Source organism: Crotalus tigris, unplaced genomic scaffold (genome assembly GCF_016545835.1).
Source record: "Crotalus tigris isolate CLP2741 ecotype Arizona unplaced genomic scaffold, ASM1654583v1 scf7180000024339.11422700, whole genome shotgun sequence".
Lineage (NCBI taxonomy): Eukaryota > Metazoa > Chordata > Lepidosauria > Squamata > Viperidae > Crotalus > Crotalus tigris.
Window position 1 is genome coordinate 3,859,360 of NW_024100509.1, and position 72,089 is coordinate 3,931,448.

Genomic DNA, 72,089 nt, shown 5'->3' on the forward strand with positions numbered 1-72,089 from the left:
AGCTAGACGATCCGCAGTTAGTTGAGGGTTACATTTATATGTGGGATGTGTGTTTGTGTTTGTGTGTGTGTGTGTTTCAGATAAATAAGAGAATGAACTTAACATCTCTACCTCTGGCTGGCCAAGTGGTACGGTCAATATTTTTCAGTGTCTGGAGGCTGCAAGAGCCTGGAAGGGAGTGGCTATGGGTTCTGGGAGCTCTCGAAGCTGGGGACTTGTCATATTTGGTTCTGAATAGGAAGGTATCCCCATACTGCCAATGGTGTTCAAACTGGGGGTCCTCTTCGAGCAGTGTTTCTCAACTTGACAATTTTAAGGCATGTGGACTTCAACTCCCAGAATTCCACAGCCAGCAATGCTAAGTGAGTCATTGCACAGCTTCATCTTAGCAACCATTCTTAGACAGCAAGAGTCTGCTAACAATCTCTCATGGTTAGTGACCTCCCACTGAGATAATTTCAACAGATTTGTATATAAGGACAAAGCAACATGGGTGTGCTTTGCTCTGTTCACCCACATAACACATATACTTTGCAAGTTTTCTTTTGTTGATATGTTCAGCATAATAAAGGGAAAATGTACAATCACATTTTCCCACATGCAGATGTAACAAACTGGCTTGCCCAAAATTAAAAAGCTTCATGCTTTCCTTTTTTCATATACTAGTGGAAAGGAAAGCAGCATAAAAGCTTAACTGCTTTTGTTTCCATCTAGTCCTCTAAATCTTTGCTTGGATTGCCTAAATTTGCTCAATATTCGTGCATATACAGTACATATTTAGGCAGTATAGCTAGAATAACCAAACATATCACAACAATATTAAAAATAAAATGCATCTCACAGCAGGTGGCAGAACTATATATTGATCAGTTGTATAGCATCCTTTATAGCAGAAGTTTATACTGTAGCAGATATTCCAAATTCTGCAGAAAAATAACTGAAATATCCAGTCAAGAACCCAAAGACCAACAGAAAAGCTGACAATTTTAACAGTGCTCAATTTAGAATAGTGTCTCCATTGTCTAAATCACTTTTTTCTCACATTGTTACACTGAAATTAGTTTTGTACTTACGTTATTATGTAGCCCTAACCCTAACCCCAAAACACTATTCTGAGCTTACAGAAAATATGAGATGATCAGGCTCATACATCATAGGCTGTGGGACCCAGCTGTTGCCAAAGCATGCAACTCCCAGGACAACGGGATTACATTATGATCAGGGATGCCAGGAATTACATAATTCAGGAACAGCTGGAACATTAGATTGCCTATCTCTGACTTAGCATGATCTATGAATCTAGTCACAGAAATGAGTGACAAAACTCTCATCCACAAGATGGCAGCAACCTTATAATGCTATTACATTTATTTTTAAGACTGCTATCAATATAATAGCATTGGATACTTATCTAGCAGAAAGCTATAGGGAAATTTAAACACAAATATTCCCTTACTGAAAAGCCATGCTTACCTGTTCTCTGCCAGCTTTGAACCTTTCTGATCGTTCCAAACTGCTTATATTGTAAAAATCATCCATGCTCCAACCATTGCCATCTCAAAACCTAGCTGTCTTAGAAAACAGTATCTGTTCAGAGGATTTTCCTAATTCTTTGCATTTTTCTGTATTTTTTCATCATTTTTACAAGCTTTTCAGTCCCTGAAAGCAGCAAAATGAAAGCAAGAAGTGTACTGCTTCACCTGTCTCTACCGTGTGCTGAAGTCTCATCATCTTTTCCCAATACAACAATATTATTGAGTAATCCAAATCTACTGGCTTTTGCATGCCTTTCTGAAGAAAAGCAAAACACCAGTCTAGAGCTCCACTCTCACTGAATAAATGTTTTCAATTTTATTCTATTCTGTATCAAGAAACAAATTCAGGCCACATTTAGCAGTCCTGGTATATAAATTCAGTAGTTTATTAGTGCATCAAAATACAAAGTTGGGTTGACATGATGCAGCTAGTTACATAAACCAAGTTTTTCGTATCTTACGCATCTCTGAATGTTTAACAGTAGGGGTTCAACTATTCAGTCCAAACACAAGGAGCTTATTGTGCTCTTCTAGCTGTGAGCATCTCCCGGATATTATCTTCAGCTTCTTTTACACTCCGTTCCAAATATGATTTCCTTTGCTGAAAGACAAAAAAATAATAGTGCAGTAGTGGTAATAGTAACAAGAGAATATAAGATAGAGAGAGATAGGCCAGCAGGCGTTGGAATTAGCAAGAAAACAGACTTAAGATTCACTTGGCAAAATCTTTTTCAGCACTGCAAATCAAACTCTGCTCTGAACTTTCCACACTAGTAAATGAGAATTGTCAAAATCATCTTTAATAAAATGTTTTTTCATGCATTTGACAAAGTCACATTAAAGATTAAACTATTCTTCAGACACAGAAGTATCTAAAATATATACATATCAATATATAAAGAAAAATATATACAGTATTGTACAATGACCCCAAAATACTCAAGAAATAATTATGTTTTATAACTTTATTAAATGTATAAAGAAATATAAAAACAGAAATAATTAAGAAAAAGAGAAAAAGAAAACACTCTCTTTCATCGTAAGAAATGAAAGCTATAAAGACTTCAGCATATCCTAAGGCAGTGTTTCCCAAACTTGACAATTTTAAGGCATGAGGACTTCAACTCCCAGAATTCCACAGCCAGCAACGCTGGCCGTGGAATTCTGGGAGTTGAAGTCCACATGCCTTAAAATTGTCAAGTTTGGGAAACACTGTCCTAAGGAGTAGGTGACGCTGGCAAATTGTTTTGAAGCCTGGTTATGGAGTACAAACATTTTCCTCCTTTTTCTATAGAAATCAACTGGGGCAACAGTTATTTATTTTTTTAAAAAAATGAAAAGGGAAAACTTAGCTGCTCTTGCTTTACTTACACTTGGCAGACAAGGTTCTTATTCTTTTTCATATTGTAGAGTAAATTCCAAATAAAGTCAGTCCAACCAAGACAGTTCTTTAGCAAATCCTAGTTTCCCTCTCTTATCCTTCTTCAAAAGTAGTCAGATGCAGAATGCGCCAAGTGCTGCTAAAATGCCTTATGATTTGCTCCAAAACTCCACCAAAGCTCAGTATTAACCCACTCAGCCTAAGTCAGGAACAGCAGGGATATGAATGCTGCTTAGCAGCCCAAGTAGGAAAAAAAAATATATCGAAAGATAACTGATGGAAAGAGGCAAGATAGGATTCCGTTCACCTAGAGCACAGGTCGGCAACCTGCGGCTCCGGAGCCGCATGCGGCTCTTTGAGCCTTCCCCTGCGGCTCCCAGCCTCCTCTGCCTTTGCAGAGAGAGAGACAGAGACAGAGAGAGGATTTGCGCTTCCCTGCTTCTCTCTTTCTCTCTCAATCTCTCTCTCTGGGTGTGTGTGTGTGTGTGTGTGTGTGTGTGTGTGTGTGTGTGTAAAAGAGAGTGCACTCACAGTGTTCTCCGAGGAGCTGAAAAGCTTACTGGGCGGAGCTCCTCCCTTTGCTGTGTCTCTGCAGGAAGCAGGAAGGGCAGGAGAGAGCTAGCTAGCCCAGCTAGGCTGACTCAGGAATTCTGGGAGTTGAAGTCCATGAATCATAAATGAGACGAGGTTGCCTACCCCTGATCTTGTTGGACAACAGCCTGAAGCTTGTCAGGTGAGCAGCAGATAGGAGAGGGGGGGGGAGAAAGAGAGAGAGAGAAAGAGAGAGAGGGGGAGAGAGAGAGAGAGGAAAGAGAGAGAGAGAAAGAAAGAGAGCGGGGGAAGAGGAGTGGCAGACCAAGGGCAGATAGAGAGGGAGAGACAGAGAGAGAGACCCTTTTGACATCTAAAATGAAGATAACACTGCATATATCCTTTTTTTACCTGTGTGTGTATGTGTGTGTGTGTATGTGTGTGTGTGTGTGTGTATATATATATATATATATATATATATATATATATATATATACATGCATGCATACATACATACATACATATACATATATATATACACACACACACATGCACACACACAAACACACACACACACCTATAATAAAGGTAAAAAAGGATATATGCAGTGTTATCTTCATTTTAGATATCAAAATGGTTTTGCGGCTCCCAGTGTTTTGTTTTTGGTGGGAAACGGGTCCAAGTGGCTCTTTAAGTGTTTTGGGTTGCCTACCCCTGACCTAGAGCCACATGGAAGATTCTAAAATAGCACCACATAGAAGAGGTACATTTTGTTCAAATCATGTCTTGCTTCAAGCACTTCATACTCAAACTATTTTGCACAACCTTTTTTCAGGCTTCCTGGTGTGACACTCACTTCCCAAACCCTTTAGAGGGCACTGCTGAACCACATCCAAAGTCAGGTACTATCACAACTATCCTACTCAGAGACGGGAGGGGGAGGGAAGAAGAGAAGGGGACAGAGAAAGGAGGGAGAGGGAGAGGGAGAGAGAGAGAGAGAGAGAGAGAGAGAGAGAGAGAGAGAGAGAGAGAGAGAGAGAGAGAGAGAGAGAGAGAGAGACTGTTTCTATCCCCTTTTTCTAAGAGCAACCTTGCAGCCCTTCACCCCTCCATATTCCTTCTTCTTTCATTTTTCTTTCTTCTCCTATTTGGAATACCATGATAATTTTGAACTGACTGCCTCTTGAAGCCATTCTGTCTCCAGCTACTGTAAATTCTGACTTTACCTATAAGCCACTTTCACAATTTCTTTAACATAAGTAGTCCTCGACTTACAACACAGTGACCGTTCAAAGTTACAGCGGTACTGAAAAATGTGACTTATGACCGCTTTTCATAGTTACAACCTTTGCAGCATCCCCATGACCCTGTGATCAAAATTCAGATGCTTGGCAACTGGCTCATATGTATGACCTTTGCTGTGTCCCAAGGTCATGTGATCACTTTTTGCAACCTTCTGACAAGATAAGTGAATGGAGAAACCAGATTCAATTAACAACCAGGTTTCTAACTTATCAACTGAAGTAACAACTGTGTAACAACTGTGGCAAGAAAAGTTGTAAAATGGGGCAAAACTCATTTTACAACAGAAATTTGGGGCTCAATTATGGTCGTAAGTCGAGGGCTACCTGTATTAGACTATATTAGACAAATCATTAGGCAGGGAACATTTTCTAATTTTAGTTTCAAGTACTTCCATCTGAGTACAGGTAACTAAGCATGAGAAGTCTTTAGAAATCTTCAATCAAAAAATAAATCTTATGGCAACTTTGAATTAATTCAATATGACCATTACAATTCATGAGACTGAAGAAATAGAATTCCTTATTAAAAGATACTGCACAATATTGTGCTGATACATTATTCTTGTCGGAGGATCACAGATATTATTCTTCATGAAATAAGCTTTTTGGGAGAACATAATCTCAGCTAGAAACTGAGCTGGCCCTATAGTGTATGATGCCTTTGTGCAAGTTAATAGGCAATGAATATAAATCAATAAACACATCCAAGACACTCTTTCTTCAACAAGATTGCACTAAATTTTGTTTAGGAAATAACAACAACTACAATAATAATAAAGCTGGAAGGGACCTTGGAGGTCATCTAGTCCAACCCCCCCCCTCAGGCAGGAAACACTATACATTTCAGACAAATGGCTGTCTCTTCTTAAAAACTTCCAGTGTTGGAGCATTCACAGCTTCTGGAGGCAAGTTGTTCCACTGATTAATTGTTCTAACTGTCATGAAATTTCTCCATAGTTCTAGGTTGCTTTTCTCTTTGGTTAGTTTCCATCCGTGTAAAGTATACAACAAAACTGGCTAAGAAAAGAATCCAGGGTAGATATGGCATACATAGCTAGTTTTGTGGCTCACAACTTCAATCAGGTAACATGCTACTTTCAATACATTTCTATGAGAACAACAAATTTCAATACACAGTAAAATCTATAAGTAATTGTATTTAAACAAGAAAGAATTCAGACAAGTCACTCTGCAGGAATTCCACACACCCAGGAAGTATCAATGAGTCAGACTTTAGAATGTCAAATTTCTAAAAACTATTTTTTTAATAGGACTCTTACCAGGCAGTCATTGAGTTACAATCATTCATTCACCAATTGTTCAACATACCACTGGAGGGGTGAAGGGATGTTACGAGTGTTGCAATGTCTGCAATGTCACATTCAGGTGCTTGGCAACTAGCTTGTACTTACATGCCCTCTTCCCTCGGTTTCCCTGCAATACACATGAACCCCCACACTCTTTCCACAGATTCTCTGTGCTCACACACATACATATGTACCCCATGCACTCTTTCCTTGGTCTCCCTGTGATCACACAGGCACATATACACACAAACACACATGCACTCTTTCCACAGCCTTCCTGCACTTGCACACTCACAAGCCTCACACATGCCCTTTCCATGGTCCCTCACACACAGGGAGATGACCCTCCCTGCATTCACACACCACAGTCTCCCTGCAATCACATGCACTCTGCACCCAAATTCCCCAGCCTTTCTAAGCTTGCACCACAGGGAGCACCCCCCTCCCTCTCATGCATGGCCTATGCTGGCCCTCCCCAAAATCTTTGCCTCACTCCTGCACTTCTTACCGAGTCCCTCTGCTTCTTTCTTAATGACCCAACATATCCTGGGATTAGGCAATCAGAACTGCCTGGATTGCCATTTGATGTGATCACAGGACATCCCACTTTACTACCATGTCCCTTAGCAACCCTAGTCCCGGTCCCACTTTTAACTTAAGGACTGCCTGGATATGTGCTTATTATGCCAAATACTAAACTAGTTAGGACGGTGACTGGTGGACCTCAGGTTCCTGTTTAAATATAAAATAAGCCTTGTTACTAGGAATTTTGCCATTATATCACCTTTGTATTTATTTACTTATTCAGCAAATTTATATGGCCACCCATCTCACAAAAAGCAACTCTGGGAAGCATACAACAATTGAACAAAACCATATATAAAAATAATCATTATAAAAATATAAAAACATTATTAAAAATTAGAATACCAAAAAAATTAAATATACAAACCACATGGAGAGAGTAAATATATCAACCACAGAAGAGTCATCCATGAATGTCTCTGGTTCCCTGGCATCCCCCAGACCACGTGTCATAATCAGGTCTTGAGGAACTGCTGGAACATTTAACAGAGATGGAGCTAACCTGACTTGGTATCTTTTCTCTGCCCAATCTAATGGGATGGGCTGATGTAATTGGGGAGAGATGGTCCCTCAGAAGAACCCAGTCCCATATGCCATTAAGGGCTTTAAATGTTAAAAACTGCTTTTAAATTGGGCCTGGAAGCAGACTGGCAGCCAATGCAGCTCCTGGAACAGAAGTGTGATATGTGCTCTTCTGGAAATTGCGCCAGCTGAAGTTTCCAGATACTCTTCAACAGCAGCTGCATTATTTATTTATTTATTTTATTTCTAAAATTTATATACCGCCCAATCCCAAGGGACTCAGGGCGGTGTACAAAATTAAAACAATAATCTGTCAATAAAACAAATACATTCATATAGCGTGTCCGATCATATCCCGCCACCCCCCCCCCCCGGGACATCAGCCCCAGGCCTGCTGGAACAGGAGAGTTTTAATGGCTTTCTTAAAGGCTGGCAGGGTGGGAGTAGTTCGAACCTCGGGGGGAAGTTGATTCCACCAGGTCGGAGCCACCACAGAAAAGGCCCTTCCCCGAGGGCCCGCCAGCTGACATTGTCTGGCCGACGGGATCTGAAGGAGGCCCAATTTATGGGACCTCACCGGTCTCTGGGAACTGTGCGGCAGAATGCGGTCCTGTAAGTAACCTGGCCCTATGCCATGAAGGGCTTTAAAGGTGATAACCAACACCTTGAATTGCGTCCGGAGACCCACAGGAAGCCAGTGCAGCTCGCGGATAGGTGATACGTGGGTGTACCTTGGCGCGCCCACAATTGCTCTCGCGGCTGCATTCTGAACCAACTGCAGCCTCCGAACGCTCTTCAAGGGTAGCCCCATGTAGAGCGTGTTATAGTAATCCAGTCTTGAGGTGACAAGGGCATGAGTGATCGTGAGTAAAGCCTCCCGGTCCAAATAAGGCCGCAACTGGTGCACCAGGCGAACCTGGGCAAAGGTCCCCCTGGCCACAGCTGATAAATGTTGTTCCAAATTTAGCTGTGAGTCCAGGAGGACACCCAAGTTGCATGCCTGCACTGAGGGAGGTAAATTTGCCCCCCCCCAGGACTAATGATGGACCATCCAGTTGACCTTTGGGAGGCACTCGGTCTTGTCAGGGTTGAGTCTAAGCCTGTTCACCCTCATCCAGACCCTCACATCTTCCAGGCACCGGCACATCACGTCAACTGCTTCACTGAAAGGACACGGGGTGGAGATATACAATTGGGTATCATCCGCGTACTGATGATACCTCACCCCGTGTCGCTGAATGATCTCACCCAGAGGTTTCATGTAGATGTTAAAAAGGAGGGGGGACAGGACCAAGCCCTGAGGCACCCCATGATCGAGGTGCCTAGGGGTCGATCTCCGTCCGCCCGCCAACATCGACTGCGACCTGTCAGAGAGGTAGGAGGACAACCACCGCAATACGGTGCTGCCCACCCCCACCTCTCCGAGACGACGCAGAAGGATACCATGGTCGATGGTATCGAAAGCCGCTGAGAGGTCAAGAAGCACCAGGATAGAGGAATAACCTCTATCCCGGGCTCGCCAGAGTTCATCGGTCAGTGCGACCAAAGCAGTCTCAGTGCTGTAGCCGGGCCTGAAACCAGATTGAAAAGGGTCCAGATAATTAGTTTCATCCAAGGATCGCAAGAGTTGGGACGCCACCACCTTCTCTACAACCTTCCCCACCAAGGGGAGGTTGGAGACAGGACGAAAGTTCTTCAAAACAGCTGGGTCCAGGGAAGGCTTCTTGAGGAAGGGCCTCACCACCGCTTCCTTTAAAGGTTGCGGGAAAGACCCCTCCATCAAGGAGGCGTTGATTATCGCCTGGAGCCAGCCTCGTGTCACCTCCCTACTGGCAGAAACCAGCCAGGAGGGACACGGGTCCAATAAACAGGTGGCGGCATTCATTGCCCTCACGGCCTTGTCCACTTCATCAGGGGTCACAGGCTCAAACTCGCTCCAGATAACATGACTAAGACCAGCCCCCGGCAACTCGGCTGGCACTGCCCAGTCGGAATCCAGGTCTCTCTGAATCTGAGCGATTTTGTCCGAAAGAAACTGAACAAACTCCTTAGCTCTCCCCTGCAAGGGTTCCTCCGCCTCCTCCACTTTAAGAAGGGAGCAGGTCACCCTAAACAAGGCGGCCGGGCGAGATTCTGCGGACGCAATAAGTGCGGAAAAGTGAACACGCTTTGCCGCCCTTATCGCCACTAAATAAGTCCTAATATAGGCTCTTAATAGTGATCGGTCAGATTCAGAATTACTGGCCCTCCAACATCGCTCTAGACGTCTCTTGTGGCGCTTCATCTCCCGGAGCTCCTCAGTAAACCAAGGCGCCCTCCGGGGACCACCACCACAGAGAGATCGCAAAGGCGCAATTCAATCCAGGGCCCTGGACGCCACCTCATTCCAGGCCGCAACCAGGGACCCGGACGAGTTGTGGACAAGGGAGTCAGGTATTTCCCCAAGCTCCTCCTGGAACCGATCTGGGTTCATTAGGTGCCTGGGGTGGAACCACCTAGTCGGCTCCCTCTCCCTGCGATGGGGGAGTGATGCTCTGAAGTCCAGCCTCAATAGGAAAGGATCTGTCCATGACAAGGGAGAGATCTCTATTCCCCTTAATTCCAGATCATGTCTCCATTGCCCCGAGAGAAACACAAGGTCGAGTGTGTGACTACTCCTATGAGTCGGATCCTGGATTACCTGGGTCAGGTCCATGGTTGCCATGGAAGCTATGAACTCTTGCACCGCCTCTGAGCGATCGCCGAGTGATGGCAGGTTAAAGTCCCCCAGTACCATAAGTCTGGGGAACTCCACCGCCAACCCGGCTACTGACTCCAGCAATGCAGGCAGGGCTATTGCAACGCAGCTGGGAGGTATGTACGTCAGCAGCAAGCCCAACTGAACCCATGAACCCAACTTCAATAGGAGGGACTCACACCCAACAACCTCCGGGGCAGGAATCCCACGAGGGCTCAAGGACTTCCGAGCGATGACTGCCACTCCCCCACCCCTGCCCTGATGTCGAGGCTGATGAAGCACCACAAACCCGTCCGGGCACATCTCTGAGAGGGAAACACCCCCTCAGGGCCCAGCCAGGTTTCGGTTATACATGCCAGGTCTGCCCCGCTGTCCAATATTAAATCACGGACAAGGGGGGCTTTGTTGACAATGGACCTGGCATTAAACAACAGCAGCCTACAACTAGGGCCCTGTACTCCCCTGTCACCAGTACTACAGGATGGGCCTTTTGATGCATATAGAGCTTATTACAGAGAAGCCAATATGCAGATGACTAGGACATGAGTGACTGAGCAGAGCCTCCCAATCCAGGACTGGGCCCAACTGGAGCACTAGATGAAACTGTGCTAAGGTCTCCAAGCCACGACTGCCACCTGCTCTTTGAACTAGAATTCTGAATCTAGAAGGAACCCCAGATTGAACAATAGGTTTGTCTTCTGCTTTTAACTGCTTGATCTATTAGGTCCATCAGAATGAAACTGTCAAAAAAAGTGTCACAGCTGCCATCCTTCGCTCACACCAATGCTTCGCTAGATGCCAGTCTGTCATAAGCCATGGGGAGAGGGAGCTGTGGGGAGACAAGGAGACAGACCAAAAGGAAGACAGGGGGAAATAGAAAGCAATCTTTCTGCCATCTGAGACATCCCAAGGCTGAGGACATGGGAATGGAATGTAACACCTCTGCCATCTATCCAACCTTTGCAGTGACAGTTACCAAAACATCTTCTTCGACTATGACTGGACAATGGCAAGATAACAGGAGTGGACTAGAAAAGGGGAAGTTAACTAGGGAATCTTAGTGCGCAAACTGTTAATCTGACTTTGCTCACTGTAACCACTTGGCTTTTAGTAAAAGTAGCCTTTTTGCTTCAAATGAAGTTTTGAGAGTTTCTTTCCTAAGGGACCAAGCTGGGCCAGATCTGACTAGAAGTTCCTATATAGTTAGATGACAGCATCTCTAAGGATGCTCTTACTAGATTAGCTACTTATATAATCACAAACAGATTCATTTATATGTGAAGTGTTGGAACCAGATGCCTTTCTACAAGGAAGCTTGGATATGAGGCATTTGCCTTGAATAAAATCCTCTGATGTAATGTCTTGTGACTTTTACCTCAAAATAAATAAACAAATAAAAAGACCTGGCTGAGAATGTCTGAATTTCTAAAGTTAACATTTCTCATTTTTTACATTCCTCTGACACGTTTCAGGAAAGTGATTATCTTATGAGTTATGACAGCATACTCATTTATTTGAATGTCTCTCCTTGGCCTCAAGAAGGAGAAAAAGACTTGAGTTCCAAAATGAGATATCAGATAGGAGCCATGAGATTACTGTGGCCTCAATTGACCTGCTGTACTTGCTGTCAGCGTTAGAATTTTTAAATGCCCCCTTGGTCTCAGAGCAACTAAAGAATCATTTTTAAAGTAGTACTTTTTAACAACAAAGACTGTGAAATTTAATTAACATATTTAGAAAATGCATAACCTACTTTAAAATCAAAACTTAATCAAAAGATTTACAACAATAATAAATCCAACACATCATAAATTAAAACTATAAATATCTGTTACATAAGCTATTTTTAATTGAATTCAAATGGCACTATCTTACAAGGTTAATAGTGAGCATACAAAGTGTGCTGTTGCATACCTAAATTTATACATGTTAATAAATAAGGAATAAATAAGCAAATATGCTCAGTAATGTTAAGCTTTCTTTATATCTCTTTCTCTCTTTTTAAAGCTACCTATATGCTACAATTGCTTCAAATTCTTCTTCAGAGAAAGCTGACTATGAACCAAGATCTGAACATTTAACAAACATCAGATGAAAATAAACCAGGGAAGAATCCAATCACATTTCCTCATGCTCCAAACTCTGTCTAAGATGTCTGTATTACAAGGCATATAAATAAGTAATCTTACATAGACTGATATGACCAAATTATTTATTTGTCCAGTGGCTTCACCAATTTATGTCAAGGCAGTTATCTTCAGTGATGGCTCTTAAGTGGATTTTCTGTGTTCTTGGAAAATTTAAAGGCAGGGCAGTTGGAACCAACGTTTTCACCAAAACCACTGTACATCTGCTAACTGGATGGCAATTAGCCTGGGCGCCCATTTTACTAAACGGTGCAGATTTGTCCTGAGATAATTTATACACTAGGTCTACTACTCAGTTGTTCCTAAAAGAGTAACACTAATATTCAGATGTATTTCTTGCATTTTACATTACATTATATTTATCATACTCTTAATTTCTCCCAATCTTTACAAAATAGATATAATAGTGAAACCTTTTCTTTATAAGATTGTAAAATAATGATGGACTTGAATTGCATCAACAAATCACACTGAAGACAGATTATTTAACATATCTGCATACCTGCTCTGGCCCCATTAAGCAGACTCACTGAAGAAGCAATTTGTCCAATTTCTTGTTATTTTATTGTCACAGTGTTTTAAATGGAAGTAAACAAAAATCATTAGATATCAGATTATCAACAGATAACTATGTGTCCAGTCTATTAATGAAACCATAGTTATTGTGATCTCAAATTGGAGTTTCTTCTCCAAACAACGGCTATATGATTTGAGCTCAGATTCATGCCTCACAATGCAATTTTGCCTTATAGCATGGTTTCTACAAGGCTAAATATTTTTTCCATTTTTAGATTAAAGCTTCAGAACTGAAATTATACAAACAGAGTAGCTGGGCTTTATCTTCTCAGTGTTTGAACCCATTGGCTTTCTTTTATCCTGAGAGAAATTAGCTCTCAGAGCCACATTATGCTGACTATAAAACAAGAAATGTTGTCAAGATGAGACACAACACAAACAACAGTATTACAGTATTATGATAAATAAAACTAGAATATATTTGAAATGCAGATGCTAATATGTTCCAGCAAAGGATCTTCTGCTCAATGTATTTACTATGTATTAAGTGTACTAAGTTAACGGTTTTCAGGCAAAACATACAATATATTTCCATTAATATAGGTGCCTCCTTTTTTTAAGAGGCAAGGCAAATGGAATAACCTCTATAATAAATACCTTTGGAATGGCACACTAACTTTCTTAGCGTGCTCTTTTTAAAATTCTGGAAAAAGGTTGTTTAGCAATAATTTTTATTGAGAATTTTTACTTGAAAAAAAGAATACTGTATATAAAAGAAGAGAAAATGTGCAGGGAACAATAGAATTAAAAGAAAGAAAAAATAAAGTGACTTCTGATCCTCATTACACCTATTATAAAGTTATCTCTCTTCATAATTCCTTTTTATTCAACATTTTTTGAAGTGTCTAGTCTAAAAATTGTCATTTTAGCTCTTTCCATTTTTAGTTCAAAGCCCCCCAAAACAGTTCAGTATTCTGCAAAAGTACAGTTATTTTACCTTTTGCTATGGGTACTTCAATATATGTCAATTTTATACACATAATCTTGCTAGCCAATGGAATGTATGCTCTTTTATGAATTTATTGTTTATAGTAGAATTTGAATATATATATAATAGAATACAAATATATTCTTCTGAGTGGTTCAACAAGCCTCTTTTCTCTTTCCATAGTTTTCACTTCCTTTATAATGACCACTTTTATTTCAAACTTGTAATCCATAAAAGGGGAGTAAAAAATGAGAGGCTTTGTCCATAACACCTTAGTCCAGGGGTAGGCAACCTTGGCTTTTATGACTCGTGGACTTCAACTCCCAGAATTCCTGAGCCAGCATGGCTGGTTCAGGAATTCTGGGAGTTGAAGTCCACGAGTCATAAAAGAGCCAAGGTTGCCTACCCGCCTTAGTCCTTTCAGCTCTCTATAATTCTGTAATCACATGATCTTCTCGGAATTTCACGTTTCCCTTCTTTTTCCACTTATCTCATTTTTATACAGTCAGCCATCATCTTTACCAAATTTAAACATTCTTCTTTCCCAGAGATGTGTACTTTTAGTATACGTGCTGCTGAAGCTAGCACAGAGATATATGTTATCTGTTTATTTAATTAGAAAAATACTTTAAGTGAGGCAATATTCTAAATTTAATCCTTTTAATCTTCTTTCAAAATCCAGGTAAACATTTTGCATTTATTTCTAAATCTTTATAACTGGTTCCTTCCTCTTTATTTACTTTACACATTTAAATATTCTTTAGAAAGTGGATCAGGCAGACCCAGTGTCCTTTAAAACAGAGGTCCCTAACCCCCCGGCCCACTATCATGCTGGGCCTGTTCGAAACTGGGTCACAGGAGAAAAGGACAAGCGAGCCCTCCGTTTGCACAAGTGGAGTTTTGCATGCAAGTCCAAATGCCCTCTGCTCAAGCACCCTCCACTAGTGCCAGTGGAGCTTCGCGCATGTTTCTCCTGCTCACGTGAGTGGTTTTGTGTGCAGGCGCAAGCACAAGCGGCCTACACACACACACGTGAAGCTCCTTTTGCATGAGTGGAGGGTGTGCACATGTGCCACTTGCACAAATAGAGCTGAATGCATGCGCACATCTGCTTGCAACTCACATGGCCCCCTTCCCTGGGCTGGGCTGGGAATCTGGAAAGGTTGGGGACCGCTGTTTTAAAACATCTTCATTTGAGGCTCTGAGCATTGTGTTCTCTCCCATGACTCCCAGTGCTTGCTCACAGTACTCTATTCTTAATCACTGCAGTTTGAATAGAATAGAGCTGGAAGGGACCTTGGAGATCTTCTAGTCCAGTTCCCTGCTCAAGCAGGAAGTCCTGTACCATCTCAGTCAGATAACTGTCCAGTCTCTTTTTAAAAACTTCCAGTGATAGAGCGCCCACGATTTCTGGGGGTAAGCTGTTCTACTGGTTGATTGTCCTCACTGTCAGGAAGTTTCTCCTTAATTTCAGATTGCTTCTCTCTTTGATCAGTTTCCAACCATTGTGTCTCGTCCTTCCCTTTGGTGCTCTGGTGAACAACCTGTCCCCCTCTGCCTTGTGGCAATCCCTCAGATACTGGAACACTACTATCATATCTCCCCATCTTTTCTTTAGACTGGCCAAACCCAAGTTCCACAGACGTTCTTCATATGTTTTGGTCTCCAGGCCTTTGATTATCTTAGTTGCTCTTCTCTGGATTTTTTCCAGTCTCTCAACATCTTTTTTTTGTGATATGGTGACCAAAATTGGCTGCAGTATTTGAGGTGTGGTCTTACTAGAGCTTTATAAAGTGGTACTAATACTTCATGTGATCTTGATTCTATGCCTCTGTTTATACAACCCAAGATTGTATTAGCTTTTTTGGTTGCTGCTGCACACTGCTGGCTCATAGTCAAGTGATCATCCACCAGGACTCCAAGGTCCCTCTCACAGTTACTGCCTCCAAGCCAGGTCTTGCCCAATCTGTATTTGTACCTTTGGTTTTTCTTGCCTAAGTATAAGACTTGCTTTTCTCCACACTGAAACTCATTTTGTTGGATAGGGCCCATTGTTCGAGTTTGTCAAGGTTTTTTTGGATCCAGAGTTTGTCTTCTGGGATATTGGCTACTCCTGATAGTTAGGTGTCATTTGCGAATTTGATGAGTTCCCCTTCAATTCCCTCATCTATTCAAATAGAAATACATTAACCTACAAAGTGCTAATTAGATAGAAGGAGGGAGAAAAACCCACAGTACTGTAATTCTGTTGTTATAGTTAGGAACAAACAGGATCGTAACGGGAAACAATACAAAGTCTCCCTTTGGAGACTTTCCAAATAGGTTTCAGAGAACAATATATATCAGAAGCACACCATGGATTTGGACAACACTGTGATAATTTGATTATTTCTACAGTACAGCAGTGGTTCCCAACCTTTCCAGCTCCCCGCCCTGGCACCGGGAGGGGGGGCGAGTGGCAGGCGTGTGCATCCTCCACTCATGCCCTTGCGTGCAGAGCTCCATTTGTGTGAATGGAGCTTCGCACGTGAGTGCAAGCACCCGCCGCTCACACAAATGGAGCTGCACGCTCGTGTGCCTGCCCATTTCTCCCACGGCCTGGTTTTGAACCGGGGGACCTCTTTTACAACACGTTTTCTATATTAATGTCCACCATCTACATGAAAAACAGATAACTATCGTGCCAAGTATCTTTTTCTAGTTTCAGAATCAATTCCGTTTTTAGCTATGATAACATCAACCATGGCATGCTACTGGAGCAACTTCTGGGAATGGGCAGTACTATTTTGGGCTGGTTCTCTGTTTTTTCCCTGAGGCCAGTTCTAGGACTGCTGATTGACAGCAGGTGGTCCTACCCTCAACCCCTACCATGTGGAGGGCAGCAGGGTTTGATATTCTCTCTGTTCCTGTTTAACAGTTACATGAAGCTGCTAGGTGAGGTCACCTGTCACCATTAGGAGAGGTATCATCAGTACTGTGTTGATACACAGCTGTACATCTCCATCCCTGGAAAAGTAAGGAATGCTGTTGATGTGGCATCTACATGCCTGGAGGTTGTAGGGTTTGGATGTGGAACAACAGGCTCCAATTCAAACCTGACCAGACCGAGTGGTTTTCAGTTTTGAGGCTGCCTGAATCTAGGAATTTACCTTCTTTAGTGCTCTAAAGCAAATCTGTGTGCAGTTTGGGGAGGGAGGGATTTGGACACACAATTCCAGCTCAAGGAGTAGTTGGCAGTCATAGCTGGGAAGGTCATTGTGCCAGTTCATGTTATGCCCATTCCTGGATCTCTACTCTCATTCATTCACGCCCTAGTCCAGGGGTTCTCAACCTTGGCAACTTTAAGACTTGTGGACTTCAACTCCCAGAATTCCTCAGCCAGCTTTGCTGGCTGAGGAATTCTGGGAGTTGAAGTCCACAAGTCTTAAAGTTGCCAAGGTTGAGAACCCCTGCCCTAGTCACTTGTACAGACTACTGTAATCAGTTCCTCTCCTCTCTGGAAAATTCAGTTGGTGCACAATGCAGTGGCATGCACAGTTACTTGTATTCCTAGAACTACATATTACATCTCTGCTCCACAAACTGCAATGTTTGCCATTCCAGTTCTGGGTCCAATTCAAAGTGCTGGTTATGCCTACACGGCACCAAGAGTGCTCTCCCCAGCTACATTTACCCATCATATCAGCTCTGCAAGGAGGGGCATGTTGCAGGTTCTATCTTCCAAGGAACCTCATCTGGTTGGAGCCACAAGGAAAGCCTTTTCTGGGGTAGCATTCTCCCTTTGGAACATCATTCCCCCCCAGGTGAGATTTAAATTTAATAAATAGTTGGTATAAAATCAGTGTTCAATATTCTGAATACACACACACACATTCTCTCTCTCTCTCTCTCTCTCTCTCTCTCTCTCTCTCTCTCTCTCTCTCTCTCTCTCTCTCTTTTTGCACATCTGTATATCAGGATGGTTTTTTTTAAAAGATATTTAACCTATATAGCTTTATATTTCATTATGTATCATGTTATTACTCAAATATACATCTAAGTAAAAGCTGGGTATCTTTAGAAAGCATTCCTGACAGTAAATCCAATATTTCTATTATAACAGAGACTACATTGGATCTCTTGCAAAACTGTTACATAAAGTTTTTATTTCAAGAATGTTAAAAACAGATGAGTCTCAACATTTTCAAAAGTTACTTTTTGTTTCTCTTTCTAAAATATATCATGCATATGAAAGCCAAAGCATTAAAATCCAATATGAATCAATAAAAACTTATTTGTATTTCATATTTCTCAACTGCCCATCTCCCTCCCTCTTAATGTTTTTGGTACACTAATGTTATATCTTGTTAGCCCACCAGGTAGACAGATCAGCAATCAATTGTGCAGGAAAGCAAATCTATTTTTGAGACTAAATTATAGTAATAGAAAGTTGCAAATCCGATTATGCTGTACCTTCACCCTTTTTTTATATTCATGTAAATTAGGGAGGTGAGTATCTGAGCTTCTTCCACATATTTTCTGCTTGTTTTGGACTTAAAATATGTTTTTCCTCTTATCACTACAAGCAAAGTAAACTAGATTTAAAAGCAAGGTGTGAATCATGCAGGAATTTATGATTCACACACCTGAAAGTTATGATTATCAATTATGATTCAGAGCTTTGTCAGCTTTAGCTGTTCTAATTGTGCTATTCAGTCAGTTCAAGAAGTGAGGGTGGGGCTAAGATAATAATCTGCTAATATTTTTCTGTTTTATGCAATAGTTGATGAGAAAAAGGAAAGATTAGTTAGAATAAGCAATTTTACACTCCATGGTTTCTGAGAGCATGATTACAATACAAAAGCACATTTCTACCATCGGGTATTCTGTATTAAGATATGTTAGAGTTCAGCTGCTATAATCCCCAGTTAAAAAAAAGAGAAAAGTGTAATAATGCATAGATTTTAATTTAGTTTACAATTGTAAATTAGTAAATTGGGAACAAGGATCTCAGCAGCACTACTAGCTTCATAGGCATTCTTTTATTGTGAACAGTTAGAAAACTAGATAATAGCAGCCACAAAATCAAAAGATTTAGAATTCCATTAACCACTGGGAACATTAGAACTATGCACGTGTATAATATTATACTGGTGGAATACAACTATCCAGCAATAAGATGTTGTTTTTATCCAGACCAGGGGAATTCTATGAATATGTGCATTTTTATTTAGATGTATATTTAAAATCCTTCATCACTGCAAACAATACAAGGATAAAAATCTTCCAAAAGAAATAGGTTAAAAGCAAGAACATCTGAATCAAATGTTAAGATGTACCTCCACTATATTATGTACCATATTTTTTATTTTCATTTTATATTATGACTTATGAGGTCCGCAAGATGCTGAAAGCACGGAATGTGGCTTTTAAATCTAGCGATATGCTGGCACTTAGAACAGCCAGAGCTAATTTGCAAAGTGCCATTAAAGGTGCAAAGCAAGCCCATTGCCAGAAAATTCAGAACTTTTTTCAGGACCCACAAACACCAGACCCATGTGGCAAGGAATCCAAGCCATTACAGATTATAAAGTGGCTCCATCGAGATGCAAGGATGACACAGACTTCCTAAACGAGCTGAATACATTTTTTTGGAAGATTTGAGGCATCAAATGGCACTCCTGCTAGGAAAGCTGTGCCCCATCCTGACAAGCAAGTGCTTAGCTTTAATGTCACCTCCGTCCGGAAAACACTGCACAAAGTTAACATTCGGAAGGTAGCTGGCCCAGATAATATCCCTGGGCGAGTTCTTAGGGAATGTGCAGATGAGCTGGCTTGCGTTCTTAGAGATATTTTCAATCTCTCATTGCAGCAGGCAGTGGTCTCATTGTGTTTTAAGACGGCCATCATTTTACCAGTGCCAAAAAAGTCCACAATTACAGGCCTCAATGATTACTGTCCGATTGCACTGACATCTTATCAATATGAAATGCTTTGAGAAGCTGATAAAAGACATTATTGTATCTAGCCACCATTTGACCCGCTTCGGTTTGCTTACCGACCAAATCGCTCTACAGAGAATGCTATTTCTTCTGTTCTCCATCTGAGGATCTTAAAAATAACCCATTGGCTAAAGGGTTGGTGTTGCCAAGAAAACTTTGGTTTCCTGGATCATGGACTGCACTTCCTACACGAAGGACTATTGGCAAGAGATGGGCTACACCTCACGAAAACAGGCAAAAATGTACTTGGAAAAAGACTGGCCCAACTCATCCGGAGGGCTTTAAACTAAAACTGAGGGGGAAGGGTGACCAATCCCTAGAATCTCTAGAACCCAAAACCAATCATAAATCCCAAGAAAGCAAATCAAATTATGAGGTAAGCAGAGATGAAAAAAAAAGAACTCAAACAACAACCAGGAGACACAGGAAACACCCCCATGGACAGGCATGAAAGTCTTAAATGCTTATATACAAATGCTCAAAGGTTTGGGAATAAACAGGGTGAACTAAAAGCAATAGTGCACGAGGGAGGGAATGACCATAGCTGGCATTACAGAAACCTGGTGGGACGAAACTCATGAATAGAATGGACAGATGGATGAATACAAATTGTTCAAAAGAAACAGGTCTATAAAAAGAGGAGGGGGAGTTGCACTATATGTAAGAGAATACTACATAGCTGCAGAAATGCACATGATCCAAGACAAAATCTGTCTAGAAAGTATATGGGTCAATATAAAAGAAAACATGTGACATTGCCATAGGTGTTTATTACAGACCACCCAATCAACCAGATGAAATAGAGGAACTCTTTGCCAACCAACCAACAAATGCATGCAGGAAGCACACCACAGTAGTAATGGGAGATTTCAACTACCCAGATATCAACTGGGAGACAAACTCTGCAGTGAGCAGGAGATCAAATAGATTCCTAACCAATCTAGCCAACAACTTTGTCACTCAAAAGGTGGAGGAGGGAACTAGATGTAAAGCTATACTGGACTTAATCCTTACAAACAGAGAAGAAGTGATAGAGGGAATTGAAAATACCAGAACCCTGGGCGAAAGTGACCACATCATACTAGAATTTAATATAATGCAAACACCAGCAATAGAAAACAATCCAACCAAAGTCCAAAACTTCAAAAGAGCTGACTTTAACAAACTAAGAGAGAACCTAGGAAAAATCCCATGGATTAAAATCCTAAAGGGGAAAACAACCCAGGAAACGTGGGAAGCCCTGAAAAACGTGATCACAGAAGCCCAGACCAGCACAATACCTCAGAAAAAGAAAAACAAGAAATCCAAGAAGAAACCAGCATGGCTGCACAAAGAACTCACTAACAAACTAAAAGACAAAAAGGACAAACACAAAAAATGGAATAGGGGCACCTAACTAAAGCCGATTACCAGCAGACAACCAGAGCATGCAAAGATGAAGTCAGGAAAGCAAAGGCTCAGAATGAACAAAGGCTAGAAACAGAAATCAAGGACAATAAAAAAGCTTCTTCCAACATATTAACAACAAGAAAAAAATCAAGGAAACTGTAGGCCTGCTAAAGGGAGAAGATGGCAAAGAAATTACAGGCAACAGGGAGAAAGCAGAGCTGCTTAACTTACACTTTGTATCAGTCTTCACACAAAAAGAAACTACAGCCCAATAACCCCCCCCCCCAAAAAAAAACCACTGCAAAAGACATACCAGAAACAAAAATTAAAATAAGCAAGAAAATGATAAGGGAGCACCTATCCAACCTTGATGAATATAAATCACTGGGACCCGACTGGCTACATCCCACAGTTCTGAAAGAGCTGGCAGAGATTATCTCAGAATCGTTGCACCACATCCTCCATAAATCTTGGAGCAATGGGGAAGTACCAGAGGATTGGAAAAGGGCTGATGTGATCCCATCTTCAAGAAAGGGGGGAGGGGGAAATGGACTCAGGAAACTATAGACCAATCAGTTTAACATCAATACCTGGGAAAATCCTAGAAAAGATTATCAAAAAACAGGTCTGTGAACAACTAGAAGCAAACAAAGTCATAACTAGTAGCCAGCACGGGTTTGTCAAAAACAGACCATGCCAAACCAATCTCATCTCATTCTTTGATAAAGTGGTTAAACTAGTAGACCAGCGAAACTCAGTGAACATAATATACTTGGACTTCAATAAGGCGTTTCACAAAGTAGATCACAACCTACTACTTGGTAAACTAAGAAAAGGTGGGATAGACAACATCACTACCAGATGGATCTGTAACTGGTTAACAAACCGTATTCAACGAGTAGTCCTACATCCACATGGAGAGAAGTAAGAAGTAGGGTACCACAAGGTTCCGTCTTAGGCCCAGTACTCTTCAATATCTTTATCAATGACTTAGATGAGAGAATAGAAGGGGAACTCATCAAATTCGCAAATGACACCAAAGTAGCAGGAGTAGCCAATACCCCAGAAGACAAACAGAGGATCCAAAAAGATCTTGACCAACTTAAACAATGGGTCCTATCCAACAAAATGAATTTCAATGTGGAGAAAAGCAAACTCTTACGTTTTGGCAGGAAAAACCAAAGGTACAAATATAGATTGAGCGAGACATGGCTCAAAAACAGTAACTGTGAGAGGGACCTTGGAGTCCTAGTAGATAATCACTTAACTATGAGCCAGCAGTGTGCAGCAGCAACCAAAAAAGCTAATACAATCCTGGGTTGTATAAACAGAGGCATAGAATCAAGATCATGAGAAGTACTATTACCGCTTTATAAAACCCTAGTAAGACCACACCTAGAATACTGCAGCCAATTTTGGTCACCATACCACAAAAAAGATGTTGAGAGTTTGGAAAAAATTCAAAGAAGAGCAACTAATATGATTAGGGGCCTGGAGACTAAAACATACGAAGAACAACTATAAAATTTGGGTCTGGCTAGTCTAAGGAAAAGAAGAAATAGGGGAGACATGATAGCAGTGTTCCATGAGGGGCTGTGTCAAGGCAGAGGGGGCCAGGTTGTTCACCAAAGCACCAGATGGAAGGACGAGAAACAACGATTGGAAACTGACCAAAGAGAGAAGCAGCCTGGAACTAAAGACAAACTTCCCGACAGTGAGGACAATCAACCAGTGGAACAGCTTACCTCCAGACATCGTGGGCGCTCCATCACTGGAGATATTTAAGAAGAGACTGGACATCCACCTGTCTGAGACGATATAGGTTCTCCTGCTCAAGCAGGGGGCTGGACTAGAAGACCTCCAAGGTCCCTTCCAGATTCTATTCTATTCTATTCTATTCTATTCTATTCTATTCTATTCTATTCTATTCTATTCTATTCTATTCTATTCTAATAAGCTGGAACAGTATCATGGCAAAAAAAGTTTCAAAGCAGCATAGACAGAATGAGATCTTTCCTATTGTTTCATAGTGTAAGAATTCTGCTTAAAGAGTAAAACAACTCTTAGCTTTGTCACTTCTGTACATAAGAAGCATAAATAATAATGAGACTCTGAAACATGAAAGGATTAAAAAAACAGGAAAACCACTTATCAAAAATGCCAAAGGTTGAACCTCCTTCATATTGCAAAATCAATCCAGCTAGTTACAGTCATATCATAACAACCTCCTGTTGTTTGTTATTTTTAGGTAGCTAGTTTGACAACACCTAGCAACTAAACAAGCTCAGAATAGTCCAGAGAGAGATTATCTACCACTAACAATAAAAACACACAGTCCTAATCACTTCCTTTCATAAGGATGATTGGGTGTTTTCCATCTTAGAGCATCCCCCATTTTTCCTCTGAAATATGACATTTAAATACAAATACAAATTAAAATTCAAACTGTTTCTCAGGCGCCCCATTCCAGGCATCCCATTCCAGGCATACGGAGCTTGCAGTCTCTGCCAGATCTCCATTGGGATAAAAAGTCTTTCAGCATCTTTAGAGCGCTTCCAAACACAGCCAGTCTCTGCATATGGAAGCGCTCCATAGGTGCTGAAACATTTTTTATCCCAACGGAGATCTGGCAGAAAGCTGTTTCTCAAGCACCCCATTCCAGGTGTTTTAGCACCTATGGAGTGCTTCCAAACGCAGGGACTGGCTGCATTTGGAAGCGCTCTATAGGCACTGAAAGACTTGGAATGGGGTGCTTGAGAAACAGAGCACTCCTTTCCATGCAGTCACAGAAGGTGCTTCAAAACGCAGGGAATCCCTGCATTTTGAATAGCCCCACCAGAGCACAAACACTCCACAATCCACAATGCCAAATCCTCACTCCCACCCCACCCCAGGGCATCCACAATGCAAAATCCTAATCCCCACGCCAGGGCAACCACATTCCTTCACTAACTCCTTTCCAGCTCCATTCTCCGTATGCAGGGCAACAAAAGAAGTTTGTGGGACTAAAAAAAAAAAAGATCAATTTGACCTTCCAACTTCTTGTGGAAAAAAAAAAAAGATCTCGCAAAGTTGGAAGATCTGTTTGAACTTTTTTTTAACCAGTAGTCCCACAGACTTCTTTTATTACCCTACACGTGATGGAGAACCGGAGGCTTTGGCAAAGCGAAGGGAGACGGGGAAGGGTCTGCTCTGGCCACTACTGCCTCACTCCGCCAGCATCAGGGCTTGGAGGCTTGTTTTTGCCGGAAAAGGCCATTTCTCAAGCCCCCTCCTGAAGAAAATAAGCCTCCGGAGTGAGCGCACCTCACTCTTTGGTTGTTTTTGCCAGGAAGGGGCTTGAGAAATGGGTTTTTCCAACGAAAACGGAGCCACAGAGCAAGGCGCTCCGTTTCTAAGCATGCATTTGCATGCAAGATGGAGCTTCCAGTTTCCCCAAGGTCTCCATCCTGGTGAAAATTGTTCCGGCAGTGGAGGAAAGGAGTTGGGGGTGGGAGCAAACACCGCAAGAGTTCAGGCTCCAATTCTCTGTAAAAGAGGATGGGTGCCTGAACTTACATGATATTACAGGCACCCAGAAGCTTCCATCGACTCTCCTCTCCCTCAAAGGAAGAAACCGTGACAGAGAGGAGACGGATCTTTTCCAGGTAAGTGAGTCCGGCGCAGCAGAAAGGGAGGGGGAAGCATAAGGTATCTTAGTGGGTCAGGGAGGCCTTGGGGGCCTATTCCATCACTAGGCACCTCCATGGCCTTCCCCAACCTGTCATGTGCACTTAATGAGCCGCATGCATCTTAACGAGTAAGGGAGTGATCTCATTCGAAGTACAAGATTCACTCTACGAGTTTTTGAGTTATGAATGGAATGGGCAGTCTCCAATACTACTTGTAACCTGAATACTACCTGTACTGCTTAGTTTTTTAGATTAGCCAAAATTGGCTACATGATGCTGCCTAAGTCTCACATTTTCTTCAATTTCTCCCAAGGATACAAGAATGCCAAAATAGGAGAAAATTAATTACTCGTATATGATTTATTAGGATTTTAAAAAATGTTTTAAAATGTTTTCAGGGGGAGGGCTTGTTGGTAATATTCACATAAACAACTACCTTATTGTTTCCTAAGACCCAAGATGAAAAAGAAGGGACCAATGGACTTGTGTCAAGCCCAGAATACATGGATAGCCACATTTGTAGTATCAAAATACAGTCAGCCGTGGAAGCAAATGTTCATATAACTTCCTTTTTAACACCACTGAGGGAAAACGTCTGTGTCAGAATGAATGTTGTTTGGTATGATGGTACAGAAATCTAAATAAATATTTAGGGGTAGTGAAAAAGGGTAAATAAATTCAAAATAAAACCATTGTCTTGAGCTCTTACTTAGTTTTATTCCAAGTTCTTTCCAGCCCCCTATGCTTAAAAAAGGTAAGTTTGTAGTCCACTGGTCAGATAAAAATTAGATTGGTAACTTATACATAATACCACTTTTATTTTTTTTTAACAGTGGACTTCTAGCATTTTAATTCAATGCATTCAGAATACACTAGGACACAGGTTATCCAAATGGTTCAGAATTTTTAATGTAAAAAACAAAACTTTTACTTCTGAGCTCAAGGTAAGGCAAAGCTTCAAAATTAGAGAATGTTACATTAGTCCAGCTGGATACAATCAGGTTACGAATGACAAAGTAAAATAAGGTTGCAGCTAGTATAATCGTTGTTAAAATATACTCATGCCTAAAGCCATCATTTGTACATTTCCAGATATCAGGTCTTCAATACATTTCCAAGTTATAAAGCAAGCATTCAAAGAAAATACAGCCTCACTCTAAATCAGGGGTCCTCAAACTATAGCCTGCGGGCCACATGCAGCCCGACCTGTCTTTTCATTCAGCCTGCCTCAACCTCCCAGGCAAGCCGTCCAATCGCAAGGAGAGGGTGGGTGGGTGATGATGAGAGCCCCAGCCAATGACAGGATGGCGAGTTGGTGGGAGGTGTTTTTTCCCAGTTTCTCCCTTGCGCGCCCAAGGGCGCGCTCATGCTTTGGTCATGCCCCCTTCCTCTCCTCCTCTCGCCTATTTATGTTTTTACCTCAGGGCCGGGCTGAGAGGTTTAGGCCTCGCTTGCAGCCTCAGCCTCGCTTAGGGCAGCTAAGCCTGGTGATGATGATGCCACTGCTGCTGCTGCTTCTGAGGTGGGTCCTTCGCTGGGCACTATGGAACATGAGTCCCAGCCTCTGCCGCTGCCATGCCGGCCAAAAGGAAACTGGTGCCGCTGGCCCTCAATATCACCCCCACCATTGCCGAAGCACTCAGCCCCACCGGTGGTTGGAGTGGGGCTACTGGAGTGGAGCGCCGGTTAGGGGTCTGAGGGGAGCGGGCGAAGGGTGAGATATTTGTGAGAAGTGGCCAGAGTGAGCGAGAAAAAAGGAGGAGAATTTGCTCCTGGAAAGTTATTTCAGGGTTGCGAGGGATTGTGGGGAGCTGAGGCGATGAAAGGTCGGGGGAGCCACTGGGAGGATGTGGTCGGCCTTTGGAGGAGCATCCTGAATGAACGGGGGTGGTGGTGCCGTGTCCAGGTGAAGCCCCGAGAGGTAGGCAAAGCCGGAGGTGGTAAGAGCAGCTCGGAGGAACCAGGAGTGCCGGTGCTGGTGATTGAGAGAAACTTCATTGGCCTTTAGGGTCCAGGAAAGGGTGATGGAAGGATGGGGGCATTGGGATGTGCCCCATGGGAAAGAGGAATGAGGTCCTGCCAGGCAGATTCTTCTGCCCTAAGAATGCCAATCAAGAAGAATATTTTTGGTTCAGAGTTAAAATGAAGGATCCTTGGGGGGGGGGGTGTCCCTGAAGATGGTGGTTTTCTTGCAGACATTTCAGGACCCAAAGTGGGATAATAAGTGAACTAATGATGTTACCTAGTTTGGGTCATGAGACGTCTACAAGAAAGTCACGAAGCTCAGAGAGGACCAAGGAACCCACAACCGCCCTCCTTCTCCTCTTCTTTTCTTCTCCTCTACTCTACAAACCCCATTCTCTTCTGGCACTGCTGATGTTACCTAGTTTGGGTCATGAAACGTCTGCAAGAAAGCCACCAAGCTCAGAGAGCAGCAAGGACTCCACAGCCGCCCTCCTTCTCCTCTTCTCCTCCTCCATTCCACAACCCCCCTCTCTTCTGGTATTGCTGATGTTACCTAGTTTATTTATTTATTTATTTATTTATGAGACTTATATACCGCTTTAAGTGCAAGCACTCTCTAAGCGGTGTACACCAGTAAGCAATGTGTATGTATGTATGTATGTATGTATGTATGTATGTATGTATGTATGTGTGTGTGTGTGTGTGTATATATATATATATATATATATATATATATATATATATATATATATATATATATATATATATATATATATATATATATATATATTTTTTACATTGCCCCCAACAATCTGGGTCCTCATTTTACCTACCTCGGAAGGATGGAAGGCTGAGTCAATCTTGAGCCAGTGAGATTTGAACCGCTGACCTGCTGAACACAGTCAGCTAAAGTGGCCTGCAGTACTGCACTCTAACTGCTGCACCACCTCGGCTCTTAGTTTAAGTCATGAAACGACTGCAAGAAATGCTGAATGGAAATGGCACCTTGCCTTTGTGACAGATATAACAGAGCTACTCAATAGTTTCAATGTGCAACTTCAAGGAAAGGAGTAGCTCATCTGTGATATGCATTCACATGTGAAAGCATTTGAAGTAAAATTGGACATACTCATTAAACAAGTGAGGGAGCAAAACTTCTGCCATCTTCCCCCAACTCAAAAACTATTTGTGGAAAAACCAGCAGTTGCATTCCCAAACAAAAGTGTGGATTCATTGGAAATGTTGTATATTTTCTTCATTTAAAAACTCATTCAAATAATTAACCAATTCATTTTTCTTGTTTCATTTTTTCATTTTATACTTGATTTTACATTGTTCTATAATCATTAATTTTTTTTCAGACTATAGTCTGGCCCCCCAACAGTTTGAGGGGCAATGAACTGGCCCCCTGTTTAAAAAGTTTGAGGACCCCTGCTCTAAACCAAACCTCTCTCTTTTTAAAAGCAAACCAATTATGCTTTTATATTTTGTGTGTTTTCTCAGGCTTCACAGGGAATTTCCAGCCACAATTATAAGACATGAATTACTACTAGCTGTTCCATACTGAAATTTCCATTTTGCAAAGGAACTTCATACAGATGAGCCCTATAGTATAAAGAATGCAAAATACATACATTCATACATATACATACATACATACATACATACATACAATCATTTTAGATATTTCAAACTTACCTCCAGTTCCTTAATTTTTTCTTCTGCTACTTTTTGTTTTTCTAAGAGCTGATTGTGAATTACTTCTTTGGGATGAAGGATAAACCTGCAAAAGTATGAAGGGAGAAGAAAACAAAACAATCTATTTTATTAAACAGATCCAGTCTTGTAAATGACCAAAAATGTTCAGGGTGGCACATACTGGCTCCTGCAGCAAAACACATAAAATGACAGAACTGATTTTAATTCATAGTAAAGCTACTGAGTTTCACTGCATAAGGTTTCTGGCTATTCAAGATAGTTTCGTCAAGTAGTTAAATATATTACAGCAACAAACTGAAAAAAAAAGTTTGTCCTCATGAAATTATCAATACTTAGACTTGAAAACCAATATGGTGTAGTGGTTAAAGACACCAGGCTGCAAACCAGGAGAAGTGAGTTCTAATCCTGCCTTAGGCACAAAGTCAGTGGGTGACTTGGGCTACTCATCCTCTCTCTCGGCTCCAGGAAGAAAACAATGAAAAACAATTTCATAGACTTGTCCAGACAGCATTCAGGAGTCAAGATTGACTCCAAGACAAAAAAATTAATATTACTGGAAGAATTCAAAGCCTGAGTAATATTTTCAATCTGAAATTTAAGTAATTCACTGCTAAAGTAAAAAGATACAGAAAAGCATGTATGTACAACACATAAAAGATCCTTAACAAGGCTACTACAACTAATAAATGCAAGGTAGTTATATGAAATTTAACTACCATAATTAAAATTATATTTCTGGATCACTTTCTTGCTCCACTACAAATTTTAAAGACTTAATTCACAACACATCTAGCAGACATTAAACTGATATGCATTTGATTACCCATCTTCCAAAAAGTCTTTTTCATTTGGAAGAATATAATGTTTAAAACATGTTTTAAATTACTAAAAATTTTAGTAAAATTTTGTCTTCCTTTGAAAGAAGACATAATGCCTTCTACATAGTAGGAAATAATTAAAGATAACATGGATATAAGAACTGTATATTTCAAAAACTGTAAGTCAAGGGAAAAGAAATTTCATTTGAGACAAACTTAAAAAGAACTGAAAACATGAAAAACTATCAATAATGAAAAAGAAAAAAACAAATCTAATAAAATAAGTAATATTGGATATAGCAAAAATAATGACCAAAGCTTTATAAAGGAAACAGAAAAAGGAGGTTTTGAAAACACAATACAGGAACATCACTTGAAACCACATTGACCCATTTTTCTTTAATAAGAAAAATGGGTCAATGTGGTTTCAAGTGATGTTCCTGTATTGTGTTTTCAAGTATGAAGAATATCAGACATTTAAAAATGCATCTGCAGCAAATTCCAGATCAATGAACTTTTCTGTTGCCTCCTGATTAAAAAAAAAGCATTTAGTCCAGAGATCGGAAACAAATTTTTAAAAAATCACTAAAAAAATGCCTTTTCATGTTACAGCAAATGAGTCCCCCATTAAATATGTTGTGTTTTTAACTATATGTGGAGACAGATTTGGAAAAGATAATTACCTTTACATTCATTGTCCATATCAGAATCTAAGCAAAATCCAGAATATTGATTTCTTTAAAAAAGAGAAAAAACTATGGTCTGCTCAGTTTTAATAAGAATGTTTAAAAACCATACTGTATTTCTATGAAGTACATCCTAGACGCAGATAATTTCATATCAAATATCTTCAATGTAAAGGTACTCAGTTCTATATCTGTAAATCTGTAGCACATTTATCATAATTTTTAAAATGATTTTTTTCATGTGTACATTTATAACTAAAACTTTTAATGTGGGTGGTTTCTGATCCAGGGTGTTGATCTCCAAGGTCCCTTCCAACTCTTGGTATTCTGTCTTCAATTGTTTCTTTATTTCATTTCAGCTTTTAAAATTTCTTCAGGTTATGAATAAATTTGGCCTTTTAGCATGGAAGAAGGGACTTCTTTACCCTTTGATTTTAGATACATAAACAGCAATAATATAGATACCAAGGGTTTACTTCTTGCTCATTAAATAGGACAAAGGATACAAGATAAAGTTTAAGCTGGCAGGGAACCACGGATCATAATCAGAGCATCATAATACCCATATTACCTATATACACCATAGATACATACAGACCAATCACTATTTCTTTTTAGGGAAAACAATATTACGCAAAACACAAAAAAGTAAGAAACAGTACAAGTAAGTTTAGCAACCATTCAAAGTTATGATGGTGCTGAAAAAAGTGACTTATGATTAGTCCTCACAGTTACAACACATGACCATGTGATCATGATATGGGTCCTTAGCAACAGTTGCACATTTACAATGGTTGCAGTGTCCTGCAGTCACCTGATCATCATTTGCTATCTTCTGAGCCAGCATCTGACAAACAAAGTCAATGGGAAAGCTAGTAGAGAAAGTTACAGCCATGTGATTTCTTGCTTAACAATTTGGTGATTCATTTAATGACCATGTCAAAAAAAGTCCTAATATCCAATGTGGCCATGTGATGCCTTACTTAATGACTGCACTGCTTTACACTGGATTTTTTGGTTCCTTTTGTAGTTCAGGGTACAGGGTCCTTTATTGGTTTTTTTTGTAATTGTAAGTTGAGGACTACTTGTAAGTCAAAAGAAGTGGTAAGAAAAAGAAAGCAGATCTAAACTTTGTTTATACCAATACAGTTCAACTGACTATGTTTCATCCTTTTATCCTTACAAGCCATCTTTGCTTTCCCTTTGCTGGTCTTTGTTTTTTAATCTTCTCACATTTCTCTTTTTGAAGCTTTTATCCTCGGCTCCATCCAGTCATCACTTTCTCCATATTTCCTTTCTTCTCAGACATTCTTTGTTCCTTCAGGTATTTATTTTGTTATTTGTTTCTCATTCATTGTTTCTGCATGATCAAACCATCTAATCCACGGGTGTCAAACCTGCTGCGTCAGTGACGATCACAACTTTTTTTGCATTGCCGGAGCTGGGGGGGTGCGGCCTCCGTATTATACAACCAGCCCACTGGTTGGCAGTTTGACACCCCTGGTCTAATGTATTTCCTTTATGTCGGTCAATCACATTCATACAGGTGGCAACCACAAATGGAGAGAGCAAGCCTGGGGGGAAGAGGGGGAGGAGAGACTAATGAAAACCACATTATGAAATAAGCCCTGCTCCTTTTCACCATAAATTGTAAGGAGTGGAGCTTGCACTGCAACGCAAACATGCTAGGGAATTCCTGGAAGCTTGGCACTCAGACACATCAGCTATCAAGATACTTAGGATAAATCATTTAAATACCATTTAAAACAGACAATAAAAAAGAAGGAAACAAAAAGACCAGACCATATCCTCTTTAGCAGCCAACATCCAAATAAGCAGTAATTAACATCAAATAATCAATCAAGCAGAGAACAATACCCTACTCAAGGAACAACCAAGGAGAAAACAACACTGGCAGTGCAAACTGCAATATATAAACCAGGGGTAGTCAACCTTGGCTCTTTTATGACTCGTGGACTTCAACTCCCAGAATTCCTGAGCCAGCTGGGAGTTGAAGTCCACGAGTCATAAAAGAGCCAAGGTTGACTACCCCTGATATAAACACTGAAGCAATGAAGATGTTACCTAGTCAGGTAATGAAACATCTGCAAGCAAACCAAGCTCAGATAGCACCAAGGACTCCACAGTGCAATGCTGCTTTTGCCAATCTGAGGCAATCAGTAAGCTCCTTGGGATAGCCATACTTTTGTATTCATCATTAATGATTATCTCTCTCCTCATTTTAGCAAACTTATGTAACTCATGTTCATTATACTCATTATTTTTATGACCTTAACATATCCAAGTTTCATTTGCATATAATAAAGTGGACAGAAGTAAGCCCTTCCATACAGCTCTTTTCAAATATTTCAGCATGCCACCTACTACCTCAGAATCAGAATAGAGCTGGAAGGGAACTTGAAGGTGAATAGAATAGAGCTGGAAGGAACCTTTGAGGTCTTCTAGTCCAGTCCCCTGCTCAGGCAGGTGAACCTATACCATCTCAGACAAGTGACTGTCTAGACTCTTCTTTAAAATCTCCAGTGATGAAGTGCCCACGATTTCTGGAGGCAAGCTGTTCTACTAGTTAATTTTCCTCACTGTCAGGAAGTTTCTCCTTAATTCCAAGTTGCTTCTATCTTTAATCAGCTTCCAACCATTGATTCTTATCCTGCCCTCTGGTGCTTTGGTGAATAAAGTGACCTCCTCTTCTTTGTAGCAGCCCCTCAAATACTGGAACACTGCTATCATGTCTCCCCTATTTCTTCTTCTCTTCAGACTAGCCAATCCCAAGTCCTGCAGCCATTCTCCATATGTTTTAGTCTCCAGGCCTTTGATTATCTTAGTTGTTCTTCTCTGAATTTTTTCCAAACTCTCAACATCTTTTTTGTGATATGGTGACCAAAATCGGCTGCAGTATTCCAGGTGTGGTCTTACTAAGGTTTTATAAAGCGGTACTAATACCTCGCACGATCTTGATTCTATACCTCTGTTTATACAACCCAGGAGTGTATTGGCTTTTTTGGCTGCTGCTGCTGCACACTGCTGGCTCATGGTTAAGTGATCATCCACTAGGACACCAAGATCCTTCTCACAGCTAGTGTTTTTAAGCCAGGTCTTGCCCAATCTGTACTTGTACCTTTGATTTTTCCTACCTAAATGTAAAACTTGCTTTTCTCCTCATTGAAACTCATTTTGCTGGATAGGGCCCATTGTCCAAGTTTGTCAAAATCTTTTTGGATCCTGAGTTTGTCTTCTGGGGTGTTGGCTACTCCTGCCAGTTTGGTGTCATCTGCAAATTTGATGAGTTCCCCTTCTATTCCCTCATCTAAGTCATTGATGAAGACATCAAAGAGTACTGGGCCTAAGACGGAACCTTGTGGTACCCCACTGCTTACTTCTCTCCATGTGAATGTAGTGCCATTGAGGACGACTTGCTGAGTACGGTTTGCCAGCCAGCTACAGATCCATCTGGTGGTGATGTTGTCTATTCCGCCTTTTTCTAGCTTACCAAGGAGTAGGTTGTAGTCTACTTTATCAAATGCCTTACTGAAGTCTAAGTATACTACGTCCACAATATTTAGCTGGTCTATTAGTTTAGTTACTTTGTCGAAGAATGAAATAAGATTCATCTGGCATGATCTGTTTTTAACAAACCCATGCTTCGTAGTAGTTGTAACTTTGTTTGCTTCTAGTTGTTCGCCAATCTACTGATTGGTCTGTAGTTTCCCAGATCTGTTTTTTCCCTTTCTCGAAGATGGGAACCACATCAACCCTTTTCCAATCCTCAGGTATTTTCCCGAGTCTTCGAGTCCAGCTCCCTGCTCAAGCAGGAGAACCTATACCATCTCAGACAAGTGACTGTCCAGTCTCTTTTTAAAAACCTCTAGTATGGAGCATTCATGTCTGAAGGCAAGCTGTTCCACTGGTTAATTGTCCTCACTGTTAGGAAGTTTCTCCTTAATTCCAGGTTACTTCTCTCCTTGATTATTTTCCATCAATTGTTTCTTGTCCCCCTCTTCTTTGTGGCAGCCTCTCAAATACTGGAATACTGCTATCATGTCCCCCCTAGTCCTTCTTTTTTCTAGACTAGCCAAACCCAAATCCTGCAACTGTTCCTCAAATGTTTTAGTCTCCAGGCCTTTAATCATCATAGTTGCTCTTCTCTCAACATTATAATATGGTGACCAAAATTGAATGCAGTATTCCAGGTGTGGTCTTACTAAGGCTTTATAAAGCAGTACTAATACTTTATGTGATTTTGATTATGTACCTTTATTTATACAACCAAGGATTATTTTAGCTTTTTTGGCTGCTGCCGCACACTGCTGGCTCATAGTCAAGTGACCGTCCACTAGCATTCCAAGGTCCCTCTTACAGTTACTGTTTTTGAGCCAGGTTTTGCCTAATCTGTATTTGTACCTTTGTTTTTTCCTGCCTAAGTGTAAACCTTGCTTTTCTCCTCTTTGAAACTCATTTTGCTGGATAGGGCCCATTGTTCAAGGTGTCAACATCCCTTTGGATCCTGAGTTTGTCTTCTGGGGTGTTGGCTATTCCTGCCAGTTTAGTGTCATCTCGCAGGATTGTACAGAGCAAGCTCCGCAAGATGCAGGACTCCTGGCTGAATGCCAAAGCAGATGAAATCCAGAAGTTTGCTGATAGAAACGATGCCAAATGATTCTATGAAGCCCTTAGATCCCTGTATGGACCTCAGCCCTTAGGAAGCTCTCCTTTACTGGATTCGAGTGGTGCAACTCTTATCACTGAGAAGACCCTGATTTTACAGCGCTGGGCTGAGCATTTCCACTCTGTGCTGAACCGCCCATCCACCATCAATAATGAGGCGATTGACAGGATACCGCAGGTAGATATGAACTACAGCCTGGATGCCCTACCATCAGAGGCTGAAACCTCACAGGCCATCATTCAATGTTCCAGTGGTAAGGCGCCAGGATCTGACGCAATCCCAGCGGAAGTCTATAAGGCTGGCGGTGTTGTACTTGTTGAAAAACTTACCCAGTTGTTTCGATCTTTCTGGAAACAAGGTTCCATTCCTCAGGAACTGAAAGATGCGTCCATTGTGCACCTCTATAAGAGGAAAGGAAATCGACAAGTCTGCGATAATTATAGAGGAATATCACTTCTCTCTGTTGCAGGAAAGATCTTTGCACGAGTGTTGCTAAATCGCCTGATTGACCATCTGGAACAGGGTACACTACCTGAGACTCAGTGTGGTTTCCGCAAAGAGCGTGGCACAGTGGACATGATATTTGCAGCTCGACAGCTCGAGGAGAAATGTCAGGAGCAGAATCGTGAACTATACACCACCTTCGTGGATCTCACCAAGGCTTTTGACACAGTTAGTCGTGAAGGACTATGGCGCATTATGTCGAAGTTTGGGTGCCCTGACAGGTTTATTCTGAAGGTACGACAGTTTCATGATGGCATGGCGGCTCGTGTTCTGAGTAACGGTGGAGCCTCAGAGGCCTTCCCTGTTACTAATGGCGTTAAGCAAGGCTGTGTGCTGGCACCAACCCTGTTCAGCATGATGTTCTCAGCCATGCTGTCAGAAGCCTTTCAGAACAGCTCAGTGGGAGTTAATCTGAGGTACAGAACCGATGGGAAACTGTTCAACCTGCGAAGACTTCAGGCTGTCACCAAGATAAAGGAGACTGTGCTACGAGATCTCCTTTTTGCTGATGACTGTGCCCTTAATGAAGGATCGGAGCAGGAAATGCAAGCCAGCATGGACAAACTCACAGCCGCTTGTGACAACTTTGGCCTCTTCATCAACACAAAGAAAACTGAAGTGATGTACCAGCCAGCTCCAAAAACCTAATATCAAGAGCCTACCATCACAGTAAAAGGACAAAAGCTGCAAGCAGTGGACCAATTTACGTATCTTGGTAGTACCCTCTCCCGTGCAGTGACAATTGACATCGAGGTCAACTGTAGAATTGCCAAGGCAAGTTCTGCATTTGGCAGATTGCAGACTAACGTGTGGGACCGCCGTGGAATAAGTCTTGCTACCAAGCTTAAAGTTTACCAGGCAGCAGTGCTAACTACCCTATTGTATGCTAGTGAGACCTGGACAGTGTACAGGAGGCACGTTAGGCAACTGAACTACTTCCACATGACTTGCCTTCGTAGAATTCTGAGGATTCGGTGGCAGGATAAGATACCAGACACAGATGTCCTCTCCAGAGCAGGTCTATCATCAGTTTACACTCTGTTGATGAAAGCCCAGATGCGCTGGGCGGGCCATGTTGTAAGGATGCCAGATCATCGCATCCCTAAACAGCTCTTCTATGGTGAGCTGTCTCAAGGGAAGCGATCACAGGGGGGACAAAAGAAGCGATACAAAGACATGTTAAAAGCTTCTCTTAAGTCCCTGGATATTAACACCATCTCTTGGGAATTTCTGGCGCATGATCGACTGACATGGCGCACCTTGGTGTACCAGTGTTGCCAGACATATGAACACAGAAGGACAATCTTGGCACAAGAAAAGCGAGCACTCCACAAAGCCAGAGCTGCAAATGCTGAATTAACAGTGTCTACATTTCTTTGTTCAGTATGTGGCCGAACATTCCGTGCTAACATGGGTCTTATTAGCCACCTACGGACACATCGTTGATGGCCCATAACCCACAAGATGTCAAGGTCTTCATTGAAATCGATGGACAAAAAACAGTGTCATCTGCAAATTTGATGAATTCCCCTTCTATTCCCTCATTTAAGTCATTTATGAAGATATTGAAGAGTACTACCCTCCATATAGATGTAGCACCATTAAGGACTACTTGTTGAGTACGGTTTGTCAGCCAGTTACAAATCCATCTGGTGGTGATGCTATCTATTTCACATTTTTCTAGCTTACAAAGAAATAGGTTGTGGTCTACTTTGTCAAATGCCTTGCTGAAGTCTTAGAATCTTAGAATCAGAGCTGGAAGGGACCTTGTAGGTCATCTAACCAACCCCTGCCCAACCAGGAGTCCCTACACCATTTCTGATAGATGGCAGTCTAGTCTTTTCTTGAAAGCCTCCAGTGATGAAGCACCAACATCTGAAGGCAGTCTGTTCCATTGGTTGATTTTTCTGTCAGGAAATCTGTCCTTATTTCCAGGTTGAATCTCTCCTTGATCAGTTTCCATCTGTTATTCCTTGTCTGGCCTTCAGGTGCTTTGGAAAATAGGTTGATCCCCTCCTCTCTGTGACAGCCCCTCAAGCATTGGAACACTGCTATCATGTCTGCCCTGGTCCTTCTCTTCATTAGACTAACCATTCCCAGTTCCTGTAACCATTCTTTATATGTTTTAGTCTCCAATCCCCTAATCATCTTTATTGCTCTTCTCTGCAGTTTCTAGAATCTCAACTTTTTTTATATAGTGGAGACCAAAATTGGCTGCAGTGTTCTAAGTGTGGTCTTACTAAGGCTTTATAGAGTGGTATTAGTACCTCACGTGATCTTGATTGAATCCCTCTGTTAATGCAATTTAGGACTGCATTGGCTTTTTTAACTGCCGCCACACACAGTTGTCTCATATTTAATTGATTGTCCACTAAGACTCCAAGATCCCTCTCACAGTTGCTGCTATTAAACCTTCATCCAACCTATATGTGTACTTTTGGGTTTTTTTTGCCTAAGTGTAAGACTTTAATTTTCTCTACACTGAATTTCATTTTGTTAGATAGGGCCCAGTGTTCAAGTCTGTCAAGATCCCTCTGGAACTTGAGCCTATCATCTAGGGCAGATATGTCAAACACAAGGCCTGCGGGCCGGCTCCAGTCCACCATGTGGTTCCAGCTGGCCCGAGGACCTGCTCTGGAAACAGCAAACAACCAGCCCGTGGCACCATGGCCCAGCCCAGGCTGACCGGGCATTGATCTACAACCTGGTTGCGTCCATCAAAGCCAGAACATGCTCAGCCTTACATCCACAGGACAGCCCTAGAACCAGCGACGGGTGCCCTGTTCTGCCTTTTGGGCGTGCTCGCAACGGAGTCCAGCGTCCCTGCTGGCTGACTTGCCCCACAGGCAGAGGCAGTGGGGAAGCTCCTCGCTGATACCAGGGCTGCCCCATAGATCTAAGGCTGAGCGTGTTCTGGCTTTGATGGATGCAACCAGGTTGTAGATCAGCACCACCCTCCCTCCCACCAGCACCTCCATGGCCCCCTTGCTGACCTAGCCTCGTAGCCCTGTCCCTACAGGAGATCTCTTTTAAGGATTATGTATTAATAGAAAATCAACTAACTTATCTCTGTTCCTAAATGTTAAAGCTGTTGCATATAAAAAACAGAGGAGCTCTCATCAACTATCACAGCCACCATTTTGACAGTTTTGCTGTATTGTTGTCTGTGGATGCCCCCACTAAATGCAAGCATGGGATAAGCTGAGCCTGGTTTGTTCTCAGTCTTTTAAGTGGCCACAGACTACTAGCAAAAGTGGTATTTGATCACAAGGCAAGGAGGCATCGAGAAATGTTTCCCCTTTTGCATTTGAGTATCCAAGAAAGGACAGGAAAGGAGAAAGGGAAAGAGGAAAGACAAACAAAAAGAAGGAAAGAGGGGAAGGAAGGAAAGGAGAATGAAGAGGGAAGGAAAAAGAAGAAATGGGAGGAAGGAAGGAAGGAAGGAAGGAAGGAAGGAAGGAAGGAAGGAAGGAAGGAAGGATTATAATGAGAGGAAGGAAGGATCTGAGGGAAGTCCTGCCTTAGCACTTGGCCACGAGCAGCCCTGCTGCCCTTTCGCTATCCCCTTGTCCCTTCCTCCTGACCTCTCCTGGTGATCTCCCATCCTATCGCTGAGGATGTTTTGGTTAAAAAACCAGATCTCCTCGCAGGGAGAGGGAGTGGGTCTCTCTCTGACCCACACATTTTGCCCTCCCACATACACCATGAACAACTTGGCCAAGGAGAGTGAGCCAATCAGCAGCAGCCTTGAGGAGGAGGTAAGCACAGCCAGGCGCCTCCTTGGGAAAGGCTGGACTGGGCGCTTGCCCTCCATTGCCCAGGGCTCTCAGCAGTCTGCATCACTGGGGATCCTCTGCATGGGGACAGCAAGGCACCTCTGGTGGACAAGGGTATAGTGCTCGTCTGGTCTCATCTTCCTTGGCTGGAGGCAATGGATCCCTCTCAGCCCCACCCAGGCCGTCACAGGTGCCCCCCGACACAAGCAACGTTGAGGTGGCCACATCCACCTAAGCCACACCCACACCCACTATACCCACCCTGGCCCCCAAAGGTCAACCACAACACTGATGCAGTCCTCAATGAAATTGAGTTTGACACCCCTGATCTAGGGTATTGGCTATTCCTGCCAGCTTAGCATCATCTGCAAATTTGATAAGTTCCCCTTCTATTCCCTCATCTAGGTCATTTATGAAGATGTTGAAGAGTACTGGGCCTAGGACAGAATTTTACGGTACCCCACTGCTTACTTCCCTACATGTAGGCGTAGTACCATTAAGGACTACTCTTTGAGTGCGGTCTGTCAGCCAGTTAAAAATCCATCTGATGTCTATCCCACTTTTTTTAAGCTTTCCAAGAAGTTGTGATCTACTTTGTTGAATGCCTTGCTGAAGTCCAAGTATACCACATCTACAGCATTCCACTGGTCCACCAATATAGTCACCTGATCAAAGAATGATTGGTTTGGCATGATCTGTTTTTAACAAACCTGTGCTGGTTTCTAGTTATAACTTTGTTTCTAGATGTTCACAGATATCTTTTTTGATTATCTTTTCCAGTATCTTCCCAGATTTTGATGCTAGGCTGATTGGTCTGTAGTTTCCTGGGTCACTTCCCCCCCCCCTTTTTTGAAGATGGAAACCACATCAACTCTTTTACAATCCTCTGGTAGTTCCCCGGTGCTCCAAGATTTTTGAAAGATATGGTAGGGTGGCTCTGAGATGACATCTGCCAGCTCCTTCAGAACTCTGGGGTGTAGTCAGTCAGGTCCCGGAGATTTATGCTCATCAAGATCAGACATATGTTCTCTTATCATTTTTTTGTTTATTTTAACTTTTATATCTAGTCTGTCTTTTTCAATTATGTTTTTGGTAAGTTAGACTATAGTTTCTTTTTGTGTGAAGACTGATGCAAAGAATGAGTTAAGCAGCTCTGCTTTTTCTCTACTGCTTGTTACTTTCTTACCATTTTCTCTCTTTGAAAGAAACTTTTTTATTATCTTTGATTTTTGTTGCAAGTCTTTGTTCATTCTGAGCCTTTGCTTTCCTGACTTCATCTTTGCTGATTCGGACTATCTGCTGATATTCTGCCTTAGTTATTTATCCCTCTTTCCATTGTTTGTACTTAGCCTTTTTCAGTTTATCAGAGAGATCTTTGTGCAACCATGCTGGTTTGTTCTTGGATTTCTTATTTTTCTTTTTTAGTGGTATTGTATTGGACTGGGCTTTTATGATAATATTTTTCAGTGTTTCCCAGGCTTCTTGGGTTGTTTTCCCCTTTAGGATTTTTATCTATGAAATTTTGCTTACGCTCTGTTTGTTAAAATCAGCTCTTTTAAAGCTTAAGACACTGGTTGGATTATATTCTATCGCTTGTGTTTGTATTATATTAAATTCCAGTATGATGAAGTCACTCTTGTCCAAGGTTCTGGCAATTTCAACTCTATCACTTCTTCTCTATTAGTAACACTTAGGTCCATTATAATTTTTCCTTTAGTTTCCTTTCTACCTTTTGGATGACAAAGTTGTCAGCTAAGTTGATTAGGAATCTGTTTGATCTCCCACTTGCTGCAGTTTTTCTCCCAGTCTCCCATTACTACTATGGTATGTTTTCTACATACATTTGTTAATTTATTAGCAAAGAGTTAATCTATTTCTTCTGCTTGGTTGGGTGGTCTATAGAATATGCCAATAGCAATGCCATATATTTTTCCCTTATATATTGACCCATATGGATTCTCGGATGTTTTCATCCTTGGTTTTATGCATTTCTGTAGAGATGTAGTAATCTTTTATATATAATGCAACTTCATCTCCTCTTTTATTAGGTCTGTTTCTTTTGAATAGTTTGTATCCTTCCATCAGTACATTCCAATCATGGGTTTTATCCCACCAGGTTTTAGTAATGGCAATTATATCAATATCTGTTTGTTCTCTAAACTTTGAGCGTTAGTGTATAGGCATGTGAGTCCTTTATTGGTCTTGGGTATGTTTCTTGTATCTCCTATTTTGTAACTGGGATTTACATCCTTTCCATCACTCTCTATTTCATTATGTTTTTCTTTTTTATTTATTTTTTTCTCTTTACTCCATTCCCCCTTATTTTAATGGTTTTTGCTTGGAATTAAGTTCAATGGATCATGAAGACTGCCCCCCCCCCATTTTAGTTTAAGAGCACTTTTGATAAGATGAGCCAGTCATTTTCTGAATATATTGTTTCCAGTTCTTGTGAAGTGCAGTCCATCCCCTGCCAGTAGCCCTTCATTTAAGTAATGCAGATCATGGTCTAGGACACCGAAGTTCTGTTGACGACACCAGTTTTTACGCCAGTGGTTCGTTTCTAAAATCCTTTGCTCCTTCATTGGTTGTTTGCCTTTTATTGGAAGTATAGATGAAAACACCACGTGCCCCTAATTCTTTAACTTTCTTCCCTACCTGTTGTAATCTCTTGTTATTGTTTTCATTGTTGTGTCATTAGTCCCCACATATAGGAGAAAAAAGGGATAGTAATCTGTGGGGTTGATTATTTTAGTAAGGTACTCAGTTACATCTTTGATTTCTGCTCCAGGTAGACTATATACCTCCCTAGATTGATGGCCTGGTTTGCAGACTATAGTTTTTGTTCACCTAAGAATTGAATCTCCTATCACCAATATTCATCTTTTTTTCCCTAGGGAACTCTAGAATAGTTTTCTTCCTGTCTCAAGAATGCTGCTACATTGTGCCTCTTTTTTAGAAACTACTGATGAATGCTCTTTTGTGAATGTCTGTTTATTTTCTTCCAGGGAGAGGCTATGAAAGTGATTGTTCAGTTCCAGAGGGGCTTCATTGGAGTAGGCTAGAGTAGATAGCAGGGGCTTTGCTCTTGGTTGTTTTCTTCTAAGAGTGGCATGTTTCCATCGGTCTTGCTTTTTAGGTATATATATGTAGGCTTGTTTTTTTTTAACTGAAGCTGTTTGTTCCCTATTGTGTTTGATGTGGGTGTATCAGTTTTTTTCTTTATGTTCATGTCTAGGGGTCATCATTTTTTTTTTAGAAGCTGTTTACTCCCTATAGTGTTTTATTTTGGAGTAGTCTTCTTGTTTAGGTTGGGATTTCTTGCTTTGCTCATTAAGTTTCAGAGTAGCTAGAGTTTTTTCTAGCAATTCAAGTAGTTTGTTTCTTCTGTGGACATAAGCTGAAACATATGGCACACTTTGCAAGTCATTATTGTGTCAGTCTCCATCTCCATGATTTTTTTCTTTGTTTGCTTGCTAAAAAATTAAAAATGTCTAAAAATTTAAATATTCTGCAGGTTGCGAAGTGTCAGTTTATAATAGTTTACAACTGTTCTCTGTCTTGAAAAATTCATTATTATCTTCCCTGTTTTAAGTGTCTGTTTCTTTTTATGTGGTTTTTTTATTTTCCTTTTAGATCGAGTTTAAAAATTTTGAAAGAATTTTAAACTATTTTTTCAAATGTTTACTTGAAAAAAGAAATTGAAAAAATTGAAAAGTTTATAAAAAATTGAAAAAAGAATATTAAAATTGAAAAAGATTTATAAATTCAAAAAAATTGAAAAAGGAATTTTAAAATTGAAAAAGATTTAAAAGTGAAAGAATTTAAAATTAGAAATGATATTTAAGAGGAAAAATGAAGATTAAAATTGTAATAAGGAATTGAAAAATTGAAAAAAAGAAATTTAAAAAATTGAAAAGGATTTTTTCTTACGAAAGAGAATTCAGAGATTTTAGAAATTTAACAATTTACAAGAGTTTTTGGCCCTTTATGAAGTAATATGCAATGTTTTTTTGTTGGAAGTCTCAGGCTATTTTCTAGGAGATATTTGATATCTGGACACGTTAATGCTGAGCTATTTGCAGCTTTCATAGCTCATCGTATCAATGTATTAACAATATCAGGGATAACTGCATGAGCATTTACTTTCTGAAAACAATTATACTGAGGCAAGTTATCAGTTTTTACAACTAAGAATTATTGTAAGCTCATGTCTTTGCTATCTTTCTGATTTTATTTTTAAAAAATGAAGCAGCAATTCTCATGTAAATGGATCTTTTTGGTTCTGATTTTTTTTTAAATCATTTAGAAGAGTACCGTATATGCCGGCGTATAAGACGACTTCCGGAAGCGCTAAACTCGGCGCCAAAGACAGGGGTCGTCTTATATGCCGAGTCGTCTTATACGCCGGAAATACTGGTAGTTTCCGGCGTATAAGATAACGTTCTAGGAAGGCGACTCGGCGTTAAAGACGGGGGTCGTCTTATACGTCGGGTCGCCTAATACGCCGGCATATACGGTAGTTTGCAATGTACAAATCAATCAATTTTCTCTCTGGGCAATATATGTTCAATCATTCCTAGCAGTATATCCATTTGCTTAAAAAAAGAAAAGAAAAAAAGAAAAAAAACAGAAAGAAAAGTAGCAACAGATCTATTAATACAAAATGGGAGGAACACGGACTTCACGTTTTACCCCTATCTTAACTTTTAGCATCACTAGATATTAACTTTGAAAAAATTATCAGTAAGGTTTAGAGCTTGGTCATCATGGTTCACTTTGCGAGAGGCTGACTAGTTAGATATCTGCTAAAAAAAAATTAAAATGTGCATTACAGGTAGTCCTCAACTTACAATAGTTCATTTAGTGACCGTTCCGAGTTACAATGAAACAGAAAAAAGTGACTTATGACTGTTTTTCACACTTGCAATTATTGTAGCATCCCTGATCACGTGATCAAAATTCAGATTCATATTTATGACAGTTGTAGTGTCCCGGGGTCATGCAATCAGCTTTTGCGACCTTCTAACAATTAAAGTCAACAGGGAAGCCAAATTCATTTAACAACCATGTTACTAACTTAAGAATTATAGTGATTCTCTTAACAGCTGTGGTAAGAAAGGTCGTAAAATAGGGCAAAACTCATTTAAAAATGTCTCACATAGCAGCAGAAATGTTGGGCTCAATTGTGGTCATAAGTCGAGGACTATCTGTACAGTCTTATTGGACAATCCAGCATTCCAAAATCTATAAACAAATTCTTGCTGCTGAAATCATTGTCCATCTTGGTGATATGGATAGTGCCAAGAGAGTAAAAGAAGGAAGATTTATGTAATGATTGGTAGAAAAGGTGGACTAGGGCAAGGTCCCCAACACTTGGTCTGTGGACCAGTACTGGGCTGCAGCATGCCATTGACCGGTTTGCCAAAACCACACACCCTCTGGTCCATGGAAAATACTCTCTCCACATAACCGGTCCCTGGTGCCCAAAAGTTTGGGGACCTCTGGACTAGGGAGTCAATGACCATTATATAAAATGGGCACAGCTTTCTTTGTTGTAAAAAAAAACAAAACAAAAAAAAACAAATTTCTCTTCCCATTGTATGATCTATTCTAGTTTACACAAAACCAGACATTTCTTGAGGTCTTCCCAGAATGACTGCCTTAAAAATTAGTGTAGCTTGTGGAGTTTTGGAGAGACACTATGTATGCCTTGTATCTTAATTCCAATGCATCAAAAATACTGCAGTTCTGAAGTTTAATATAATTTTAAACTAAATTCATTACTAGAACATACTTTTTAAAAACATTTTTCTTGACTTATTTTTCAACCTCACATTTTAGTCGATTAATAATCTTAGGACAATATCTGATGGTATTAATATTACCAATTACTACAATATTATCTTATTCTTTTTATGGTATTTTAATGCATTACTACAATGTGAACAATTTATAAAGCAGATAAAACAAGCTCTATTTCTATATAAATAGGCACTACAAATTTAAATTTAATGGACAGCAAGGCTAGACTGCTTTTAAGGTAAATATTCATGATCATCTTTGGAACTATATGTTTATGTTTGCTAAATTGAAATTGCATTCTTATACATTGGCTATAGAATTTTTATTGAAACTCAGTAAATTATTGGCTTCTCAACTGAAACAACTTGTTATGGTTCCGGCTAATGAAACACTTCCAAGAACTTCCAGACATTGATTTTCCTAAAAGTCATTTATTGTTACAAAATGTTGGCACAGACATAACAGAGATGCCAAGATCTAAATTCTCTTCCCCTGAGCAAGTTCTGCATATTGTCAAAGCAAAAATATACAGTATTTGCAGCGTTGGCACAACTAATCTTTGGAGCCAGCTCTTAATTTGTTTGTCATATCATCCAGCTCACATTTGATCATTTTGTTAATCAAAAAGTTAAGGGATAATTGTCAATGCTGCATTGAAATCATGGTATTTTATATCTCCAGCATTCCCACAATCTAGCAGGAGAATAAAAAAAATGAGGTGAGGTTGATCTGGCAATACTTCATGACAAATCTATGCTGATTACTGATAATGACTACATTATGTTCAAGGTGATTACTCTTTGATCTTGTTATCAAGTGAAGTTTCTTGGATGAGAAGCAAAACATTTTCATGGTTCTTTGATCCTCTACTTCCTGGAGACTTACTTTCTCTGATAAATGTTAATCTTCTTGTGATCTGCTTTAGCATGGCTATTTACTTATCTAATCCTTTGCCTTCTTCAAGTGAATGTATAATTTATTCTTAGCAAGATGCAATGATGAGATATAGAGCAAAAAAGAGACCAGCACTACTTACCCTAATAACACTATCTGTCTTACTATATCTAATATTTGAATCAGCCTGCTTGAGAAATGGGAGCTGTTTACAACTCTAGAATATTTACATGACTTAAAACAAAAATAACCACGTCTTCCAAATTAGTATTTCTGCATAGCTAGACGGTTAACTGGATGGTAGATTTATACCACTGCTGTACTGCAATATTTTATAAAAATGGCTTTAAAACAGTAATTGAGACAAAATGACATTGACAAATGAAGAATCAGACAAGAATTTAAAGACACTTTACTATTAAACTTTACTATTAATTAATGATAGAAAAGTTCATAAATCATTATTTTAAAAATATAACAGGAAGGAAGGATATGAGACCCATCTTCCAATTCCTCTAAGGACATCATACACAAGAATGCATTTCTTTATCATCCTACACAACAGGTAATGAAATAATGGCTAGAAGCCTTGAGTAGTCAGATTTCAATTTATTATTAATAATAATTAAACTTCTATAGACATGTACAGGTAGTCCTTGACTTATGACAATTGAGCCAAACATTTCTGTTGCTAAGACATAAGGCTAAGTGAGTTTCGGCGATTTTATGACCTATGACCTTTTACAACAGTTGTAAATCAATGCAGTTGTTAAGTTAGTAACGTAAGCTGTTAAGTGAATCTGGCTTTCCAATTGACTTTGCTTGTCAGATGGTCGCAAATCACATGACCCAGGACATTGTAACCATCATAAATATGTGCTAGTTGCCAAGCATCTGAATTGTAAGGGATGTTGCATTGGTCATAAGTATGAAAAATGTTGAGAAGTCACTTCTTCCAGTGCCATTACAATTTTGAATGGTCACTAAATGAACTAAAGGACTACCTGTCCATTGAACTTAATAAATTACTGACATTAATGGGAAGTTAAAACAATCTGAATATATCAATTACCCAGAAATTACTCAGTATACTTCCTATCACTCAATATATATTGGTATCTCGTTATTCATCGTTAACTGATCCTAAGAGGTGGGATGAGTACCAAAAACAATGAGTACCAAACAAATTGTTCTCATAAGGAATACTGTAGTAAGTCACAATGCAGCTGACACCAACAAGTTCTAACTTGTATACTGAGTACCAAACAAATGAGTACCAGGATAACATTTTTGTGTCAAATGCATTGAGCTTCAAAGCAGTTGAGTACTAAGGTACCACTGTATTCAGAGGCTGGACAATTGTTATGGATGCTTTAATTTGGATTAATGCAAGGTGTTTGTATTAGTGATGTAATTGGTCTTTTCATTGCTGTGGTTTTGAGTATCTCTTTCACATTGGTATCAGTTAACTTCAAAATACTCAGGTGTAGCTGAAACTTCATAATTATTGTTAAGGGAAAGTATGCCAGCCTCTATTTATAGGTAGTCCTCATTTAATGACCATTCTCAGTTACAACAGTGATGAAAAGTAACTTTATGACCCATTCCTTGCATCTATGATCTTTTTAGGTCTGTAAAGCAAAGGAAAGCTGAAGTAAAATCATAGCCTGCAGTTTCACTTAGCAACCTCTTTGCCAGTCTCAATTCTGATCACTAAACAATGACTATCTTATTGGCATTTTGAATTTAAACATGGAGAATTGTTATTACTCCTTTGTATCTCATAGATAACAAATCATTTACTGGCTATGTTGTTACTCTCCTGTTTTTCTAGTCAAATGTTTAGTTCCATTCCAAATCTATGTTTGGGGGGGGTGGTGAGGGAAAGAGAGACAGAGAGATTGATTTTTTTATATCAAGTCAAATTTTAGGAAACATTTAGTACAAGTTTAGCTTTACAAACAGCAAAGCTATTGCTTAAGTCCCAGATTCCTATAGCACAAATTTGAAATGGGGTATATATCATATTAAGGCATAAAGATTTGCTTTGGTCTTTCAATTTTAAAAATAGAGAAATTAAATTGCACAAATGTTTCTGATGTTCACATAATAAAGCACATAGCATTAACAATCTCCAGCAAAAGTTTAGTACAATTAGACTCTTTGAACATCATAAAAAAAGAATATACAGGGCAATTAGATACATACTTATATAGGAACAAAGCATTTTCAATGTAACATGAGGTTTATAACTGAATCTGATACAAGTTTCAGAAATAGATTCTGAAAAATTATGTACATTATAATCCTCCTGTCAGATATTTCTTCATCAATTCATTAATCACTAACAGTACCATAATTTAGTGCGCTATCTTTCGATATTTAAGTTGGATAGGGATATTTTCAACAAAACCTATTTGTAGCTTCATAAAAGGAAAGCCAGAAATACAAAGTAGAGGATGATAAATTAGTCTATGTTGTATGCAAGCAGTATCTGTTACTCAGAAGACAGTCCAGCATTTTGGCTTTTTGCCAGTACATTTTAATTCAGTTAGTTCATTTCTTTTGAAAGACTTATGTAGCCTGATATAAGCATATACACTAAAGTCGAGTTTTGCTACTTGGACTATTTGTGAACTGACATCAGCTTTTTAATTTGAGTACTATGATGAATGTGTAAAATGTGTTATGCCCTATCTGAATTCTTGCAGATGTTTCTGGTACACTCTCGGAATATGTGGATAATGAACAGAATTCATTTGAATTCATCCAAATAATGAAAATACCTATGGCCTACAGAATGTGAACAGGCTGCAAAAAGAGTGTGAGAAATGTGAGTGATGCTTGCAAGTAAGTGGGAGTTTCTGTTTGTATTTCTAGATTTTTAATAGAGTTTTTAATTTGTATGTTATTCTTATTCTTATTGTAAATAACGAAGAATAATTTTGGAATGCAGCAATACAGTATATGAGTTTTCTAAAATAAATATTGTTAAAAAATTAAAGCTCAGAATCAAACTTTTTTTTAAAGGTTCATTTAATTGTTCAGTTAAGGGAAACTAATTCTAGAATTCTGGTGATGCTGAGTTTTACAAAGTTATTGCCAAGTGCACAAAATGTGCATTGTAGAAGCAACCTTATGCACTTGGAGAAAGCCTCAATTGAACACCTAGAGCAGGGGTGTCAAACTGCCGGCCCGCAGGCCAGACGCGTCACGCAGAAGCCGCGCCCACACCATTGCCGGCAATGGCAAAACTGTCCCGATACATTGCGCGACGTCACGTGATGTCATGAGTTTGCCATGTCTGACCTAGAGAAATGGATTCTTGGTATTATCCATGAGCTGTACTAATTGAACTAATTATTTGCTAGTTTTGGCTATTTGTTCAGGAAGAAGTCATGGCAAGGATGTGTAAGAATTGTTCCCATCTGTGCTATGAATCTGGTGAAGTATTATCTTTGACTCTTGCCCCAGACAGAAGTGGCACAAAATTTGGATGTGTCAAAGGGCCTTTGAATAGATTTATCTTGTGTACCAATTGAGGTTATTCCCAGCCTGGGAGGCCTTGTTCAGTCACTCATGCCCTGGTCACTTCCTGGTTGGATTACTACAATATGCTCTATATGAGGCTGCCCTTGAAAACTATCCAGAAATTATAACTGGTCCAGAATGAGTGGCACAGTTTTGGGCTCCCCATGATTTGCCATGTGCATTGGTTTCCAGTTCTTTTACAGGTGCAATATCAGGTGCTGGTTATCATCTTTAAAATCTTACATGGCCTTGGACCAGGTTATTGGCCAGAATGACTTTTCCTAAAGGTATCTACGTATTTTACTAGGTCAACACAGTGGGCATGCTCCAGGCCCTTTTTCTTAAATGTTGTCATCTAACAAGCCAAGCCAACACACTTTCTCAGTAACATTCTTCAACAAGATTTGAGAGACTACTACTTGTTTGGCCTTCCAAAAACTCCTGAAGTCCTGGATTTTCCCATAAGAATTAGGATAAGGTGTCCTTGTTGGATATGAGGGATATATGTTTTGGAAAGGACAATAAAATGTTTATGTTGCTTTTAGACGTGTTATTGTTTTATTACTATTGTAAGCTGCCCAGAGATATGATACATAAAATGGGTACTATACAAATCTTTTAAATAAGTACAATTTTATCTTAACTGTCTTGTGCATTTTCAGATCTAGGCCACTTTAACTTCTGTGTTTCTATTTGTCTTTTAATTAGACAGAACAGCCTGTTCTTATTTCACCTGCCAAAAAGTTGTTCCCACTAGTGACTTTCGGATGCTAATGTGGAAATCTAATGCATTCTATATGATCTCTCTGGCCAGATAAGCTTGTGTATGAAGTATTCTGCTAGCAGTGTTACAAAGCCATTACCAAGGCTCATTGTCCATCAAGAACTAACTTTACTCAGGATGGGGCAAGTTATTTTGCAAAGTGCAGGTCTTTCAATGACATATCCAGTTTAAGTGAAATATCCTGACATCTTTTGGGAGACAAATATTTCAAGCCTAGTGTCTAACTTTCAGACTTGGCTTGCTGTAAATTTTCTCATTTAGATGATGGAACAAGGGGAATTTAACAAAGATGGAACAATAATTATATATAGTGGAAATAGCAGTAGCACTTAGACTTACATACCACTTCACAGTGCTTTACAGCTCTCTCTAAGCAGTTTATAGAGTCAGCATATTGCCCCTCCCAACAATCTGCACCCTCATTTTACCAACCTCGGAAGGATGGAAGGCTGAGTAACCTTGAGCTGGTGAGGATTGAACTCCTGGCAGTCAGCATATAGTGGGCACTTTGGAGAAGAGTCAGTTCAGTACAGTGGTTAAGGCACCAGGCTAGAAACCAGGAGGTTGTGAGTTCTAATCCTACTTTAGCCAGGAAAATTAGCTTGGTAACTTTGGGCCAGTCATTATCAGTCCAACTCACCTCACAGGGTTGTTGCTGTTATGTGAGGAAAATAGGAAAATAAAGGAGTATTAAATATATTAGCTGTTAACTGATGAAAAAATAAAGGCAGGAAATAGATAAATAAATTACCATGCAGGCGTTCTTGATGTTTAAGGAAACTTAAGTAAAGAATAACCAAACACATATTTTTTTACAAAGACTTTCTTATAAACAGAATAACAAGAGGTAGGAGTCCTGACAGAAACTAGCCATGAAGAGAGAGGGGTGATATGCAACAAGTATCTATTAAACCTGCTCAAATGGATTCTTTCCTTACCTTTAACAAACCACCAGGCTATTAGGACCAGCTATTCGCAGAAAAGATTTTAGAAATATTTATTTGGCTTTGCGTAATATTTATTGCAGATTTATTTACAAAACTATATTACTTGCAAGCTGCTTTAGAAAGATTGCTATCCTGAAAGTCAGGATATAACAAATATTAAGAAATAATTAATCTAGCAGACAGAAACATGATTGTATCTAAAAATAACATTAAATTTAATAGACATATGCAATATTAGAAAAAAAGAAACCAAATTTGCAAGTGGTTAAAAAAAATGAAAGACAGCTCAAGGGAAGAACAAGAGAAATATAAATCATGGCTGCAAAAAAACTGAAATACACGACTGGCTCACATCAATAAAATTAAACTACCCAAATTAAGGGACGTAAATATTTCCATTCTGTTCTGCTCTAGTCAGATCCTATATTAAGTACTATCTAGTTTTAGCACCACCTGTTAAAAGGGATTCAGACAAATTCAAACAGATGCAAATAAACAGAATGACAGAATACTAGAAACCAAATCTTATAACAAAAAAAAAAATCAGAGTAGTTTTAAGAAAATATGACAGAGAATGTCTATGATAATATTCTTCTAATACCTGAGGAAAGATCACATTGAGGAAGTATTACCTGCCCTATTATTCCAGAGAGCAAAACACAAAGCAATAGTTTTGAATTACAAGAAAGCAAATTCCACTTGAATATTAGGCAACACTTCATCATGGTAATGGTACAGAACCAATTCCTTACAGAAGTGCAGACTTCCCTTGCCTGGGGAGGCCAAATGAGAGATGCTTTAATAGAACTAGTGTCAAGGTTCTGAATGACGAAGCCAACCAAGCAAAGAGACATTCCAATCTCTTAATGTAAAACTTTATTGAATGCATCACTTTGGCACTAATGAAAGCAAAACCAGCTCCGACAAGACTCCTCCCAAACCCATATAGTAAAAGCTTTGAATTCTCCCTCCTTCCTCTGGGTCGGGTCAGGTCATGTTGCCCAATCAAGCAGAAAAATATTGTTAAGAGAAAGCATATCTAGGTCTGGCGAGACACCTGGTGTAATGTCCTTGTGTCTCACAGTCTGGCTTCTTAATATTTGAAGTCTGCATTCCAAACTTCTCCCCTCCCCCGCAAGTTCATTGGCAAGTTGAGAAGCAGTATTTGTCGCACCAGCAGTGCTTCGAAACTTGACAACTAGTTTGGTCAAGTGGTTAAGGTCTGAGGCTAGATACCAAGAGACTGTGAGTTCTAGTCTCACCTTAAGTATGAAAGCCAGCTGGATGACTTTGGGCCAGTCACTTCCTCTCAGCCCAATCCACCATACAGGGTTGTTGTGCAGGGAAAATGGAAGAGGCAGGAGTATTTATTTATAAATTCCTGCACAGAACTAAGTTTGAGTCCAGTCCATTTCTATGATTCTGTAATTCCTAAGTGACTACAGAGCAAAAATACTTAAAATGTTTATTTGAAGGAAAACCAAACAGAAATATTTTTGAAAATTTATATATTTGGGACTATGCTTTCAGTAACCTAAACATTCTGGTTAAGTTCACCTGTGATTCAAGTTATCTTCGTTGAGTTTTAATTTATGCTTCTTTAGTAAACAACCATACAGCATATATGTATATAGCAAGTTGGCAAAGTCTCGGTCAAGCCTCAAGAGAGAGACAGCCATTATCCATTCCAAAGAGTACCTTCCTAGCTGATCCTGGGATCAGAGAATGTGTCAAAAATTCAAAATGTCGGATTGAATTACTTACAGGGTAGAAGTGGTCCTTAGGTGCACAGAATTGCGTAACACAAAGCAGCAAATGTAAGGCATTCAGTTTAAAATATCTCACGGTTACAGGGACCACAACCATTATTGTTTTTGTAGTTTGCAAATCTTGTACGCTCACTGGCAGCTTCTTGTGCTCTTGAAAAGAGGTCACTTATTTTGGTTACTTCAAAAAGTAGATGAATGCAAATGATTATGAAAACATTTAAAGTATTTGGTTTGTTCAATGGATTTATCACTGATTTGACAATTATAAGAAATCCGTACAACAGGCGTAGACAACCGTGGCTCTTTTATGACTTGTGGACTTCAACTCCCAGAATTCCTGAGCCAGCCATGCTGGCTCAGGAATTCTGGCAGTTGAAGTCCACAAGTCATAAAAGAGCCATGGTTGCCTAGCCCTGCCCTAGAACAAAATAATTCTACTGTTCTTTGGCATTCATAAAGGCCAACTTCATGGCATGGACCTATGGGGGAGGGCTGGAAGCTAAAGTTGAGTTTTGCAAAGGATGCCATATTTGCATCTATTCTTTTGCATAAAGTTTGCCCTATGTATATAATCCAAGGGATATTGCTGACAGATAGTGCTGTCACACTGGAGGAAAAGTAACGCGAAGGTGTATAAAAGCAAAACAGTAATTTCCATAATTATTAGAAACAAAGTTAAAACAAACAAACTTTGTCTTAGCAGTTAATAGATATGTCTCCTGATAGAAATCAGAAAGATGCTGCATGCATTAGGCACATATAACATTAACCATGGAAAAGTGTATTATATAAGGTACTGCTGACTGCTGTCAGGAACTATCTAAAAAAGTCCCTATTTTATAGCCACCTTTGCAGACTTTGCACCTCTAAAAGACTTCACGCCATCTGTCAAGCTGCAAAAAATACCTATGCTGTGGCATCCATTACTGCTTCTTAGCTTGCCTGCAGATTCGGGGGATGGGATGGAAGAATGGAATGCAGGCTTCAGACATCAGACTGCCAAGGCGTGAGAACCAAGGTCTCTCATAATAATTGTCTGACACTTCATTGGACAATGTGACCTGCACTATTTGGGAGAAGGGAGACGCTATACTAGTGATGGCGAACCTTTTAGAGCAGTGGTTCTCAACCTGTGGGTCGGGACCCCATTTGGGGTCGAACAACCATTTCACGGGGGTCGCCAAACAAGGCTGTCCGCCATTTTTCCCCCTTTTCTTTGGCCACGCCCCTGGCACCCGGTGATGTATAAGTGGTTGGGGGTCACCACAACATGGGGAACTGTATTATGGGGTCACGGCATTAGAAAGGTTGAGAACCACTGTTTTAGAGACTGAGGGTCCAAACTGCAACCTAAAACCCAGTTCTGCATCGTCAAATGCCGGGTGGGTGTGGCTCATTGGGTGGGCGTCTCCCATTGGGTGGGCGTGGCTACAGTGGTAATGGCAGACTGGGTGGGACTAAAAAGTTCAATCAATCAATTTCAACTTTGCAAGATCTTTTTTTTCCCCCACAAGAGGTTGAAATTGACTGACTGAACCTTTTTTTTTTTTTTGCACACGGCAGCGGAAGCCTAAAGCAAAAAGGTTTTATAAAACCCAGCTGAAGGCCTAGGACTGGGGCAACAGCGCACGTGCCCACAGAGAGGGCTCTTGAAGCACTCAAGATAATCTGATATTCCACATTATCTACTCAGACCAATAACTGTTTAACCACGAGACAAACATGCTAAATTCATACAACATGCAAAACCATGATTATGCTAAATAAAGCAAAGATAAATGATTCTACAAATTATTATATTTGTTTAAACTCTAATGTTTGTACAGATATGATAAATTCAACTCCAATATGGATGGCTGTGTCATACAAATTTGGTATAAATGCTGCAGAAAAAAATGAGAAAATTGAATGTAAATAAGATAATTGACAAGAACCATTACTTACATTCGTCCTATACCTTCATACATTCTCGTTTCTTCAGCCAAAGTCATGATCTCTGTGTCTGTAAGATGTGCATGCTTTTTTGTTCTGTTCAGCTGATCTATTTGTATATCTGCCAGTTTCACCTTTTGTTGGGTTTCAATGACCTTAGCTTGAAGTTCAGAAAATGCCTAACATGGAAAACAATACAAATGTAGGTAATTTTTTTAAAAAAATCTGTAACAGTCTTCACTCTTCACAAAAACCTATGAGCTTTTTATTTAGGTTGTCCTTGACTTACAACCACAATTGAGCCCAACATTTCTGTTGTTAAGTGAGAAACTTATTTAAGTGAGTTTTCTTCCCTTTTAACAACCTAGCTTGCCACAGTTGTTAAGTGAATCATTGCAGTTCAGTTAGTAACACGGTTGTTAAGTGAATCTGGCTTCCCCTTTTACTTTGTCAGAATATATCACAAAAGGTGGTCACATGACCTCAGGACACTGCAACTACCATAAATATAAGTCACTTGCCTAACGTCTGAATTTTGATCATATGATCAAAGGGATGCTGCAATGGTTGGATGTGAAAAGTGGTCATAAGTCACTTTTTTCAGTGCCATTGTAACTTTGCACAGTCACTAAATGAACTGTTGTAAGTCAAGGACCACCTGTAATGCACATTTTAATTTTTTTAGCAGATATCTAACTAACTATTTATTAAAAGAGAAAAGCCAGGACAACTTCAGAAAGTCTAATGAATAGTGGCTGACACTATGGTTAAAATGCCAATAGAACAGAACTTCTTTTCCCCCCTACTGCAATCTCTTACCAAAAGGATGTACTGTATATTTAAACATCAGATAAATTAAAGATGTAAAATATGCACCAAACATCAAAAGTATTAAAGAAAAAAACAGAAATAATACTGGGTGAAAACCAATATGCGTGCAAGACACAAATCTGTTCCAATCATCAAATAAATAATCTGGTATAGCAGTGATGGCGAACCTTTTAGAGACTGAATGCAACCCAAAACCCACTTATGCATTGTTGGGTGCCAGGTGGGTGTGGCCCATTGGCTGGGTGTGGCCCTTTGGGAAGGCGTGGCTGTGGTGGTAATGATAGACTGGGTGGGACTAAAAAGTTCAAACAATCAATTCCAACTTTGCAAGATTTTTTTTTCCCACGAGAAGTTGAAATTGATCTGTTGAACCTTTTTTTTTTTTTTGCACACGGTGGCAGAAGCCTAAAGCGAAAAGGTTTTATAAAACCCAGCTGAAGGCCTAGGGCTGGGCCTACGGTGCGCATGCCCACAGAGAGGGCTCTGAGTGCCGCCTCTGGCACCCGTGCCATAGGTTCGCCACCACTGTGGTATAGCACTATTTTAATCAGATTAAATAATTCAGGGAATGTTGAAAAAAAATGAGAATTGTCCACAGCAGGCCTGCATCACAGATCTGTGGACATAGTTTACTGGTAAAAATATTTACTATGCATTATATAATTGTAAAAACAATTCTGCAAGGTAAATGGTGAGTACTACTCACTCTGCTGTACACTTGCTCTATATTCTACAAATTCCCTAATTCATACAATGTACCAAGCAAAAATCATATTATTTCTTAGTGTAATGTATGAATAGCTTTATAAACTTCAGCTATGCATAGACTCAGTGAGCTTTATCACTCTGTGGAGATTATTTCCTTATGATAGCTTAATATATTTTTTTCACATAAAAAATCAGATCCTGAAGATTCAAATATATTAAAATTTAAAGTGTAAAGAGATATGAAAAGTTTTATAAGTCTAACTAATGTGCTTATCTTCCATGCAACCTAAATGACAGATGAAATCAAAAGTATATTTTTTCCTGCAGAAAGGTGATAGACTATTATAAATTATTACAATTAGGAAAAAACAGCAGAGAAAGAAAAACAGAAAAGGGTGACAGATCCAGGTTGAAAGAGTCATTGGGTGACCAGTAACATCAATGTATTCTGATTTGATATTGAAACTGTTAGAATTATACTTTGGGACAAGTTAGCTTGGTTTGACTCCATATACTACAGATTTAAAATTTTATTAATTTTATTTTTGATCCAATTTCTGTAGGATTAAATATATGAATGTCAACACCTCACCAAAATGTTTACAGCTATAGGTTTGCTATATAGATACAAATCAAAAAGTAACCTAATTTAAATTTGACTATCACCTGACTAGCTTTGAAATAGAATTGAATCATTAAAAATGCTTTCCTCCTTTTATATTCAGAATTAGATACACAACGAAATTTATAGCCAAAAGATTTAAATAATTTCCGTCCAAAATATTCTTCTTAAAACATTCTCATAAAAACAACAGGCAACGACACTAGCTTAAACAGAAAATGAATGCTATGTGAGAAACAAATTGTTGCCATAATTCGGTTCACAGATAAAATGCTTCCAAATATATATTGCTGGGGGAGGGGAAACAAATATGAAAAATTCGTAGACCATTCGTGAAGATCTGGGAAGAGGAAAGGGATCACATAAGCCCACCAAGCAGAATTTGCTGATCTTCTATGAAATCATCAGGCATCGCACTCCACCTCCAAATCCCCCTTACTTTCAGGCAACTCCCGACCCATTTTCATTTTCTTTACCTTTTTCAACTCAAGATCCACCGGCGCCGCCATTTTAACTACTCCAAAAGCAGCTACGCATGCGTATTAAGCAACAGCTTTAACGGACGGCATAACGGTCCTTTGTTCCTGCTGAGTCGAGACATGCGTAGTATGATGACGGCTAGTTAAGAAAGTTGCACGTTCGGTCGTTGTCTCCTCTTCTGTTCACCGGCAAATTTATCTTAAATCATTCAGTTGGCAGTTTTAATATTTTCAATAAAAATACACAAGCTTTTTTGTTTTCTGTCAAAACAACAGCTCCTTCATGGTTCCTATATAAAAAAAAATTGTACATTCAATTACACAGTCGCCCCCCAATATGGGTATAACACCGCGAAGTGTTACACCTGTTGCATCTTCCGCCTGTCCTCGCCTCAAGTTTCCTCGCGTTTTGCAGCTAATAAGTTATCTGGGCAGTAAATGAATGCAGTCTTGGAAGACTGCAAAAGAAAAGTAACCAAATTTTAAAATATGCTTTTGTCCTAATTTTCCCTGTGTATTTGTAGCCTTCTGTTAATACGGAGATAAATATGTTTAACATATTTCCAATGCAGTTTTGTTAATATATTTTGTCATGTTCTTGAGCTATATCTCGTAATGTTTATTTGTTTTGGCATGACTTTTATTAAAAACAAACAAACTGAACATTATAATAAATTCAGGGACTTGCAAAATACTTTGTGCATGAAATGGATCATGGCTTCAAAATCTAAATCTAGTTTGGACAAAACTCAGCAGCACTTTTTCGTGCAGCTGCTGATAAAAACAGGATCGCCAACATGATCGCCAACGTCTGATAATGGATATGGCACAACAACAAGAAGAAGATGAAATGGATGGTTTAGATTGTCCATGCTTTAACCAAAAGATGTTTTGGATGCTTTGTTCAAGGATTCAAATCAAAATAGGGTTTCTTTGTTTTGTATACTGAAGGTTTTTAAGAAGAGACTGGACAACCATTTGTCTGAAATGGTATAGGGTTTCCTGCCCGAGCAGGGGAGACTGGACTAGAAGACCTCCAAGGTCCCTTCCAACATTATTATTAATAATAATAATAATAATGCCACATGACTGGATAATCAATGCCTAGAAATAACAGGAGTCAGTAGAAACATCAGAAAATTTATGCAAAGATCGATGGCACAATGGAAGACACAGTTGCAGATCAATGGTGAGAGACTGGGAGAGGTTAATATCGAGAGAGGAATATTTCAAGGAGATTCATTGTCACCATTACTATTTGTTATTGCACTGTTTCCTCTGTCAACAATACTGAATAACTCAGGACATGGCTATCAAACATCAAAAACATCTACCAGACTATCCCATCTCCTTTACATGGATGATCTGAAGCTGTATGGAAAAACATCATCTGAAATAGAATCGCTGCTCAACACTGTCCGTATATATAGCCAAGATATTGTAATGGAGTTTGGCTTGGACAAATGTGCCACACTTACTATCAAACAAGGAAAAATAGTGAAAACTGAAGGAATCAAGATGCCCCACGAAAATAACATTAAGAGTCTGGATGAGGAAGAGTACTACAAATACTTGGGTATCCTTCAAGCTGACAACATCAAGCACACTGAAGTCAAGAAAAAGATTAGAGGTGAATACATCAAGAGAGTGAAGAAGATCTTAAAGTCCAAACTCAATGGAGGAAATACCATAAAGGCAATCAACACCTGGGCAATTCCAGTCATTAGCTACACAGCTGGAATAGTGGACTGGACTCAAGCAGAACTAAAAGCAATGGATAGGCAGACCAGAAAAATAATGACAATGAATCATGCCCTTCATCCACGCAGTGACATTGACAGACTTTATCTACCAAGGCAAATAGGTGGGCGTGGAATGCTACAAGTACATCAGATGGTTGAAGAAGAAAAAATGGCTTTGGAAGAATATCTGAAGAACAATGATGAAGATGCACTGAAATTAGTATATCAGGAAGGCTTACTGACTACTGGAGAGACCAAACTGGCCTACAAGAAAGACCAAATGAAGAACAGAATAGAGGCATGGGAAGACAAAGCACTACATGGCCAATACATTAAAAAATTAGCTGGGAAAGCAGATAATAAAAAACCTGGCAATGGCTAAGAGCAGGAAAATTGAAGAAAGAGACCGAGGGACTAATTCTGGCTGCACAAGACCAAGCCTTAAGGACAAATGCATATAAAGTCAAAATTGAGAAGACAGCAACAGACAGTAAGTGCCGCCTATGCAAAGAAGCTGAAGAAACAGTGGACCACCTGGTAAGCTGTTGCAAGAAGATTGCACAGAACTGATTACAAGCAGCGGCATGACAAAGTAGCAACAATGGTGCATTGGAAGATCTGCAAAAAATATCATTTGCCTGTAAGCAAAAACTGGTGGGATCATAAAATAGAGAAAGTCATAGAAAATGATAAAATTAAACTGCTCTGGGACTTCAGAATTCAAACAGACAAGCACCTGCAACATAACACCCCAGACTTAACAATTGTCGATAAGAAAGACAAAAAAGTCTGGATAGTGGATGTGGCAGTGCCTGGAGACAGCAGAATAGACGAGAAAGAACTGGAGAAGATAACAAAATACAAAGACCTACAAATAGAAATAGAAAGACTGTGGCAAAAGCAAGCAAGGGTAGTACCAATAGTAATAGGCTCCTTGGGTGCAATCCCAAAACAACTGGAGCACCACTTGAACACCATTGGCATTGACAAATTCGCTATTAGTCAATTGCAAAAGGCGGCCTTATTAGGAACTGCTTCCATCCTGCGACGATATCTGTAATACCATCAAACATCCACATCTGCCTATCCCAGGTCCTGGGTAAGGACTCGATAGGTAGACAAAATGCCAAATCCAGTCTGAACATCTGGCTGACTGTGCGATGATCTATAATAATAATAATAATAATAACAACAACAATAATATACATTAGAGTGAACCTCAGTCAACTGAACATTCAAATTGACTGGTGCTGATGTTGTTGTTGTTATTATTATTATTCCATACAGATACTATTGTTCTGGGTAAATGGGATGCTGGGTGTTCTGTTTTACTTGCTTTGATTGGAAGTTGCTTTTTCAGATTGTTACTTTATAATTGCCTGAGCCAAAACAAGAGGAAAGATCTGTCACTTCTATGTAGCTGTCACTTAGCTTTATGGAATTTTGGAACAAACAGTGGCAGTCATTCAAGGAACATGTAGCATAGAAGAAATCACTCTGGATGCAATTGCTGTGATCTGACAGTGAGCTGTCAGAAGAACAAATTTAATGTAAGGGACTATAAGATTCCATGCTGGAGTGGTAGTGGTCCTTGATTTTCTTGTCTCCCTTTGAGACAACCGCTATAGCACCTTTACTTTCAGATTTGATTCAGTTGATGGCTTGAATAAAAGAAGGATTAGTTCCCTGTTCTTATTCCCTTGAAAATCAGTCCTCTTTTAAATGTTCAAAAGAATATTTCCTTCATCTCAAACAAACCCCTTCCCCACATGGGGGACCTAATTCTTCCAATTTGTTTTGGAAGAACTGGCATTAATAGTACTACTGTTTGCTTGGTGCACATGTATACAGACAGACAGACATTAAATAATAGAGCACTTTTTCTGTTTTAAAAAGGGGTTTTCTTTTAAGTTTCACCCTATCCCTTCTCATTCAATTTAAGACTAGCTAGCTTCTAAGACTAAGTTCTCCAAAATACATTCTCTCCCATTTTAAAAAAATGAATTGAATAAGCCAGTTATAGAGCAAATTAGAGAAAGAGCATTGCCAAGACTTTGGGAGAGGAGGCAACTTCTGGTAGATCATTACTGAATGTCTGATAGCTATTTTTAACTACTGCACAAGCATCTAGTGATGCTGAATAGCAAGAAGCAGAGTTCACAGGAGAGAAGTCTGGACCCAGTCTGAAGCTCAGGAGTCAAGGCAGGTTTGTCAGTCCAAACATCAGATTTCACAAAATGACACATCAAGCAGGAAATCAGACAGTTGTTTCCAAAGGAGAAAGAGGGATCAGGCTGCCTCTTAAATTATGCTGGAGCCAGCTATCTTCAATTAAAATAGTTTCTCTCTTGCTTGGCAAAGAGCCTCATTGAGCATCTTTGTTCTACTCTCTGCTCCATTCACCGAGTCTGAGAGCTTGGCAGCCATTCCTCATCATCTGACTGCTCCAACTGTCCTAATGGTGCCTGTGTTTGATCAAATGATTTCTGGCTTGATGTCTCCTGAGGTTAATACTCCACAGGTTCAGCTGGAGACTTATTCAGAGACTTGAGTGAGTCCTGGGCCGTGATAGTCATAAGCCAAGAAACTCTTGCCCTTGGCCAGCAGTGCAGAACTTTTTGTTCTGTACCATATGAGTGAACCTGAGAAAGTTAAGAAGGTGTTTTAATGTACATTTTTAAATATAGAAAAAAGCTTTTAGTCCTAATAAACAGTGCTTTTTTTGTAAAAAAAAAAAAAAAGGTGCTGGAACTCACACATGTCATACAACCCGCCTTGCCTAGCCTACAAGTTTCCATCCAAAAAAGGTGCTGGAACTCCGTTCTGGGCGTTCTATGACAAAAAAAAGCCCTATTTTATTAACAACATCTGTTGTTAATAAAATAGAAGTATGACATTCACTTAGAGACACAGAAAAAGGGAAGTCCTAAAATAATCTATGGAGCAAAAAGGCCAGATATCCTGCAGTGCACACAAAGACAGAAGAAACACCAGAAAGGCACAGAGACTATTAAACTAAGAGCAAGTAAGCAAAATACAATTAAACTTAATATTAATAGATTAAGTGGAAGCGGGGATGCTATTTTTTCATGAATCTCCATTTATTTGGAGAAAATGTTCTCAGTTATTTTGTATCAATTATAAGATGTTGATTATCATTTGTGTACTTCAGTCATTATGCAAGTGAAGTTATTCAGCTAATGATATCATGCAAATGATATAAATTGTATGGAATTTAATCTGTTGTCTGTGAAGTCTATTGTATATATCACTATGTATAGCTCCAAGGGTGAGAGGACATTCCACTTTCATTAAGAAAACACTTTCAACTTTTCACTGGTGAAGCCAAATGCAATCGAATTGGTAATCTGATAAGGCTTTGATGGCATTCATCCAGAATTCCTGATAAGCTCCGGGAGGCGCATATGGATTTGGATTAGTAAATACCTCTCAGACATAGTTTCTAATGGTTGTCTCCCATCAGAATTTTTTTTAAAAAAAGCTAAAATAATATCATCCCTGGCAAACCACAACACAGAGTTGAAAGCTACCACCCAATTGCCCTTTTGAGCTCCTGCTACAAACTTCTGGAAAGATTAATTATAAACAGGATAGGTCCCAAAATAGATGAACATCTGCCTATCGAACAAGACTCGAGCTGTGCAGACCAGGTGCTAAGCCTAGCAGGCTATATTGAAGCAGGATTCCACTGAGGTGTGAAAACATGGCTGTATTCATAAGCCTAACTGTGGCATACCACACAGTTTGGAAGGACAGGTTGTTATACAAACTATGCCATATTATCCCCTGCAAAAATCTCTGTCGGCTAATTAACATGCTGAGTGATGGTCCTTTCAGATAATAATGGGAAACAATAAGTAAGGTTAGAAGGTTAAATAATGGCGTCCCATAAGGCTCTGTTATGGCATCTACACTATTCAGCTTATACATATCAGATATGCCGGCAACAAGCAGACACAAATTTGGATGCACTGATGATTTGACCATAGCTATAGAAGAAAAACACATGGAGGTGGCTGACAGCCTCCTCAAATCCAGGAAGCCCCTCCTGGCACTTGCATAACATCTGTCCAACAATCTTAACATCAATTCCTAATGAAAAGCCAAATGGGTTGCTCAGTTATAGGAAGACATATAAACAATCACATAAAAAAGGTATCAGGCTTTGAACTACCATGTCAGCAATGGGCATGGACAATCCTGAATAGGATTCATACCTCAAACAGCTTCTGCTGGGACTGTCTTTATAACCGGGGCATAGTATCTTTCCCTCAGTGTGACTGCAAGGTCTCACATCATGTAGTAGATCACATCGTGATTGACTGTAAGATATACCGGTCAAGTATCTGACTTTTTTAATATACTGTATACAATGATGTGCTTCATTGGTTAGACATATTTGAACATAGGTCTTTTGACATTTATATTTTATTGGATTCTACTAATTTAATTGAATTTATTTATACTGCTATTCCATGTATAATATGCCAGATGCTAAATAAATAAACAATAACCAGTATATTAAAGTTTAGTATATTGAGATGTCATTATATACCACACTATACTATTCATATATGTATTATATGACTATATAATAAAATATGTATCATAGAAACTTGTAAACTATTATAAAGTGATTTACATGATGTACTAAGCCAGTGGTCCCCAACCCTATGTCCATGGACTGGCACCAGGCCGCAGCATACCAGCAACCAAGCTGCACAAACAAGTGAAGCCCCACATGAAGGCAACACATGAAACCATGCCCCCTCCGGTCCACGGAAAAATCTTTCTCCACAGAACCAGTCCCTGGTGCCCAAAAGGTTGGAGGCCTCTGTACTAAGCCATAATGTGTCTAAGAATAGCAAATCATCTGAATCAGCACCATAAAGTAAATTTTGGTTTGGCCAAGTTGCCTTGATTACTTTATGATTATGTATTTAATACATAATCACAGTGTACTAATGATTTATCATTTATCCCTGAATGACAATATTCAGTTTGCTATCCAGCTATAGCTTCAAGTGAGAACCAGCTACCTTACCACAAGGGTATCTAAGACACTGACTGATTCTGAAGACAACCAATAAACACATTAGTCTAGAATTTGGTAAGTCACCTGGAACAGCAGCCATAGGTAGTTCTTTTGCTATGATTAGCATCATATATTGCAGTGCTGGCGAACCTTTTAGAGACCGAGTGCCCAAACTGCAACCCAAAACCCACTTATGCATCATTGGGTGCCGGGTGGGTGTGGCCCATTGGCTGGGTGTGGCCCATTGGAAGGGCGTGGCTGTGGTGGTAACGGCAGACTGGGCGGGACTAAAAAGTTCAATCAATTCCAACTTTGCAAGATCTTTTTTTTCCCGTGAGAAGTTGAAATTGATTGATTGAACCTTTTTTTTTTTTGCACACGGCGGCGGAGGCCTAAAGTGAAAAGGTTTTATAAAACCCAGCTGAAGGCCTAGGACTGGGCCTATGGTGCGCGTGCCCACAGAGAGGGCTCTGAGTGCCGCCTCTGGCACCCGTGCCATAGGTTCGCCACCACTGATATATTGCTTAGTGTTTTATACCTTTGCAATGAATGTTCTGCAATTGGGTTCACAGAACCCAGCTACTGCCCTAAGTCATAATTTGTTTGTCCATAGTTTGTTGAATACTTTCCATTTCCTTGGTTCATGTACCCTGCTGTTCCAAAGGAAACCAAAACACATTATAATTTAGTATGAAGTATGATCCCAGCAACTAGCTTATTAGCATTTGCCTCCTTGCTGCAAACAGAGCTAGATAAAAATTGGGAGGAAAAGTAGGACAGTCTTTAGCTGGCAGGATTAAAATTTGCCAACTTCTCCACTCATCAGTGTATAAAGAATGTAATTGATGATGCATGTTTTGACCTATAAAACTCCTGTTAGCTATTACAGTTGGAGACATCAAGTGACAATTATTTTCTATGTGCCAGAAAAGCCATGTAGGAGGGTTTTGAATAGTTGGTCCATGTATATTCAGTTCTCTGAAAGGAATGTTTGTCAGAGCTTGACCTTTCAGGGCTTCTTCAAATATAAGTTGAACATGGAGGGGACAAATACATTGAAAGGAATTTGGCCCAGAGAATCAAGACTAAGTCTAGTTAGAAGCTGTTTGACTGTTTTTGTTTTCTTATTAAACACACATTTATAACATAGAAGGTATTTGAAAAGTCGGATGTTGTGATTTCCTGATATATTTTTTCTCCAGTTAGTATCTAGATAGTAAAAGCCAGCATCTTACTTTGATATCCTCTAAAAGCTGGAACCGTTAAGAGCTGCAACGAAGAGTTTCAATTTAACAATGACTAAAAGGGATTGCTGCCAACAAATGAATCACTTGCACTAATTTCCTACAATACATAGAAGAATTTTCATTGTAATGTCCTCATCCCAGAATTCTCTGTGGTTTTAAATTGTGAGATCTGCTAAGGCAGCGGTTCTCAACGTTTGTGTGACGGCGACCCCGTCACACAAACGTTATGCGCATGCACGGTGCCCCCATGCGCAGCGCCGCGCATGCACGGCACATATGCGCAGCACGCATGCGCACCCCCATGCGCGGCACACATGCGTGCCCCCCCCACGCGCGGCACGCATGCGTGGCGCCGCCCCCATGTGCGGCGTGCATGCGTGGCGCCGCCCCCGGAGGGGAGAAAATGGCGGATCGCCACCTTTGGCGACCCCCGAAAAATGGTTGATTGACCCCAAATGGGGTCGCGACCCACAGGTTGAGAACCACTGTGCTAAGGTCTTCATGGTAATGGCCTTTTAAGATTTAAGCTAAAAAAAAAACCCAACAACTTACAAAATATCTTCTTTGAAGGAACTGAAATGACCTTGGCTTAGTACTGGAAGAAGAGTTCTTCTTGATATTTGTACAACTATTTTAAACCACTTACTACATGATTTTATCCCAGAAATTGTTACTTCCAGTTCAGATAGAATCTTATTAACTTTTAGTAAATTATTTTAATTAGACATTCAAATATTAGTTTTCTGACTAGAATTGTGGTAAAAGGATGCAAGGAAGATCCCCAAAATTCAAAGGCTCTCTTTTACTAAAGCAGAGGTCCCCAACCTTTTGGGCATCAGGGACCGGTTCCTTGGAGAGAGGTTTTTCCACAGACTGGAAGGTACGTGGTTTTGTGTGCTGCCTGCATCTTGTGGATGGGGCTTTGCTTGTTTGTGCGGCACAGTTGCTGGCATGCCATGGCGCGGTACTGGTCCACGGACCAGGGCTTGGGGACTCCTGCTTTAGTGTATTTTTTAAAAACATGTCTTGCTTTAATAAATATATTAAAAGAAATGGCAACAACGATAGCTTTTTTAAGGACATGTACAGAAGTCAAGTCAACATTATATACAGTAAATGTATATTTATATGTATACATTATACATATAAATATAATATAGACATTTACAAAGACAGATTAGAAAAGAGGTGTTATGCTATGAGAGCTGTGTGTCCTCAGTGCCAAGAGGGTCCTAGTGACACAAACTTCCTGTGTGATGGGTTGTCTAGTAATAATAATAATAATAATAATAATAATAATAATAATAATAATAATAATAATAATAAACTTGGAAGGGACCTTGGAGGTCATCTGATCCAGGGCTTTTCAACCTTTTCACCCATTGTACCACTTTTAGGATATGGCAATATCCGAGTACCACCAGTCGCCTAGCAAGGTGTCAAAAACTTGATGACCAAAAAAAAAAAAAGGAAAAAAGTGATAAAGTATAGGTAGTCCTCGACTTACAACAGTTCGCTTAGTGACTGTTCAAAATTACAATGGCACTAAAAAAGTGCCCCCCAAGACACAGCTGAGCAAGACACCTGTCTGCCCACCCATTGGCGCTCTTCCTCCTGTCCGAGGTTTTCATTGTTGTGAGTGTTTCTGTTGAGGATTGGCAGCGGGGGTGGGGTGGGGGGGTGTTTGGTTTTTATTCCCTCTGCCTGCTGTGTAGTTGCAGCAGGTTTTGGTCAATTCACATGACCCTGGGACACTGTGACCGTCATAAATATGAATCAGTTGCCAAGAATCTGAGTGTAAATCACAAGAGCCTGGAGATGCTGCAACATTCCAGCTGATCAGTGCTTCTTCTGGGCTCAGCAGAAGCACCAGGCTCAGTGTTGCTTTCCAGCTGATTGGTGCTTCTTCAGGGCTCAGCAGAAGCACCAGGATCAGCGCCGAGCTCCAGCTGGAGCCTAGCGCTGATCCTGGCGCTCCCACTGAGCCCTGACAGTCCTGAAGAAGCACCGATCAGCTGGAAAGCGGCACTGATCCTGGCGCTTCTGCTGAGCCCTGGCAGCCCTGCAGCTCCAGCCATCTCTCGCTCAGGCTTGTGCGATGCTGCTACTGGTTCAGCTCCTTCCCCTCCCCCCCTACCACTTTTCTAGGATGGTCGTGTACCACCTGCCAGGTGCCAATGTACCACAGGTGGTACCCGTACCACTGGTTGAAAAGCCCTGATCTAATCCAACCCCCTGCTCAGGCAGGAAACCCTATACCATTTCGGACAAATGGCTGTCCAGTCTCTTCTTAAAAACTTCCAGTGTTGGAGCATTCACTGCTTCTGGAGACAGGTTGTTCACTGGTTAATAGTTCTAACTGTCAGGAAGTTTCTCCTTAGTTCTAGGTTGCTTTTCTCCTTGATTAATTTCCAACCCTTGCTTCTTGTCCTGCCTTCAGGAGCTTTGAAAAATAGCTTGACTCCCTCTTCTTTGTGGTAGCCCCTGAGATATTGGAACACTGCTTTCATGTCCCTCCTCGTCCTTCTCTTCATTAAACTAGACATACCCAATTCCAGCAGCTGTTCCTTATATGCTTTAGCCTCCAGTCCTCTAATCATCTTTGTTGCTCTTCTTTGTACTCTTTCTAGAGTCTCAACATCTTTTTTTACATTGCAGTGACCAAAACTGGATGCAGTATTTCAAGTGTGGCCTTACCAAGGCATTGTAAAGTGGTATTAACACTTCACTTTACAAAACACTTTACAAAATAATTTGTAAACATACTGAAAATAATGCTAATTTCCCTAAAAAATAATTATGCTTTGCTATCGTTTAGCTGGTAAATCCAAGAAGCATGAATAATTTAAAGATTCTAACTCAATGCTTATCAAACTTGGTGATTTTGTATGGATTTCCTAGCTGTGGAATTATGGGAATTGAAATTCACATATTTTAAAATTGCTGTGGTTAAGAAACTGCTCTATTTCAATAGCTTGAATTTGAAATGGAGGTAGTCCTGTGTTGGCAGAATTCAACTTCATTTAAAACAAGTTGAATCCCAGTCCCTGAGACTAATCGTTTGAACACCCTGAACTAGCCTGGATTTAATTTTTTGTACATTCTCATCTAGGCCATTTACTAAAACCATAACAATATTCAATAGTAAGTAGGGAGAGGATGCAAAGTGGGTGGGGAGGAAGTAGTGTAGAATATAATTGCATGTAAAAATATGGAGCATTTTGGCATTTTTCATGCACACTGACCCACATACACACAAGCGAGATAGAAAATTGCTACCAAGTTCATGGTTACAGATACAATCCAGATATAAAAAAGACAGGAAGTTATATGGTTTTTATAAAGAACCAACTGAACTGGATCAGATTCTAATGGGGATAGATGAGAAATTAATTAAAAAGATATACAATTATTTATTAAGTACTAAATTGGAAGAAGAACAAGTAAAGGAGACAATGGTAATATGGGCTAAAAATTTTGGCTATACGATAGAATTAGATAAATGGCAGAAACTGTGGTAAAGAAACTATAAACGTACAATGTCAACAGCGTATAAAGAAAATCTTTATAAAATGTTCTACAGTTGGCACCTTTCACCTGCTAGACTAGCGAATATATATAAAGATAAATCTGCTAAGTGCTGGAAATGTAATCAACTACCGCAGTGGTTCTCAACCTTTTTAATGCCGCGACCCCCCAACCGGTCGTAAGTCGAGGACTACTCAACCGGTCGTAAGTCAAGGACTACTCAATTGGTGCAGCACCATTTACAGAATGGGACTTTTGGCGGGCTCAGCAGGGCAGAGACAGCCTGGACAATTCCTATTGGCTTTTGAAAGCCAATAGAATTAGACTCTATTCAAGAAAGTCTATTCTATTGGCTTTCAAAAGCCAATAGAATGAAAGGGAGTAGCACAGCTAAGGAAAAGGGGAAAAAAATGGCAGACTGAGTTGTTTGGCGACCCCCGTGAAATGGTCGTTTGATCCCAAATGGGGTCCCGATCCACAGGTTGAGAACCACTGAACTACCAGGTTTGTATTATCACACATGGTGGACATGTCCCAAAGCAAAAAAATATTGGAATAAAATACATGTATGGTTGGAAACAATAACAAATCAACATATAGATCTAAAACCAGAGATATTCTTACTGGGCATGTTACCAGGAAATTACAATAAAGATAATACTTATTTAGTTTTACATATTTTAACAGCAGCTAGGATAGAAAAATTTTAGAAAAATGAAGAAACTCCTTCAGAGGAGAATATAATTAAAAAAAATACTGGAATGCGCAGAAATGGATAGGTTAACATTAAAAGTTAGAGAAAAAGAAGAACGGAATATTATATGACATGGGACTTATTTTACCAATGGTTAGTTGATAAAAACACAGGTTAAAAAGTTGGAAATATGAGAATATGTGGATTATGTGAGCAAGATTTATAATGGATTAGAAAATACTTTGATTGTTATATAACTAATGTTAATGTCGGTAATACTATTTTTAATATTTTGATTGCTATTTCCTAGTATATGATTGTATTTTGATAAGATTATTATGAATGTGATGATTACTATATTTTAATACTTGTATACCTAGACAACACACTGTTCAATGTATAAATGGATTTTTAAAAATAATAATAATAAAAAAATTAAAAGAAAAAAAAGAAAATTGCTACCAAGTTCTGTAAACCTTTTTCTTAATTCTACATAGAATGTTTCTAGGACTTAACACTCTCTCCTTCTCTTTCTTTCTCTCTCTCTTCACCTCTCTCTCTCTTTCTCCCCCCCCCTCCCCCGCCTTTCTCTCATGCTATGATATCCACAGTTAGGGTGTTTGTCGCTTTTGCTTTTACAAAAGACTGCTACACTGAGATGGGAGAAAATGTTGTGCTTTGGAATGTAAAATAATGCAGGGCATCAATTGCATAGTGGGTGCTGGAAAATTCAAACTGCTTTTCACAATTAAATAAGACAAAAACTGGAATAATCTCTTAAGATGATTTTTGGTAGGGGTTAGCCTTACTTTCCAAACAACCTAAAGAGTCAGTCCAGAAGGAGGTTACAGGGAAGATCTGCTTGCTATTATTATAGTTACTTTCTGAGGTTGCTGTTGTTGGCTACCTTCCTTGCTAGAAAATCAGCAGGTCTTCAGTCAGAGAAATAATCATGGCTGTGGCAAATTATTTGCTTTTAGATATCTGTGCTGCCTTGTTTGACTCTGTCCCACTAGCAGGTATTCTATTTTTCAAGTTAAGTGCAATATGAAAGCTGATGCTGTCTGTCCTTGCTGCTGATGGTAGGAGGGAAGGTCTGGCATTGCTGTTTAATCACATGGTCCACTATTTTCAAGGACCTGTTCGTTTTCTTTTTCTTGGAAAGGGGATAGTGTCTGTGAAGTTTCAGCAATTTATAATTGAGTATGTGCATAGGCATTACCTCAGAAATGAGATTCTACGGGTGACAGGGATGGATAGCAGCAAGACTAGTGCCTGTCATTCTTTCAGACTGTTTACTGCAGTTGTCTCGGTCATCTATTTTGGAAGCTGAGTGTGTTTTTAAGACTCTGAACATTCATGCAATGTTATAGAGATGTTTGTGAAATCACATAATTTCCTTGATTCTAATGGAAAAATTAAAAACCAATCAAGTCTATATTCACATTCATGAATTTCAGTTTAATTCATTGACTGATTCCCTAAATAAAGCAGCATATATTGGCTCTTTTTGGTATTCCTTGATTTTTCAATTATCCAGAGTATATCAACAATTCTCTTGCTCCTTGGCCTTTTATAATTCTAACTTATTTATTTAGAAAATTTGTATTGTCGCCCAATCACACAAAGCAAGTCAAGGTGACTTACAAGAGATAAAAATGCAATATAAAAGAAATAAAAATAATAAAAATAATAAAATAATAACCCCCACAATCCCCCACCCTGGTGACAATACACATTCATACCAGCCATTTAATGGGCTCCATCCCACTCTGGGTTCCCCAGGCCCACTGGCAGAACTAAGAGAGGTTCTGCCAAGACAGTGTTAAGAGTGGGGGCCAGTCTAATTTCTGGATGGATGATGTTCCAAAGGGAGGGAGCCACCACAGAGAAGGCCCTTCTTCTGGTCCTGCCAGATGTAACTCCTTAAGGGATGGGGCCCGCAATGTTCCTTGCCTTCCCACTCTAGTGGGTTGGGTAGATGTGATTGGCAACACGGTCCCTCAGATAACCTGATCCCAAGCCATCAAGGGCTTTAAAGGTGACAAACAGCACCTTGAATTGCATCCGGAAGCAAATCAGCAACCAATGCAGCTCCCGCAGGAGAGGTAATACATGTGCATATCAAGATCTGCCCAAAACCTTGAATATTTGGTATTTCCTTTTCCACGTACGGATGTTGGATGATCCTAAGCTAGCATTTAAATTAACTATATGTGTGGTAATTTTCACACAATATTGTTAAGTCTCCTTTCTTTAGTATTCATATAGACTGACTTATTCCAGTCCAGTGTATTTTTTTCTGTTGTTTGCCATTTGGATATTCTTTCAATTCCAGTAAACTTCCAATCTGATAATAGCCAAAGTGCTGATCTAGTATCTTCTAAGATCTTTTTATTACTTGCAAGGTATTTTGGATTTTGATATTATTGTTCAGAATATCAGTATACTCCTTCCATGTCTTCATGATCCTCTATGAAACAGATATTTTCTATCCACTAGTGTCTTTTAGAATAGGATTTTTTTTCTGAGCAGAAATCTTTTTGAAGTTTTTCCTTGTTTTTCTGCATTTGTTTACATCTTTGAAGAGAGACATCTCTTTTTGTTAATTTCGCCATCTTTTTTTCATATAATTCAAATTCAAAATAGAGCTGGAAGGGACCTTGGAGGTCTTCTAGTCCAAACTCTTGCTGAAGCAGTGACCCTATACTATTTCAGACAAGTGACTCTCCAGTCTCTTCTTAAAAATCTCCATTGATAAAGCACCCACAATT

The 72,089-nt window shown here is 39.8% G+C and overlaps 1 protein-coding gene across 1 annotated transcript; it reads right to left on the minus strand.

Moving 5' to 3' along the window:
- Positions 1 to 1,897: 1,897 nt before the first annotated feature.
- On the minus strand, positions 1,898 to 57,194 carry PFDN1 (prefoldin subunit 1). The gene is made up of 4 exons (XM_039325858.1): positions 57,046 to 57,194; positions 54,421 to 54,587; positions 28,258 to 28,342; positions 1,898 to 2,136 (listed from the first exon to the last, which is right to left on the minus strand). Exons 1-4 carry the CDS (start codon positions 57,076 to 57,078, stop codon positions 2,053 to 2,055), a joined length of 369 nt encoding a protein of 122 aa, XP_039181792.1. The 5' UTR covers positions 57,079 to 57,194; the 3' UTR covers positions 1,898 to 2,052.
- Between the last annotated feature and the right edge of the window lie 14,895 nt (positions 57,195 to 72,089).

What these genes read in the sequence shown, in the direction of transcription:
- PFDN1 (XM_039325858.1), bottom strand. Translation starts at nt 57,078, where the DNA reads ATGGCGGCGCCGGTGGATCTTGAGTTGAAAAAG. An exon ending in TGGATCTTGAGTTGAAAAAG is followed by an intron (nt 54,588 to 57,045) that starts GTAAAGAAAATG and finishes TTTCCATGTTAG; the next exon opens with GCATTTTCTGAACTTCAAGC. An exon ending in TATGAAGGTATAGGACGAAT is followed by an intron (nt 28,343 to 54,420) that starts GTAAGTAATGGT and finishes ATACTTTTGCAG; the next exon opens with GTTTATCCTTCATCCCAAAG.